The sequence below is a fragment of the Mustela nigripes genome, chromosome 4, assembly GCF_022355385.1.
Source record: "Mustela nigripes isolate SB6536 chromosome 4, MUSNIG.SB6536, whole genome shotgun sequence".
Classification (NCBI taxonomy): domain Eukaryota; kingdom Metazoa; phylum Chordata; class Mammalia; order Carnivora; family Mustelidae; genus Mustela; species Mustela nigripes.
The window spans coordinates 69,677,565-69,749,653 of record NC_081560.1 but is presented as its reverse complement, the minus strand read 5'-3'; the positions used below and the strand labels follow the sequence as shown (position 1 = coordinate 69,749,653).

Here is a 72,089-nt window from a genome sequence, read left to right as displayed (position 1 = left end):
GCAGATTGAGAGAGGGGGAAGCAGGCTCCCCGATGCCGGGCTTCATTCCAGGACACCAGGATCATGACCTGAACCAAATGCAGAGGCTTTAACCACTGAGCCACCCAGGTGCCCCTCGTTCTAAATTTTAGAACAGTGGTCTTCACTTTGTGTGCAAAAAGTATGTGGGGTATGGGAGTATAATATTAAAAATATCTGATTTTGGTTAGATTTAAATCTCTTCTGAGATTTTCAGTTTATGTTTTATAATTACACATTAAGTATAACACAGTAGCATTTATACTTATTTATAAAATAAGTAAATTAGATATCATTACATAATTATGTACATTTTGGAATATATATATATCTAATATATATATGCAAGCATGTTTTTGTGATCACCATTAAGACAATTTGAAGATTATTAATCTAGATTACAAATTCAATGGGACAGTTTCCCAGGGTTAAGAGATCTCTATTAGAATTTACTGGAGCTTCTGTAATTTTTACTAATTTCTTCTTAACAATGCAGGCCTTCATTAACACACTAATCCTTTTATTTTCTTCCTTTTTTCATCCTTTTTCTTTTTTAAATTCACACTTGTGATCTGTCTCTGAAGGATAGAAATTTTGAAAACACTATTCAGTCCTTTCTTCATTACAGAAAAAGTTTCAACTAATTACATAAACACAAGGATCTCATATAAGCCCAATAAACCTCAGATAAATTTTTTGTTATGATCATTGCCCTCAAGCAATGGGAAGGAATCCTGAATAGAGACACAAATGGTATGACTGGGCAACCTCAGCCTCTCCAGGCATCAGACTTTCTCCAATGTTTCTATCATTTTGTAAAATTGCAGAACATGGCACACACCCATAAGTGAGAATTTTGGCAGGACATAGCCCAAAACATTTGGGGATTATCTCTTACTGCACCTGATCATTAGCATGGGAAATTGAAAGTGCGGTATATTTGGTTTGTAAAATATTATGAATAGATCATAATTATATTTCAGCAGAGGAGAGAATTCACATGAGCCACAATGGATAGAAATTGCTGGGATGAGCTATTTAATACAATGACTTTCAAGCTTTTTGACCCTCACCAGACTGAGAAATATATTTTACATAGATTGTGCCATTCATATATATAACATATATATATGTTATACATGCTTTGTACAACTATTTTTATACTATTTTATTTTTTTAAATGCTAGTTGTGCTCAATTATGTTGATTTCACTAAAGGGTGCTAATGAAGTGTAGACAATCCTGACCTAATTCATTCTTTTTTTTTCTCTTAAGGTATCTAAATGTTCTGAAGAAATCAAGAACTACATTGAAGAACGTTCTGGAGAGGATCCGCTGGTGAAAGGAATTCCAGAAGACAAGAATCCTTTTAAAGAGAAAGGCAGCTGTATTATTTCATAAATAACTCTGGAGAGAAATTTCATCCTCAGTAGAAGAACTAGTTTGTTTTGTTTTTCTGAACTAAAACCGAAATTCCTTTCAAAGAAGGAAAACAAAATTTAAAGACTTTCTTAAACACTTATATTGATATGGTTACGTATCAAAGCTGTGTGCTTCTTATCTTTGCTCACTACACCTCCTTCTTAAGAGGGCAGAGAGTATCAAATGTACAATTATGGAAATAAGGACATTACTTGTGCATGACTCACCTCTTTCAGTATATTGCTTGATGCCTTAAATAAAGTTTTATCTCTGGAAAATGAGTGTTGGCAATTTTTAAAAGCAGTTTGTTGCTGGGCGGGGGGTTGGTGTTTTTTGTTTGTTTGTTTTGCATTTACTTTTATATTTTTCCCATAACCATTCACGTTTTTGGGACACATACATATCAAAGGATTAGGGGATTTGATAGATCAGTTCTCCAATCTAGCTCTCTCCTTCAAATCTCAGTTGGTTTACGATGCTGAGTTCTGACTTCTGGAATGTTTCTGATCTAATTTTAACTATGAGGGAACCAAGGGAGTAGAATTCCTCCCATTGATGGAGTAGCTGAGTCAGGAACCACATTAGCACTCGAAACCCGCATTACCAGTCACCATACAGATTTTGGTCAAAGTGTTGCTGCAGTGGTGCTGTGGGGAAGGGCCACATGTGGGGCCTGCGAGAAGCCCCCAGGAGGTCAGCCCCAATATGTTCATCCTCAGGGAGCTTCATCTCTCACAGGATGCATGTATTGGCACTGTGACCCTCTGGCCCTGTGGCATTGGCAGAGACACTGGGCTCCGACCTACTCTTACCAGTGTCTTTCAGCAAGCCCAGGCAAACCACACCACCTTTCCAGGGTCCTTCTCCTCCAAAGGGACCAGTTAATCTTTTGCCCATTTCTAAAATCAGCTTGTTTTATTCTCCCCTCATTAATTTGTAGGCATTCTTCATATATTTTGGCCATCATCAGTGATAGGTGTCACCAATACCTTCTCCAATCCATGGCTTAACATTTCATGGCAGAATGGTAGCTGCCGCAGCTTTAGCCCCAAGGTGGAACGCACCAAGGTACAGGGCCCACTCACACTCGGAGAGTTCTTTATGAAGGCAACTGCAGCAGCGACCTCAAAGAAAGCGACCTTTCTTCTTCTTCTCTTGAAGCATTTTTCCCTGTTTCCCTCTGACTTTTGAATGTCAGTTGTTCAATGTTTGAGCCAAAAGAAAGATGAGAAAACCCTTCCAGGCAAGTTCCAGTTCAAATGGGCTTAGTCACTAATGCACCCCGCAATTTTAAATGTGACACCAGAAACCCAGGCTTGATTAGGTTCTTTTCTCCTGTTTAGACCAAGATGTTAGCCAGAGATGTGCCGGTGACTTCTAGCAGCTTCCTAAAGCATACCAGCATAACCAAGATGTTAGCCAGAGATGTGCCGGTGACTTCTAGCAGCTTCCTAAAGCATACCAGCCTCCTCCTCTGAAACTGCTTTCCCTTCCCTCTCTGAGAGGGAACAGGATGCCCCAAGCAGGTTACAGCAAAGGAAGAGCAGAGACTATTTTCTTCAGTTTCCTGCCGTTTTCCAAGTGTTGACGTCAATTGGGATTACTGAGAGCCCAGGGATAATTTTAGCCCAAAGCACACTCTACTCCAAGGTGAGATTTAAGAAAAGTAAAGGCATAATTTTACCAACTGCCATAGAATAATTTGTATTGGGATGTGTTGCTACTATCAGTCATTTCACATTTAAGGTGGCCTGGGATTTTAATACTTTGGGGCCTGTGAAGTTTTGACTTTAACGCACTGTTTCGTGTCTCTCAAGTCACGGAGTTTTCTTGTTTTGCAGGAGGAAGGAAGCATCTCGTTCTTGCTAAGGCAGATCAGATGACCTGCTTTCTTCATGGAGGGCCAAGTCAACATGTTTATCCTGTAACTTCTTCAGAGTTATGGCTTCGAAGGCTGTGCCCTGAGTTTCTGTTAGCCACGTTCAGCTATCCGTTCATGTACACCTCCAAGTCCTAGCCTCTGCTTTTCATGTACTTTCAGCCAAATGACAACTTAGCCCACTTCTGCTTTTTCCTTAATAAATTCCCAATCTTGTAGATGTTTCTACCAAATCTAATTCTGTTCTTATTTTCTTACTGTTTTCATCATAGTAATTTGGCAAATATGCGGAAGTGTAATAAAATCCTCTTGATTTTCAAGTGTTCAGCTGCTAAAAACTTATTAGCTTACATTAGGAAGAAAATGAAAAATATGGTAACTACATATTTGGGTGTAGTTTGTATAAAAGTAACCTTTAGTAAATGGGAATTTGTTAAGTAGAATTTAAATCATGTATTCAATTTCTTCCAAGTATATAGTTGTGTTAATCATTTGGCATCTGATTAAATAGTTGCTATCCTTTGTGTATTGAGACTTAGGTTCATAGAACTCATTAAATTAGCAAAATTGACTTTCCTATTTCCAGCCAGAATCTACATTACGAGCTCCCTCGTACTTGGTATTTTAAGAGTTTATCTTACATGTTGGATGCACACTGGTATCTCATTATTTTCTAAATTTGTATTTCCTTGATTTCCCGTATATTTAATAGTCAGATTCCTTGTGACTTTCGATGACCTTCACCCATTTCAACCCTCCCAACCCCCACCACTGACAACTACCCTTATACCCAAGAGTATAAGCTTGGTTTATTTGGGATGTTGTTGTTATTGTTGTTTTAGATTCCACAAAAAAAGATTATATACAGTGTTTGTCTTTCTCTGTCTGACTTAGTTCATTTGCCCTCAAGATCCATCCATGTTGTTGCAAATGGCCAAGATTTCCTTCTTTCATTATGGCTGAATAATATTCCAGTTTGTATAGATATTCCATCTAATCACAATATATTCTTTATCCATTCACCACCCATCATTGGGCATTTAGGTTGTTTCCATATCTTGGTTATTATAAATAATGTTGCAGTGAACAAATTAATGTTTTCATTTTCTTCAGATAAATAGCCAGAAGTGGAATTGTTGAATCTTAGAGTAGTTCTAGTAGTACTTTTTTTGAGGAAACTGCATACAGTTTTCCAAAGTGGCTGCACCAGTTGGCATTCCCACCAACAATGTGCAGTTGTTCCCTATTCTCCACATCCTTGCCAACACTGATTATTTCTTGTCTTCTTGAGAAAAGCCACTTGGACAGGTAGGAAGTGATATCTCATTATGGTTTTGATTTGTATTTCCTTGATAATTAGTGATGTTGAGCACCTTTTCATGTACCTATTTTTATCTGCTTTTATATGCTGTTTCAAGGAATATTGGAAGGTTATTACAGGAAACCAATAATGGCTACCTATTAGGGTCAAAGTTGGGGACAACTATGTAGGAAAGGATGAGATTGAGGCTTCTCAAGGAATATTCTTTTTATAAAGTTTTGATTTGTGTAACCTGTAAGTGTATTATCCAGTTTAAAAAGTAAAATTAATTTAAAAATTAAAAAATAGAAGAAGTTTTGTATTACTATGCTTGGGCTTTGGAGACTAAGTATGTATTGGTATTAACATCTTTATGAATCAGAAATGAGTCTGTTTCGTCAACATGATCTGATTAATAGTACATTTATATCTATTCAGCTCATCCCACTGAGTTAGAAAAATTAAGTCAGTAATAGTTATAATCTACCCTTATCCCCTCTAACTGAGTCTTAGAAGGATGACAACAAATGAAAAATAAGTTCCTATTTCTAGTATTACAGTCTAGGAGAGTAGGGACCAGTCAGAAGATAATTGGATTTCATAGAATGGTCACAGAAGGAAAGTGCTGTGGGCTCTCCATTAAAATAAACTCTGGGGCATCTGGGTGGCTCAGTGGGTTAAGCCTCTACCTTTGTCTCAGGTTGTGATCTCAGGGTCCTGGGATCGAGCCCCACATCGCGTTCTCTGCTCGGTGGGTAGCCTGTTCCCCCCCGCAACCCCACCTGCCTACTTGTGATCTATCTCTTTCTCTCTCTGTGTCAAATAAATAAAGAGGTTAAAAAACAGAAGAAGAAGAAGAAACCCTGATACCTTAGTCTGTATGTCTGTGGTCCTAACCAGGGAAGATCAGGGCATCATCAGCAACTTTTCCACTTGGGCTACCTTCAGTCTGAGGTGATGAATCCACAGACCATTGAAAACCATCCACTGGCACTAGGAGAATGTAGAGACATACTGATGCCATTTCTTCCTTTTTCTTTTGGTTTGCACACATATTAAATGATGGCCTTTTTTTTTTTAATCAACCTGATATTAAAGAGTACTTAAAGAGCAATTTCATTGAACATAAAAAGACACAAATGGTTAAAATAGGTGGACTATAAAGTTCAGAAAATGACCTCGAAGTTATTGTGCAAAAATTACACTAAAAATGAAAGGAGGGGCGCCTGGGTGGCTCAGAAGTTAAGCATCTGCCTTCAGCTCAGGTCATGGTCCCAGGGTCCTGGGATCAAGCCCCATGTAGGGCTCCCCGCTCAGTGGGAAGCCTGCTTCTCCCTCTCCTCCTCCCCCTGCTTATGTTCCCTCTCTTCTTGTCTCTCTCTTGGTCAAATAAATAAATAAAATTGTTTTTTAAAAAAGATGAAAAGAAAAAATGAACAGATAAGTTCCTCGTAAAATTAACAGTCATGAAAAATAATTCACATTGGCATATATAAAAATGTATGCATTTATTTATCCAAAACCAAAAATATTTGGAGCTCTGTGTACTAGGCACTGGTTTAGGCCCAAGGGATATAGTGGTAATTAGACAAAGTCCTTAGCATCATGAAATTTACAGGAATCATAATTAATCTGTAGGTGGGAATTACAGAGCATATTATAATGTATAGGTTAGGATAAATAGGAGAGTGGTTTTTCTACTTTTTGTTTTGATTTGTTTTAAAGATTTTATTTATTTATTTGACAGACAGAGATCGCAAGTAGGCAGAGAGGCAGGCAGAGAGAGCGAGAGGGAAGCAGGCTCCCTGCTGAGCAGAGAGCCCAATGCGGGACTCGATCCCAGGACCCTGAGATCATGACCTGAGCCGAAGGCAGCGTCTTAAATGGCATCATGATGACATTGATGATGATAGCAGTAGCTTACACATGTGAAATGCTTAATATCCATTGGGCACTGGAATAAGCCTTTTTACATAGATTATGTCTTTTAAATCTCACAAGTGCCTTATATACCGGAGAAATAATTTACACAAAGTCATATAGCTACTTAACTGTCAACACAGAGACTGTGTCCTAAACAACATGCAGCACCACGTCTCTTGCAGAAGTCAATATAGATGCAGACTGAAAGGAACCATTAACTCAGTCGTTTTCTGAAGTGGTTTTGGCACATATCTAGCCAGCTGCTATAGCCTCAGAAATGGTTAGCCCTTGTGTGTGACAGCATTTTTTTTTAAAGAATTTATTTATTTACTTGACAGACAGAGATTACAAGCAGACAGAGAGGCAGACAGAGAGAGGAAGGGAAGCAGGCTCCCCGCTGAGTGGAGAGCCCAACATGGGGCTCTATCCCAAGACCCTGGGATCATGACCTGAGCCGAAGGCAGAGGCTTTAACCTACTGAGCCACCCAGGCGCCCCGTGACATAGCATTTTATAGTAGCTTATTTTAGTTGTTTCTACTGCTTGGTTGGTAGGTTGGTTAGTTGGCTGATTGGTTTTATATAATCACAGTCTAATACGAAAATTTTAACCTATACAAGGGAGTGAATTTTGCTTTCTTAGTAAAAATCATATCACAACCTAAATTTTTGGAACAGTGATAACCTCCAATTATATACTAAATAGCACTTGCTCATATGCTGAATAATATAATATCTCAGTTTAGTACGAGAATTTAGTCTGATAAAAGCTACATGAGTTATGGTAGAGTGTCTAGAAAAAATAAATCATATTCTGTAAGGACTTTCTTTACCAAAATTATTACATCGTAGTTAGCCCTAGAGAATTACGTATAGGTACCAAAGAATCTTTTCTAAGAAGTGACTGAGCTCATTCTCTCTAAAAACTTATATGCTTTCCCTAATAATGTTACCCATTGGCTTTAACTTATGTCATCTCAGCCTCTTCTTAGAGCCAGCCTGAGACACAATGTGAATGACCTACTTCCCAGAGTTGGTTTGGGAATTATTGGGCCTGATTCTCTAGGCTATGAGTAGAGTTCTTTAAATCCATAAAAAGGTCCTCATATTTTTAGCATTGACTTGTATTTATCAGTAAATACTTCCAAATCCCTTTTGGAAGTAACCAGATTAAATACAAATATATTAAAAATATATTTATTCTACAGAATTAGTGCATTCATTCAAACTTTCACAGCTCTGTTTGGTACAGGAATAGGGAAGGAAAGAAAGGGAGTTGGTCTCGCCTTACTGAGTGTTTTGAAATAGCACTGAAACCTGTATGTGTCTCAACCTAAGAAGGAAAGATGAAGAGGAGAAGAGAGAAACATTTTAACCTATAATAATAATTTGAAACATAATCTAAAAAATCTTATAAATATTAACATAGTTCACTGATTGCTTAAGAACAGTTCAAAGGCCATTGTTGCTAAATGTTTCATCTTTATAACTGAAGTAATATGTTAGCAAGGAACACCACAATATGGATGTAGGTGCTGTTTAATTGCTAATACTGAGGCTTGCCTTTATTTCTTTGGATTTTAAGCTGATTCTTATTTACATACATTAATATAAAAGCAGGTATTAGGTGAGTGCTGTGAAGTATGTAAACCAGGCGATTCACAGACCTGTACCCCTGGGGCTAATAATTCATTATATGTTAATAAAAAATAAATTTAAAAAAAGCAAGTATCAGGTAGAATAAATTAATATTTATTAACATTTGGATTTTGCAATTTGGGGCAGGGAATAATTTAGACATTTAAAAACAATATTTTAAAATTTGATTCAACAAATAGATTAAGGACCTATAAACATGACACTCTTGGACAAGTTCAGCCAATATTTTTCTTGCGTTCTAGGAATTGGCAGTCAAAACAAATGGTAGTGACATTTATCAAGTCCAATTAAATCAATTTATGTACAAAATGTAAGTGGATTAAGTGCTTGAGAAAAAGAGGATAATAAGTGAATGATTAGTAGAATAAGATCAGGACATTTTCTATCTTTTGGAGGAATACTTCATGGAAGAAGACATAATAGCTTAAATGAAGGAAAAGAATTTGGAAAGTATGAAACTAAGAGGAAGAAATTTCACTTGTTGAGTGCAGAGCTTAGCGGACTAAGAAAGCATTTGCCAAGTGTATAGAATAAGAACAGAAGGAACCTATAGCTAATTGGATACACTGTCTTTGGTTAAAAAAAAAAAAAAGTCTTTGAAATTCTTGTTTCAGTTATTGTGGGAAACAAATTACACCAAATTCAATGACTTAAAACAGTACATTTATTATTGTTTGTGAGTCTACCAGTCAGTGTAGCTGGGCCTTGCTCTGTTGATAGTGCCTGGTTTCGTTGGTTGGTGTGCAATCAGCGGATGCATCAGTGGGGGCCCAACTGGTTAGCTGGTTGTTGGCCAGGAGTTGGCTAGGGCAAAGTTGGTGACTGGGTTATATGTCATTCATCCTTTAACAGACTTGCCTAGGCTTGTTCTCGGCATGGCAGAATTCTAAAAAGAGGAGAAGCGTAAGAGGTATCTTAAGGCCAAGAAAAAGAACAAGGGCATCATCCCTTCCACTGCATTCAGTTGTACAAAGGAAGACACAAGACAAACACAGATGCAAAGCGCAGGAAAACAGATCCCCCCTCTTGAGTGAAGGCATGGCAATGCCATATGGCCAAAGCATAGATAGTAGGAAGCGTAAAATATTAGGGACAGTTTACAACTTATCCATCACCTTGGGGGAGGATCTTGGCTCTAAACTTGGGCAACGGAAAGCCAGTAGGAATAACCTAGGGCTATGTGGGCAAAGATGCTTGGTTAGGATAAGAGCCAGAAGGTTCTGATGATAAAGGCAAAACATGGGGATGGTCAGGGCACACACTTAGTAATTCAAAAAGTTGGGAAGAAATGGGTTAGAAATCTGTTGTGAGAGGGGAAACATGACAATGAATTTGCCACTTGACCAATTCTCACAGCTACTGTGGCAAACCCAAATTACATGCAGGAGAAAATGATCAGCCTCTCAAAAAGTAATTGCACTAACTCAACTTACAAAAACATCAGTTTCTAGAAAGCAGAAGACGACAGGTTCTGATTTTGCCCATTTTTTCTTTTTACAGAACAGAAAAGACTCCTGCAACTTGATGACCCCTTTGTGCAGAGGGACTCGTTTTCAATAGAGTCAACCTCCAAGAAGTCACAAGATGTGTTCCCAGCACTGCCAGCCAATCTGGTGAGTGGAAGGGCTATAATATGCCAATCCTGCCAGTATTTCAGAAACTGATGATAACATGCCACTCTCGGTTTACCCCCTGGCAGTCTGCATTTCTTTCTAGTCTTTTCCAAATATTCAAACTTAGATGGAGACAGTGAGAGAGATGTCTAGAGAATTCAGTTTGCTGTTCAATTTAGAGCTTACCTCCCAAATTTGCTCTTGTCTTAATTCATCTGTTGGAGGCTACAGTGTGATTGGAGTCGAGGACCAAACCAGGCCCTGACTTGTGTCTCCTTTAAAGTCCGGACACCTTGACAAGGTTAAGGACGGGAAAGTTGAATAACAGGGAGAAAAGGGTCTGTGCTATGTGTTGTGGGCTCACCTACGTGACTTCCCACACACTCTCCCTACGGAAGGGAACAAGTGGTCAGGGTCATGAATTCTTAGTGGGTCCTTGATGTTCTGTACCTCCCATAACCCACTCCCTGGTTGATTGTCTTGCTAATGGCTTTAGCCGAAACTACCTGGCATCACGAGATTTGCCTGTAGTTAATGTAAACTTGTTATAGGAACTGCGATCATCTGACTAGGTACTGATGTATTTATTACTCCTCCTATTGTGGTCTGCCTTATAAATGCTTGTAAGATGTGGAATAAAATTGGCACTGTTGGACATCCTCCTCAGTGTTCCTCCTGCCCCCATCTCTTTGTCTCTTAGTTTCTTTTCACCATCCTCTTACCCTCACGTTTTCCTGGTCGATTTGTTGCGCCAGCTGCGACATTCTTCTGCACACTCCATTTGAATCTGGACTTGAGAGGGACATCTACTGATATTTGTTTCAGTATTTGTCTATGTTGGACTTTTTTTTTTTTTTTGCATAACACTTATCTTACTGAAGTTGAACTTCTCTTTAATCCTAATCAGTGTTTTCTGAGGCTTCTGCTTTCTTTTGTTATGCCAGAAGTTTCTCATAATTCCTCATACTTTCCTGTAGTTGAAAGAGTGCAGTTTATCTGGAAGGGAAGGAGTTTGAAAATACTTTTTGATTAATGAGTAACACAATCACAAGTTTGAGGGCACACAAATCATGAGCTTAAAGTATTAGACTGTCTTGGTGCCTGGAAACAAGTGTTTCTTTTATTCTTTTAGAAGGACATTTCCTAAAGCAATGCTAGAGACTCTCCCTCACAAAATTTACTTGGGTACCTGTAATCTGAACTTTGTGTCGCCATCTTGCATCTGTATAAACTAAAAAACTGGGCATAGGGTTATGCATTTGTCGCATATGAGAAGGGCTATAAGGCAATATTATGAATGTATTTTCTTGGAGTGTTAAGTCATATTGGTACACTAGAGCAGAGGCTGTCAAATTTTTTCTGTAACAGGCCAGATAGTAACTAATTTAGCTTTTGCAAGCCATGTAATCTCTGTGGTAACGACTCCAATATGGAGGCAGCTACACACAGTAGAACAGATAACTGAATGGGTGGGGCTGTGTTCCCATAAAACCCTTTTTATACCAAGCGGCCACAGGCTGGATTTGGCCTACAGGGCCTAGCTCTAGATCATTGTCTCACTTAGTGATCAATTTAGTGGAATGGTACCAATGATTTAATAAAATAAAATATCGGGACACATTCCATATTGTAAAAGGGTAAGTATTTATCTTTTAAAACATAGTTGTCCAAGTCACCATGTAAAAATTCATCTCTTATTGTAGGTTCCAGGTAATGAAAGTCTGAAAACCATTAGTCCAGAGTGTTAGAGCTGAAGTCTGGCTTTTGATAGTATACAGTAATGACTTAAAACTTGCCCAAAGAGAAGCCTGGCTTTTTACTACTCACCCCCAGTCCCAAGCTGATCTCTGAGCCCTTTGCATGTCCTGCTTGCTAAGAGTGTCTTTGTTTACCTGGGGACTTTGAACTATGCCAGGAAGAATAACAATATGACTCAAGGTGAGTCTTTGAATCTTGTGTGAGTCAGTTTGATCTCTGGGGAGGCTAGAGATGGGACCTAAGCATGTGGGTAGTTGAGTATGGAGCCCCCATAAAGACTCTGGATGCCAAGCTTTGGTGGATTTCCCTGTTTAACAATCCCCTATGCATATTGTCACACATCATCTCTGAGAGAAAGAGGAACATGTTGTCCATAATTCCACTGGGAGAAGGCAACTGGAAACTCCATCTTTGGAACTTTCCTGAACTTGGCTCCATGCATCACTTCCCTTGGCTGATTTTCTCTGTCTCTTTCAGCTGTAATGAACATGCAACCCTGACTATAATAGCTTTCAGTGAGCCCTGTGAGTTCTCCTAGCAAATTATTGACTCTAAGAGTGGTCTTGGGTACCCCTGAACTTGTAACTGGTATCAGAAGTGAAAGGGGGTACTGTGGACTATGTCCTGTGAGTTTCTAAGCTGTGGTAGCTGTGGGTCAGTGATATTTATAAAGGTCTTGTAGCAAATTAGGGCAGCAAAACCACAACAAGCATATGCAGTCTGCAGACTCCTTATTTGGAGGCTTCTTCCTATTCCTGTGCCTATTCCTGATGCTTGTTGACATTTGTTGAGTTTATATGACTTTGTCCCAAAGGCTTTGTACACATTAACCTATTTTATCCTCAGAAGGACCCTATAAGATTCATACCAGTGATGCAGGCTGGCCCCATCCAAGGACCCAGAGGTGATTCCACAGGACCAGCCAACAGGGTCCTTGGCTTCATGCAGATCAAATGTGAGCCCAGAGGAAGTGGGAGGATAGTTTACTGAAATTTACTGAAGAGAGGAAGCAGATATAGACACATCACATGAGAGTCTCTGAGGGCAAAGGAGAGAGCGTCTCATCTCTGCTTGGGGATCTAAGGCTTTTATATGGGAGTGGTCAGCAGTGTGTGTCCTCTCGAGCTTCAAAGCGAGGATGAAAGCTCAGGTCGCCTGCATAAGTCACTTATGCCCTGGAGCCGGGGATTTGGACATCCAGGTGGCGGGAGTGTATAGTCTTGGAAGATAGACTTGATGACCCCATAGTCACTCCTTAGATGTTATCAACTGTTCTGGAAAACTCCAAAGAAATCATTAACTGCTTGACTTTTCATGGAAGACATTATCAGTACTCTAAACCATGTATAAGGTCAGGATGCACATCCTAGCAAGAATAGAAGGAGGTAAAGGAGCAAGAAAGCAGGGGTCTTTTGGTTTTTTGGTTTTTCATGAGGTCCCTCAGTTTTCCTATCTCAGTAGGATTACACCCATTTACAGCAAGAGAACTGAGGTTTGGAGAGCTCAGGTAAATTTCCCAGGGTTGTACAGGTTTTAAATGGCAAAACCAGGATTCAAAGCCAGAAAGCTTGTTTCCACTGGAATCTTATACTGTATCATTGCTTAATATTGTTTCCTTGGATGTTGTACATTGTATTCTCTAGAGAAGCTGATTTTATTTATTTCACATGAAACCATCAGGTTATCTTGGACGTATGTATATAACAAAGACCTGAGTCATACACATCTTTTGTATTCCCCTTAGTACCTGGCATAATTAACCAGTAACAAATAAAGGGTGAAAAAAAAAGAATGAGGATAAAAAAATAAAGGCCATTGGGTTAGATTCTCATGTATCTTCTTGGTTTTCCACATTGTTGAGACACTGGTTTTCTTTCTCTGCCTCTTTTCCTTCTTTTGCTCTTCTCTCTCCCCCACTTTCCTCTCCCCTTTCTCTTGCTTCCTATACTTTTCATCCTCCATCTGTACGGTTTTTATTATTATTGGCAAATTCTGATTAGACTAATCTAAACCTCTTAATTGCTTAAAAAAATGAGTTAAGCCAAAATTGCAGCTGACTGGGGTATTTGGTTGGATGTTCTCTAACAGTGTTTTCCTGCTACTTAGTACATAATGGAGCCCAAACTTTCCCTTTCTCCCCGTCTCAGGCATTTAGGTTAAGGATACCCAGAAAAGGAAATCTGAGAGCAGCAATGGAAAAATAGGGACTGTATAGTATCTCTGAAATGCTCTGAAGTCAAGAAGACTGTTCTAACCATCTAATTCATAATTCAGGCCACTTAACAAATCTAAAGGAAATCTCCCTTTTGAAAGATATTTAATTTAATTTATTTTCCCAGTCCTAATCCCAGAGTAGAGATGGAGAGATTTAACCATTTATTCACTAGTAGGAGGAAAAAAAGATGTTTTCCTGCTCCTCATGTCATCAATATTCTAGGAAGAGCTAGATTCTTGGGATGAATAAACCAACAAGCAATAAATAAGTATAACACTAAGAGTGACTTCTGTCTATTTGTATGGTCTTTTGACACTTTCTGGGCACCATCCATTATTTCATTTGATCCTGAGAGGGAGACAGTGTAGGTATTAAACCCCATGGGATTTTGTGATTTATAAGTTGATACATATTTGGTCTTCCTCCCATTTCTGACACAGAGCTTCCATAACCCTTGGCACTTCCTCTGTGATGAGAGCAACAAAGGTATCTGTTGCTATGTGACTGAGGTGACTTTTGGAAAACACCTAAGGGTGGGGGCTTGTTGACAGGAGAACCAACCATGTGAGTAGAGGATTTGAAGTTTTAGTCCCACCCCCTGACCTGGGGAAGGGGAGAAGAGCAGGACTAGAGGGTGAATCAATTGCAAAGGCCAATGATCCAATCGTGCCTATATAATGAAGCCTCCTTAAAAAATCAAAAGGACGGGGCACCTGAGGGGCTCCATTGGTTAAGCGACTGCCTCAACTCAGGTCATCATCTTGGAGTCCCAGGATCGAGCCCCACACTGGGCTCCCTGCTCAGAGGGAGTCTGTTTCTCCCTCTGCCCCTCCTCCCACTTGTGCTCTCTCTCTCTGATAAATAAACGATTTTTTTAAAAATCAAAAGGACAGGGTTGGGAGAGCTTCTCATTGCTATTTAAGTGGAGACTGGGGAAATGTGTTCCAGGAGAGAATGCTGCCTTTCCTCGAGCCTTGCTGTGTGCCTCTCTTCCACCTGGCTGTACCTGAATTCTATCCTTTCGTAATAAGCCCGCTATCTAGTAAGGAATGCTTCTCTGAGTTCTGTGAGCCTTTGCAGCAAATGAATCCCACCCAAGGAGGAGGACATGGGAACCTCTCATTTATAGCCAGTTGGTCAGAAGCAAAGGTAACAATCTGGACTTACAGTCAGCATCTTAAGTGGGAGGTGGTGTTTGGGGAGCATCAGTCTGGGAGCACTGGGAGCTTAACCTATGGGATCTGAGGCTGTCTCAGGTGGGTAGTGTCAGGATTGCGTTGAATTCAGACATACCCAGCTGATGTCCAAGAATTGTTTGGTGTTGTGGGGGACCCCTCCCCCCACCACACATACACCCCCAACACTGAAATGCCTCAGAACATCTAAAGACCTCATGACTTATTTTCATCCTAGAGATGACAAGATTAAGTGTTTCGTGCCTCCCCCTGCTCCCTCCCCTCCCAAGTCAAGGAGTTTCCAAAGGTCATATGTCTAAGTCAGGACTTCTGACTTTCCTTTGTTTAAATAAATATCCTCAGTTGGCGAACTTTTCTTTCAAACACTCATTTTTATTTTTTAAAAACCGGGAGCTCTTAAGCTGTACTATGTATGCATGATTATATGTGAGTGGGTTTCAGGAGCGAGCTAACCTCCTGAAATTCCATTTGACATGCTGTGTACATATGCTCAACACCCTCCCTCAACCCCCAGGGTAAGTCAGCCCGCTTTTTAAAAATTAATTAATTAATTAATTGAGAAAGATTTCATTTACTTATTTATTTGAGAGAGTGGGAGAGGGAGAATCAGACTTCCCACTATGCAGAGAGCCTGAGCAAGACTCAATCCCAGGACCCCAGGATCATGACCTGAGCCGAAAGCAGACACTTAACAGACTGAGTCACCCAGGTGCCCCCAAACAGTCTATTTCTTTTTAAGATTTTATTTATTTATTAGACAGAAAGAGAGATCACAAGTAGGCAGAGAGGCAGGCAAAGAGAGAGGGGGAAGCAGGTTCCCTGCTGAGCAGGGAGCCTGATGCGGGGCTCGACCCCAGCACCCTGACATCATGACCTGAGTCGAAGGCAGTGGCTTAACTCACTGAGCCACCCAGGCACCCCAAACAGTCTATTTTAATCTCAAATGGGTTAATAAGTATTTACCTTAAGAAGTAGATTGCCTACATAATCCACATGGAAGAGGTTGTGTTGGGCTTTTAGTCCAGACCAGGTACCCTCTCACTACAGTGAGGGCTTCTGGGAGACTTAGAGCACAAGCCCCGTGTACACCCTCCTCTGTGGCGGCCCTCTCCCATTCCACAGTAATCAAACTGACCCATGTTCCGGGTTATCTCCTTCCATGAGCTTTTCCTATTATCCCAGTCATTCCAAGACACTGCCCTTTCTTCCACATTTTCCTTCACGCGCTGAGGGGCCTCCACTGCCATATCCTGACCACGACGTTACTGCCCTCACGTCATGTTTGAAGTTCAGGCTGCTCCGTTTTGCCCTTCTCTCGCATGGCAATCAGTTACCTGCCTTCCTTGCTTCTTCCTTGATGACATCAGAGACCTCGACTCCTCCTGTCTCCCTCACCTGCTAACTTCTAAGACCATGACCCTCTTTATACTTCAAACTTAGAATTTCTCATCTCCTTCACCCAAGGGATTACAGTGCTGGTTTTGTACATCCCACTTTTCCATTATCTTGTGCTACCTCAATGTATGAAAGTACTAGTATTTTTGTTGGCATATCGCCCATCTGAGATATTAATAATTTCTATCTGGAGCTATGCCCAGAGTGTATTAAAAACATGAGCAAAATGATGGTGAACTTTTTACTTTTTTATTTCTGTGTCATTGTTTTGATTTGTGGTTCTTTAATCATGAGCAAGTTGCATATCTTTTTTGTCTTTTGGCAGTGTTTTTTTTTTTTTTAAGATTTTATTTATTTATTTGATAGAGAGAGAGAGACAATGAGAGAGGGAACACAACCAGGGGAAGTGGGAGAGGCAGGCTTCCCACAGAGCAGGGAGCCCCATGTGGGGCTTGATTCTAGGATCATGACCTGAGCTGAAAGCAGACACTTAAGGACTGGGCAACCCAGGTGCCCCGTGGCAGTGAAATTTTTTAATGTAAAACTAATAGATGGGGTAAGAAGTCAAGATTATGGTTGCTTTTGGGCGTAGAGTGTGACTGAGTGCAAACAAAGGGGAGGGATTTTCTGGGAGGCTGGTAATGTAGGGTGAGTGAGGACCTTCATTTCATACTTACGTTCACTTTGTGAAATATTTCTTTGTGCTGTACTCTCTGATGCGATAGGCACTGTTTGCCATCACAGAAAATATTCAGAGGTCCTTTCTCCTCTTTGAAGCTATCTAAGAGATAATGTTCTGGTTTTAATTCAGACTCCCCAGGTTACCATTGAATTGCGAATCTTATGTTTTAATCATTTGTAGTTCTCCCCAAGCCAGTTTGCCCTGCACTTTCTGGGATCCATAAGAGGATCTTAAAAATCGGGGGCCAGGGGAGTGACAACAGGGAGATCAGGAGGGTGTGCGGTAGGGGGCTCTGGGAGCAGAGGAGAGCAGTGGAGGGTGGGAGGTCATACCTCGGCCAATCCCCAGGCCAGCCATGAAGGCTGATTACGGATGCACTTCACTCTCCTTCTCTCCTTATTCGAAGCCTGGTAAATTGTCAGGGGCCTGACCCCTGGTGCTCTTAGATGATTTATTTAAACCAGGATTTTTTTTCATCAATCATTTGAGCCAGAAGGTCAAAGGCACCTCAGGCCTGGACCCTGACCCCCTTTCAGGGGGAGCAGCACCTCGGGCAGAATATAGAATCTGATGACAACTGCGTCCTGCTTCATGATAAATCACCAACTTAAATATCAAAATACCAGCATTGTCCTCGCGCTTTCCCGTTGCAGGGGCCACTCCATTTCTGTTCCCTTCTCTTCCCCTTTGTCTCTGCCAGCACAGGTTTACGTGAAAGCACGTTCGTCTTCAATCCCAAACCGGTGAGTTTTCGGGGACTTCATCTCTCCCTCTTCTTTACAGAACCACAGAGGCTTGTCCACATCCTCGTTCTGTAGCTGCTTTACTTTCCTCCATTTTCCCCACCATCTGGGTTTCACTGCCCCCATCCAACCTGGCAGCTGGCCATTTTCACACCATTCCTGTATCGCTCCAGCATCAGATGAATTTCATACCATCCTTTAAGAGTTTGATAGAGCTCACTCAGCTCTTGCGTGGCAAGTCCTGTGGGAACCCGTGGCCCATGGATGTGAATTCCTGAGACTTACTTTCTCAGTGTCTCCTGTGGTCCAGAATCCCACCCCACTCACGCCCCCCAGATCCCTTTGATATCACCTCCTGCCACTGTGCTCTGCTCTGAGTCTTTTCTTTTCTTTTCCAAGTGCTGTCCCAAGGCAGTTTCGTGTGTAGCAAATACCATTGACGATTTCAATGAAGAAGAAGTTCCAAGATAAAATTCAACCTTAAGTTGAATCATCTTCCTGCCATCCTTCTTGGCGAGCCTCACTATCCAGTCGTCTTTCTACGTATCCCCTACCCTCCGCTCTCTCTCACCTCCAAATTCCAGGTAATTTCTAGTGAAAATCCATCTCTCCACCATCATCATCTGAAGTTTCTTCTGCTTTCAGGCTATTAATTAGGTATGGAGAAAACCTGGTTAACCTCGGCTAGCCCCCTTGCTGCCTGGCATTCTGTTACTTTTCATTTGAATTCGCCACCGTATCCATCACCAACTCTCTCTCTTCTCTTCAAGAGTCCCGCCTTGCTTTAGCCCACCATTTTGCTGGTACTTGTCCTCCTCTTTTACTCAGGAGAAAAGTTTGAGAACTTCACATGTATACTCTCCTACTTTTCCTCCTTCCTGTATGAAAATGTCTCAAATGTTCCTCTTTCTTTCTTGTTCCATTTCTTTTCTGATGGACAAGCAAGCATTTTCCTTTTCTGTTGCCAAGCCTATCTTTCTGAGCTCTTGTATCCCTGGATCTCCTGGAACTTATATAAGTTATGCTGTCTCCCTTAGATTTTTTAATTCTTAACCTCAATGGGCTTCCTCTTTTCTACCTAAAAATGTAACTTGCCCCCTCCCACCCCAATCAATAATAATCACAACAATTATAATGATAAAAGAAAGAGTAAACTTTCCCTTGTTCTGCTTCCTGTGTGAGCAATACCTTCCATGCTTTTATTCAGTTTCGACTGTTGAGAGCATTTTCTGTACCATTTGCCTGACTCTGTCCCTTACTAATTACTCATTCTTCTGCAATCTTGCAATTCCACTTCCATTCTTACTACCGACATTCTGCACGACTCTCTGTCAAATCCAGTGCCTTTAAATTCTCATTCACTGGTGACCTTCTTGATGCTGGAAGCTTCTCTCTATTCAAAGCCCCTTCCTCCTTCCACTTCGGAACCTTCTACCATGATTCTCTGACTGCTTCTGCCTCTTGGAGCTTTTCCAGCCTATTGATAGCCATTCTTTCCAGGCTCTTATACAAAGGCATGCCATGACCTCTGCCCTTCACACTTTTCTCTTTACCCCTCTTCATGAAGAATCTCAATAGCAATTGTATAAAATATTTCCTTCAGAAACTTTTCATGGCCTTATTTTGCCTGCTTGAGGATGTAGGTATAAATGACTCAGCTTGACTTCAAAGTTCCACTCCAAACATTTTGAATCTGCCATTGTCTTCCCATTGCTTTCTGAATATACCTGTCCAGGGGACTGCTGGCTGATAGCTAAGTAAGCCTAAGTAAGTTTTTCTGCAACCCAATTTTTGCAGATGCCATTTACTCAGTGTGAAAACCTGTCTTCCCTCCCCACCTCACCCCCTGCCCATGTGGCATCAACATTAGCATGCCTGCTCAGCAAGGGAACTACAACTAGTTCTAGGTTATTCAAGTAAGAATCTTGCTTCGATACTAGCCTTTCTTAATATATTATTCTTAAACAACAGGTTAACTTTTTCTCTGCCTAATCTCTTAAATAATGTCCTACTTTCAAAAGAGAAAAAAATATAAATTCTATTCTATTTATGGAAGTGTTACTTGATATTAGAAAGCAAGTCTATTCCTTTTTTGGATTAAGAATTCGAATATGACTACAGCGTTTTCTTTTGGTTAGAAAGGTAAAGTAATATTAGGATGATGGTCCTCATTTTTTGTTTTTTGTTTTATGTTTTAAACTTTTAAAAGCTGTACATTTTGCTGGGAGTTAAAGCACTGGACTCTGTATTATAGGGTGGCTGTGGGTGATGTGATAGTTCACAACTGTGTCAGAGAAAGCATGATCATACTGTTGACTGGTTTGGCTTAGACAGTAGGAAACATCTGGTAGTTTCCTGATATTTATCAAGACAGAGCTGTGTTTCCTTTAAAAACAGCTTCACATGAACAATGCACTACATAACAGCAGAGGAATTTTATAACACAAGTATAGCAACAAGAATGTAACCATTAAACATAGAAATTAGTTTTCAATAATGTTATTCAAAAAGTTAATTATACTTAAGAAACATTTCAATATATATATTCTTAGTAAAATGTCTTTAATGAAATGATAGCCCTTCTGATTTGCTTTTCTGTAGCCACTTTCTATATCCAGTTTAAATTGGGGTATTGAAGCAGATGAAGAGGACTGCTACGCCGTCAACCAAGTCCCTGACCAACATTTACATCTTTGATAGGAGATGACACTACAGAACGTGCTTTGCCACAGGGATCCCACCTACCCCACCATTTCTGTAGGAACTTCTCTATGTATAGAGAGATGCTGTGCTGTTCCTCTCCTCCCTCCCTACCGTCCTCTCTCTCTCTTCATCTTGCTAAAAAGAGTACAAATTGAAAGCAATTTGATTCAGAATAGTGTTTCCTTCCACTAGGGAAAAAAATCAAGACAACCGATCTTGGATAGTGGTGCAAATTTCAGTCATACTTTCTTTAATGTAAAGTTCAAATGTGTTTCCACCCCAGTCCCAGATGAACTTGGAAGGAAAGGAAGGAACGAGTGAACAAGAAATCAGAAAACAGTTTGGAGAAATGAGAGGGGCCTGGTATTTCTGCTTTAACTCTGTAGTTTCAGAACTTGGGTTCCAAAATCCAAATCTTTCAGTTAAGGAATCTTAAAGTTGGGTGGCTTTGCCTGACATTTCTACTTTTATAAAAACCTGTGATGAATATCTAAATGCTGTCTTGCTCCTGATCTGTATATCAGAAATTGGACTAAATAACTTACAGTTATGATTCCAGAGTTAGCAAATACATCAACCCTCTATGCTTGGCCCAAAGTAGACATGGCTGATCAATCACAAGGGGCTCTCCTGCCAAGCTAGAACAGGTCTCATAGTCCTTTTCAATAGCACTGCAGGCTCACTAATCAATTGGAGTTGACATGACAGATTAAACCCATTTGCTTTCTCAGGTTTAGACTTTTCTAAATATAACAGATACAACAATTATTTGGGCAAAACTTACCATTAATCACTTTTCAAAAAAAAAATGCTGGAAGACTATCTTGGCAGTCCCTCTTTTCTATTTTGTACATGGCCATTTTAGGAGATGAATGACTGTGGGTGATCCGATTCCTCCCTTATCTTTCTTTTCCAACAGTGCCTTAAAACTTGATCTCATCCATTTTGAATAGACTTCTGAACACATCATTCTCAGGTCCTCACAACTGATCTATTTTCAGCAATGGTTGGAAGGACAAGGCGTCCTTCCTTTTTTCTGGAACTTACCTTTCCCTGTTCCTTAAATTCCATTAGTTTCTCCCATCCTCTAAACCGTTTTTCACTTCATCATTTCCTTATCATGTTATGTCTCCTCTCTCCAGTAATTGTCCTTCCACACTGTATAAATATGCTGTCAGCTTTTTCTTTGCCTAAAATAAGCAAAAATACCAACTTTTCAGCAATCCCACTCCCTCCTTAAACTAACATAACTTTTTTCCCCTTTAACCACAAGATTTCTTCAAAGGCTGGGCTGCTTTCATCAAAACCTTCCTAATCCTCTACAAGGATTAAAAACACTCAGAACTTGCCAAGTGCTTTTTCTCTCCCCCTCAGTGTCTCGGAACATTCCTGACATGCTTCTTTTCCTTGGCTTCTCTGGCCCTGCACAAATTAAATTTCTTCTTCCTTTGTCCTTTCTTCATTTCCTTCCTTAACATTTTCTGTACCTTCTAAAGTCCTATCCTCAACCTTCTTCTCTTCCTTTTTTTCTACATCCTCCTCTTTGGAAAACTCAACTTTGAATATTCTGCAATCATCTCTTTGAGTGTGACTTTTAAATAAATATGAATACCCCAGGCTTCTTTCCTAGAGGCTAGTTTCACATTTTGAAATCCCCTTCTGAATATTGAAGAGTGACTCTTTTTCCAATTACTTTCAACCTTCACAAGACTTTTCACCTGAATTTTCATTTGCTATATATCCTGCACATCAAATTTAGTGTCTGTCTTTTACTGTGTTTTTTAGCCCACTCTTTCTTCTAGTTCTCATTGCCATCCTGTTTAAGGTCTTTATTACCCCAAAAAAGAAGCCTAAAATAGTTATATTCCAACTTCGTGTTCTAGATTCTATTGTCTCTTTCCATAGAGCCACTTCGCATAAGGACCCAAGTTGAGTTTTGTCATCTTAAAGCACTGTTTTGATACCCTTTATCCCTTGTTGAAAACCATCATGGAATTACTATTATTGGTTGGGTGGGGCCTGAGCTCCTTATCTGCTTTATGACCCAGGCTCAACCTATTTGTAAAGCTTATATTCATATAAGCAGGTAACTTCCTGATTCCAAAATTCAACTTCATCTTTTCTTCTTATGAATTTTGCCTTTGTTTTGCCATTTTTGATATCTGGGATAATTTTCTCTACTTCTATACATCATCTCAGAAAAGTCTCCCCAACCTTTAATACTCAAATTAAACAATCCCAGTATTCGCCATGCAAGAGAGGTATGCCCAGGTCTAGGTGGGGTGCTGAGCAAGAACGTAAGAAGGAGGCAATTGAGGGACATCTTAGGAGGTACACAAGATTTATGTCCAATAGGGACATTGATGCTGATTAAAACCATGTAGTTGCTTTGAGAGAGAAGTGAAAGCAGAAAGAAGCCTGGACCTGGCCTAGAGGACAGCTATCCATTACCTCCTGGGTAGAAGAGAATGAGCATGAAAAGGACACCAAGAAGCTATGGCCAAATATAGGAGAAAAGCTAGGAGAGTACGATATGACACATCAATAGAAAAAAGTGTCTTAAGAAGGGGACAGTGTTCCACATTGTAAAATGCTACTGAGAAATCAAATAAGATTAAAACTTAAATCATAAAAAAGATAATTGCACTTAGTGACATGGAGGCTGCTAGGGACCTTGCAAAAGCTGTTTTGGTGGAATGGTGGGGGTAAGCCACATAGAAGATTGATCAGGAAATAAGCAACTAGAAACAATAAAATAGGTACAATGTTTTTGACAAGTTTGTTGTTGCTAAAGGGGAATGAAGGATCAGGTAAACATTTAATTTTTTCGTTAGGACAGGCTTCAAAAAGCTTAAAAGCAATTGAAAATACTCAAGTTTAAAGAGAAAATTAGAAAATATTGCAGAGAGAAAGAAATATTTGATTTTCTAAAGTTTCTGAGAAGTTGGGAGATGTTGGGCTATAGGTCACAGCTGGGGAGATTTTGAATTTTAGAGGGAGGAGGACCACTTCCTCTCTTGCAAAGAGAGGGTGCAGATGGAGGAAGAGAAAGGGAATGTGTTTGGTGATTTTGGGGTTAACGAAGTGCCCAGCTGATGGTTGTGTATTTTCTCTCTGAGATGGTAAGTAATGTCACATGCTGACACCAAGGAAGAAGTGGAAAGTAGCAGAGATGAAAATTTCAGGAGAATAGAAAAGGTTTTAAATTGTCACCACTGAGTAATGTGACTACAGAGTAATGAAAAAAAAAAAAAAAGTTATCGGAGTGCCAACAAGGAATACAAGGAAGAGATGGTCAGTCAGTGGGTTTGTCCAGGAATGGTATTTTACAAAACCAATGAGACCAAATGTAGGGACATACATATATTTAGAGTGAGACCAAGAGTGTTATGGAAATGTTGAATAATAGAATACATGTGTTCTGGTTCAGAGGGAGGTAAAGAAAAACAGAAGACTAGTCTGTTTTGTTTTGGTTTTTAAAGATGTTGTAACTGGATTGGTGGTCCTGATGTGAGTTGAAAAGAGTCTCAGACGCCTTATCTCATTACGCCAGCTGGAAGTTCTGGATAAAGATCTAGCCTCTCTTACTACAGTTGTTTGAACTGCTTATCTGCTTATCACTCCTTTTTTTTTTTTTTTAAGATTTTTATCTATTTATTTGACAGAGAGAGAGAGCACAAGCAGGGGGAGTGCAGACAGAGGGAGAGGAAGAAGCAGACTTCCCACTGAATAAGGAGCCCCCATAGCCCACAGAGGTGGGGCTTGATCCCAGGACCCTGGAATCATGACCTGAGCCAAAGGCAGATGCTTAACAACTGAGCCACGCAGGCGCCCCGCTTATCCCTCCTTCTAATGTGGTCTACCACATGCTGCCGTATTTCCATGTAATGTCCTGCTTTCTCAAGTGTGCTGGCTACACAACATCCATGTCCACGCTCAGTGTTCCTCATGATAGGTGCTCCAACCGTATTTGTTGAATGGATGAGTGAATAAGGGAAGTGAGGAAGGAAAGAAGGCATAAAAGTAAGGACAGTGTACTTCAGTTTGTTTTTTACTCACAGGTTTTTGTCATCCCATGTCTTACTGATGCCTTTGCCTTTTCTGGCTACTTTCAGAGTTAGTGGAAAGTATTTTAGTCTTTTATTGATCAAAAGATTGAAGCATTAGATTAAGTCACTCAAACCAACAAAACAAATGTTTTATTTGTTCATTAAACATAACACTTGTGCTTTCTTATTATTCACATCATGAGGCAGAAAATTGTGAAATTTTCCAGTAATTGTGATTCTATTCAGAGGGCAAGTCTGGGGATGACTCACCAGCCTGTCTGGACAGCAACAGACCATTATTTACGTGGACAGACCCCGTGGCAATGCTTGCAGCTGACCCTGAATGGTAGCAAACTGCTTTTCCAATTCCTTTTTAGTTTCCTTCTTTAAGAAAACAATTGTATATAACAAGATAGAACCACACTGAACGTCAGTGTTAAGATAATGGCTTTCTGACTTTGTTACCATGGACAAGAAGTCTGCTCCTATTAAAACTAATAATTAGTTATCTGCTAAAATGTGAATTTTTCCATTTTTACCTCTGAATCTGTAGAGAATACAAGCAAATCTGATTTACTTCCTTTGTATTTTTTATTATGATTGTATTGCTGTCTTTCGTCTAACGTCGCTTATATTCATTTTGCCATTTTCCTGTTTGAACACATATTATATAGTGTCAAAGATGCAGTTAAAAACTAAAAAGTTTAAAACAATTTTTTAAATAAATAACTGTGAACTGGATTGTGCAGTGTTATCTTAATGACAGTATTGAATCAATATCTGATGTTTTATTACTGAATTGTGTGAATTTTTCACTTGCCCAGATAATGTCTGACCATTAAATAACAGATCTATCTGACAGAACACATCACAATTTTATGTTCTAGGAGTAGAACATTGGCCTCCCCCCCCCACTTTTTTCCTAATTCTTCATCATTGTCATCATCATCAAGTACCTCAAGGCCATTGCCATCACCAGAAGGTGATTTTGAGTACCTCCTTTTATAAAGGGCTCATGCCCAAAATGATTTCATATGTAATCCCTAAAAGGGCCAAATTCTTTCCAGTGCCTTTTTGCTGTCTATTAATTTGCTGGAGATGCCCAGATATCTAAAGAGGAGTTAGAATGGCATGCTTTAAGAGGAATGAGAAAGATTCAGAGTCAGTGGTCCGGGTTCAATTTTGGATGTACTATCTACTTGTTTGACTCTGCGTAGACTGCTTTGGCTTCTTTAATCTATGTTTCTTCATCAGTAGATCAGGGATAAGAATAGCTACCCGATAAGGTTCATTCATTTAACATGTATCTATTTCTTAGATATTTACCATGTGTGAAGCCCTATGAGCAAGGTAAGTAGTTGGTGGCTTTATGAATTCTACGGTTTAATGATGGCTTGAAGGAAATGGCTAATGTGAGTGGCAGTATATGCATTAAAAGCTGGAAGTCCAGAGCCAGTCTACCTGGGTTCAAAACTTAACTCTGCCCCTTGCTAGTCAGAGCACTGTAAGTTGTTGAATCTCCCTTTGGCTCAGTGTCCTTATCTATAGAATGAGGATAATATGAATACCTCTCATGGGACTGCAGTGGGGATGTGAGTTATTATGGATAAAGTTGGGGCTTTTTTTTTCTGAGGAGACAATGGAAATTCACAGAGCTTGAAATAAGGAGTTAGGAGTAGTTCATATCTCTAAAGGCAGCTTTTTAAGGAAGAAAACCTCTTATTCTGCAGAAACCTAAAGAAAAGTAGAAATACTATACTTCCATAAATGGGTTTCTGATTTTTAAGGTTTGTATTGGGAAACATTCCTGGGACACAGAGATCCAGCTGGAATCACTGAGCCACACCTAAATGTATGTGCTTTGGTGATGTGTGATGCTAAAAGCAGAGTCCAGGCCTCATGCAGATGGACATATAATGGAGATAAAAAGGGACCCCAATAGGGGTGCTTGGGTGGCTCAAATGGTTAAGCATCTGCCTTGGCTCAGGTCATGATCCTGGGATCCTAGGATCCAGCTCCATGTCAGGTTCCTGGGTCAGCAGGGAGTCTGCTTCCCCCTCTACTCCTGCTCATGCTCTCTTTCTCTGTATCTCTCTATCTCAAATGAATAAATAAAATCTTAAAAACCAACCAACCAACCAACCAATAAATAAATAAAACCTCTATTAAATTAAAAAAAAAAAGGGGGGGGACCCGATGAACTGACAGGTCAGATACATACACTCAAGCTTTCTCAGAAACTCTCTCTCTTTCTCTCTCTTTCTCTCTCTCTCTCTCTCTCTCTCACACACACACACACACACACTATGAGAAACTTGTATTTTTGCTACAAAGCTTTTAGTCTATGAAAATATGAAGGCATTACTCGTTCTTTGGAGAAGGAGAAAATAGTAAAAGTATTTAAAATTAATTTTATGAGTCAACGTCTCTCTTTTCCTGTACTGAAGTATTCATAAGATCATTAAATTTCAAAACTAAGTATAAACACAATTTCTTAAAAAATGTAGAGATCCAAGGGAAAACATAAAAGAACATCTGTTAAACATCTACTTTCTGCCAGGATGAAAGTTAATATTGTATCATAAATTTTCACAACATGTAGTTACTTGTAGCATTTCTGAAAAGATAGATTAAAAATGTGTGAATTTTCTTGTTTTGCAAATACTTCTTAGTGTTTACTTTTGTACCAGGCACTATTCTGAAAGTTTTAATGCATAGTGTTTCACATGTAAGTAGGAAGTTAGCTGTCCTTTGATCAGATTGAGGATTTTTTCTTCTACTCCTACTTTGATGGGAAATTCTTAACATAAATGGCTGTTGAGTTTTGTCAAATGGTTTGTCTGCATCTATTAAATGGGCCATATGATATTTCTCTTTCATTTTGTTAGTATCAATTGCATGGTTGATTTTTTTCATTGTCAACCCAACTTGGCATTTCTGGAATAAATCTCATTGGTCATGATGTATTATCATTTTATATATTATTAGGTTAATTTATCTAAAAGTTTTAAGAAATATTTCGAATATGAGTTCTTCAGGGATATTCGTCCCTAGTGCTCTTTCCCTGTAATATCTTCATCAGGTTGGTATTCGAATTATGCTGGTTTCCTGCAATGAATGCAAAACTGTTCCACTTTCTGAGAACTTTTGTGTTGCACTGCTATTTTGAGTCTTGTGTTTATTGATGGTAGTGAATTCAATTTCTTTAGTAGAGTGGTTCATAAGTTTTAGTAGGTATAACAGTCACCTGGCTGACTTATTAAAACACAAATGGCTGGGCCCCCTCCCAGGATTCGGTAGTTATGGTGCAAGGTCCCAAATCTGCATTCCCAAAAAGCTCCCAGGACATGCTCTTGGCGGTGGTCTTCCAGACACACACTTGGAGAAGCACTTTTGGCACAGCTTGAGAGCTATTGATGTTCTGTTGCTGCTGGTCTACAGTGAGAGTTATTTTAAAGTCTCAGTCTGATCGTTTTTACATCTGTGCCATGCCTGGATTCTCGATTATTGACTCTTCATTCCTGATGATGTAACTTTTTTGTTTTTTTCATGTATATTGAACTTTTTAAATTTAATGCAGGTCATTGTGTATAAAAGGTGTACATAGAAGAAGGTAGGGAGTACTGAGGAGTCCTTGTAGGTTCTCCTCCAGCCCCAGACAGAAAAGGTTCTCCATTTTGTGCACCTCATTTCAGCCCCTCCCTGCAGGGCTGCTTCTCCCTCTGAGGTAGACCACCACTGCCCTGTATTTAGAGCAAGACCAGGCCAAAAGAAAGTTGTTTCTTGGTTCTCCTGCTCTGCCTTGGTTGTAGGCAAACCCCCAGCCTCCCGTGGTGAGGGTGAGGATGTCTCTCTCAGCAGTTCTTTATGTCCTGAATGTTGCCTTGGGTTGATCATGGCAGTGATTTATGTGAGGACTAATGAGCAAAGCTTTTTTTCACAAGAAGGCGCTAAGGCAATACAAAGGAATGAATATATGCCTGGGATTCATTTTAAATGCCCAAGTTATTGCAATATTGGGAAACAGCCCCCAATTAAGAAGAATACCCCCTTACAGGAAACATGAGAGAGGGAAGAGGAAGAGATTTTTAGCTGTGTATAGAATTGAAAAAGTTAATCAGGGGAGGGAGTGGCTTCAGTGGGTTATATAGGAGCCTGACCTTGGGGCTATTCAAATGAGGTAAACTCTGGAGTCTCCCCCTGGGAGAGAAATTGGAAATTGGATAGAGAGGGGAGGGCAAGTTCTTGGGGTGGAGTGTGCCTTTAGAAGGTATAGGGTTGCTGGACCAGGTAAAGTTTTTTGTTTAATTTAATACTGTGGGTCATGGCCCTGTTCACGAGAGGTCCCAGAGAGTACTATGATCCAATCTACTTGAGAGTTTTAAAAGAACAATAAGGAAGCTCTATGTCCGTGAAGGGCAGTGCCCACCATAACATTTTATGACATAGTTTTCCTGTTCAAAGATGCTTCAAGAAGGTAACAAATACCTTACATTTGATCATTCTTGGGAGTTTCTAGAAAAGTTAGCATCCAAAACTTTAATTCTGTAACTGGTTGTAAAGTAGGAGTTACTGAGCACATTTTACACATTGAAACAAATACACTGAAGCAGAGATGGAGGACGTGCAGATTACACGCTAGAGCCGAGTACACACATCCCGTATGAGGCAAGGCAAATGGAAGACTTTCAATCAAGGCAAGTTGAACTTGCGTCTCATGGCGTTGCTCCTTTGCCACCACAGTTTCTCTATAGTCTTTAGATAGCCTAGATTGGACACTGCCACTTTATAATGCATTTTATTTTTATGTTTTTCATTTCCTTTGTTTACTTTCGTGTTGCTTCTTAGAACAGTTTCTTTTGGAAATTACATCCTGGCTCGACTGCATTGAAGAGAAAAAGGAAAAGGAGCAGACTTGTCCATGTTGTGCCCACAGGGACCCCTGGTTTCCAAGGCTGTGGCCAAGCAGAGGTGGGAAGACCCCCAGGGCTAGGGCATTTATTATTAAGTTCTCCCTGGAGAAAGGATGGGAAAAAAAAAAAAAAAACAACCCGTTCTTTTCTCACCTACCCAGGGCAATATTCCTGCAAAAACACAGGTGAAAATGGTTGAAAAGGACAAAATACTATTTAAGTGTGCCAGATATGACATTTTTAGTGCAGTTGACTGTGGGTAGATTGAGTCTAAAAGAACATAATGGTGGTTTATACACAACAAAGAATCCCCTAAAAACAACACGAAATTGGGACTATAGAAGAAAAAAAACCTAAATATTGTGCATTTAATGCAGTTTAGACTCTGGAAGATGTACTTTAGGCTCTTGGTGATGGAAATAATTTTATTTTTTTTAATTCTTTTATTTGAGCATAGTTGACACACAAGAAAAAATTTTATTTTCATAGTTATAATACTTAAGTATATCGTTCTCTAAAAGAGAAAAAAAAAAAGTAGAAAGCTTTTTTCTGTTTCAAGTACATCCTCCTAAGCCATTCTTACTCCTAAACTTACAGTACATTTTTAACCCTTTGTGTAATTATAAACTTCAGTTCCCCCCTAAATTAAATATACCTCTTGAAAGACTGTTCGCGTTCATCTCAATTTTGCTGATTGCTTGACACCTTATAATTTCCTTGAGACTTACATTTTTGGTTCTTAATTCAAATGAGTTTTTCCATCACTCTTAGTTTACTGATAAGATGATTATGTATTCTGCATCTAAGTATGCTTTCTGGTGATAAATTATATTATAATTGTCCCTGCCAGATCTGCTTTAGTTAAGTGCCCGGTAGCATTTTCATGATATAAGTCATTTTCCCGCCAAAGGGTTTATAACTTTACCCCTCTAAACTATGTTTTTGTTATTCAGTTACTAATAGAATATGTATATTGGAGCAGGGCAAAAACAGATATCCCTAATATTTAGACTGACTCTCAAAGGAGAACTTTGATGATTAGAACTTTTACAATGAAAAGGAAGACATTTCCTTCTCCTTGTTGAAGATAGAGTGATGGACATTTCGTGTGCCATACCTGTAGCTGGTTGGAAAGCCATGGAGCAGGGCAGAGTTTACGCTGAGCCTGAATGTTCTCTCCCTCTTATACATGTACAAATGTGTAACCAGGAGCCTGCTTTCAGCTGTTTTCATGATGGTTCCACAGAGTTACACAGAGCACAAAGAGAGCCCCCGAGATGTTAAAACGTGGCCTACTCATCAACACAAGTTATTTTATGGACTGTCAGCATGGCATGATGAGGACACGGCACTTCTGTTGAAAACAAAATTGAGTGCACCCAAGGGGACTCAGAGGAGAGGAAGCAGTTCCTGGCAGTCTAGGTGGGAAACCACAGATGTATACTGGCAGGAATGTTTATATACTTTATATAACACATTGTAGCAAATACTTAAAAAGAGTTGCAGGTGGAGAATTTACAGAGACATACAGATGCTAATATCTAAATATAATACACATTTCCTTGCTCAAACTGTTTGGTCTAGAAAAATGTCAACATAAGTTGACATGTACATATTTACATATGTGTGTCTATGTATATAGACACACACATATATATATTTGTATGTATATTATATATCCATTATCAATGGCCTGCAAATCCTTCCTTCCTTCCTTCCCCCCTCCCTTTCTTCTCTCCCTCTACCTATCCATCTACTTAATCTATCTCTTTTTTTTTAGTTAAGGATTTCACAATCACAGCACTTCTGGATGAAGATACTTCTAGTCTCAGAATAAGTAAATCATTCCTCTTTAAAGCATTAGCCTTTAGAGGCCTATTTAAAAAACAGCATGAGATCTTTAAGTGACAAACAAACAAATAACAAGCAGGTTGTACAAAACTCTATTTCCTTCAACTTCTTATTGCTATTTACCGGCATTATGTGATTATTCTTTGGTGACACAAATACCATGGTGCATCAGAACAATTATAGAATCTGAAATTAGGCGAACTTGTGTTTGAATCCTTATTTCCTGTGTGACACTGAACAATACTTCTCTCCTTGGAGTTTTAATTTTCTCATCCGTAAAATGAGAGTAATAATTTCTACCACGCAGGGTTGCTATAACAATTAAATGTCATGTAAAGTACCTAGCCCATTTTTACCACGTCGTAGGTGTATAATAAATACCATATCCCCTCCCTGTGTCCCCTAGGAAGGATTTTAAATGGGGTGGAGGTATTAGATTGAACCAATTATTTACCATGTCAAGATAGATGAAAAATATCATTTAAAAAGAGAAGAACAACTGTGTTTTATGTAATATTTGTAACGTTTCTTGACATGAATGCCTAAGTTTTCTTGGGATCAAGATTAAAATGGCTTGATTTTATCTTTGTGCTATTGTAAGTTATCAGATTATCAGACTTATTTTTTATTAAAATATTAAGTACAAGGATATATTTTAAGGTCATACGTAACAATTGGGACATCACTAATGCTACAGTCAAGGAGTTCACAAGCTAGTAAGAAGACAAACATGTTAGCGAACAATACATTGTGAAAAGTGTGGTATTAGATATTTAGTTGAAACCCTGCTATCTGATGCAGATGGGACCTGCAGTTGGTCGGGTAATCAAAAAAGTTGATTAAGGCTATGAGTCATAAAACTGCTACATATATTTTTTAAATATTTTATTTAAATTTAAAGCTTACAAAGGTATATTCATTTGATCTTTGGATGAATTTCTGCTGATTGGAGTGCCTACTTTTTTTTTTTTTCCTCTCATAAACAACAACCATATCCAATGCCTAGTGCCCCATTCTAGCTTTTAAGAGAAATGAAACAAGAGTTCAGAGACTTGAGAAGCAATCTGAATGCTGAATGAAATTTGAGAAATTTTATGTCTTACCCATCCCTAATTTAATAGCAGTATAAGACAATTCATCTTTTTCGAAAGTATTTGTAAATGTTTTCAATTTCGTTTTTCTTAAACAACAACCTCCTTTCTTTAACCCTCCTTTACCCTTGATTTACGCCATGTTTATTTAAGTCACATCATTAAAATGGCATATACAAATGGCATAAACCACCTGGGGAAGACCCACAAACTGACTCTTGGTGACCCTATAGCTTGTGGGAGCAGAAGCGCAGGGACGTCCTGGCCACATGGTGCAGTGCACCGTGGGTATTAGCTTGCACTGTTGAGGAGACAGAGAGCGTCGGTCCACTTGTTAAGTGGAAGTTGGTTAAGAGAGCTCTTAGTAAGTGTCCAGTTCTGGTGGTAGTTCAAAAGAGGAGATGTTCCTGTGGTCCTGGTATCCTGACCCCAGCCAAAGGCAGACGCTTAATGACTGAGCCACCCAAGTGCCCCCATGTCTCTCACTCTTTTAACATGTTCCTTGTCAAAGGCCATTTGCTTAACCCAAATACTGGAAACCAATTTTGACCCTTATACTTTCTTTACTCCTCACATCCAAATAGTTCCCCCTAGACCTGTTGGTATTTCTTTATAAATTTTTTTAAAGTTTTATTGCAAAAAAAACAGATATGTTTTGCCATGATAGCCTTTAAAAAAGCCTAAAATGATGAATTATTAAAAGGGGGGGGGGATTACTGTTAACAGTGGTAGAGGATAATTCTATGTCGTAAGAATTCAATGACATAAAAGTTGTATGGTTGGGGGAAAGATTGAAATGAGGGTTAAAGATGAGTGAGAATGTGGGGGACTGATATGGGGAGGCAGACAGAACATGTTAACCGAAGGCCAGAGAGAGAGAGAGAGAGAGCAGAGCATCCCGAGGAATAAAAGAACCAGCACTTCAAAAGGTGAGGAAGCTCGGGTGGAATGAGGACGGAGGGAGGGCATGGGATCTGGGCACCAAGGAGTTGCCAGTGGCCTTTGAACAATGCCACTGGAGTTGAACATGAAACCTAACTGAAACATCTGGAAAGATGGTGAAGAGAATGGACTGAGGTAGTAAGGTAAAGAGAAGGTTCCTTAATGAGAAGCTGTTGGAGGCAGTTTCTTTTTAGGTTCAGAAAAAATAGAAGTTAAAATGAGGAAGCGAAGTAACAATAAAGGAAGTTAGTGTAATAGAGAGTAGATGGTGGGATCAGGACACAGAGAGGCATGATCTTGGAAAGGGCATGGGTAAGCTTCTCTAAGTTCTCAGAGAAGAAAGGATGTCTGAGTGACGCTAGCTGAAGCAATTTGAGGCAAAACAACAACGACAACAATAAGAGAGTTTTTATCATATGCTTTTTAAAAAAGATTTTATTTATTTATTTGACAGACAGAGATCACAAGTAGGCAGAAAGGCAGGCAGAGAGAGAGGGGGAAGCAGGCTTCCTGCTGAGCAAAGAGCCCTATGTATCATATGCTTCTGATCTCAAGAAGTAGGAAGTGCACATCGGGCCCTCTGCTCATCAGGGAGCCGGCTTCTCCCTCTGCCCCTCGCCCCTTTCATGCTCTCTCTCTCAAATAAATAAAATCTTAAAAAAAAAAAAAAAAAGAAGTAGGAAGTGAGCAATCTGGGCAGCTCTTTATAGTATCAATGCTGGATTACATTTCCAGAGATTCTGATATATGTGGTCTGGTGTGGAGCCCAGGTATCAGTATTTTTAAATATTTCCCAGGTGATTCTAATGTTCACCCAGGGTCGAGAACCATGGGCTAGAGAGGCGGCTTAGGGTGGCCATATATACAGAAGGTAGAGAAGACAGAGAAGGTTTGAACACCTGCTAAGATTAGAGACTCGTTAAAGAATAACATCTTTTCACTGAAAATCAGGAAAGTGAGAAAAAAAGGACAATGAATATGCAATTTACTGTCTATCTGATAGATGCAGTCATTTGCATTTCTCTCTCCCCTTATTTATTTTACTCCCCTTTCTTATTATGTCCACCTGTTTTCCGTTATTTCTAACCAAGCCCACTGTCTCTGGTTTTGACATTCCTTCCCTTTTATTGTTTGTTTTCCTTTCATCTCTCATGCTCTACACTTTTCAACTTTTCCTAATTTTCTGCCCATTAGTTCCTTTCCACATTCCTCTCGCCAAAGTTGCAAAAAAAAAAAAAAAAAAAAACAAAAAAACTTTGGCCAGGCAGGGAACAGAAAACCAGACAGTTTTGATAAATGAGCCAAGCCTGAGGTGACTGCAGAACAGAGCAGGCCCAGAGGATCTAGTATTGCCACAGCGACTCCTAAGAAAGTTGAAGCAGAAAGCAAATGACAGAACCCCCTCTGTTGTTCATTTACTCACAGAGATATAATCTGGGGCTCTCTAGGGAAAACTACAGTTATGTATACCAGTCTCTGAGTAGGAGCGAAATACTGGCAACCAATCCATGTTATCTTGTGGCAGTGGGTATGGCTGGGAGATTATACGAGTAGGGACTGTTTTAATTACAAGTGAGAGAAAGAAACTTGAAAAAGCTTGAGCTAAAAAGAAAATCATTAAACAGAAATGTCCTAAGAATGCCAAAGACCCATAAGGACTAAAACTGAGAACTAAAATGGGCTCCAGATAGTCTTGCCCACATTTTCCCCTATTCTGCTGTTTTGTTGTTTGTCCCCCAGCCCACCCCCCCCCCACACACACACTTGCAGGCCAGGGTTCGCTGCTGCTTTTCCATGTAAGTGATGGAAACGGTTCCATGGATCCCATTCCAGCTAGAGAAAAAGTGTGTGTGTGTGTGTGTGTGTAGGAGGGACGTGAGGAGGGAGGGAGGAAGCGGGAGGAAGGGAGGGAGGGAGAAGGAGAGCCTGCCTTAATTTTGGCACAATCCAATTGGTTTATTTGGGGTTACTTGTTAACTTTAGTCCTGGTCTTCAAGATAGCCTCAGACCAACATGGCCGCCAGGTGGCACGCTGCTAAATGACAAGTGAGGAACAGGAATCTGAGCCACCACAGGCGGTCGATCTGGAACCCGGCTCTGTATCTTGTTTGTCAATGTTAATTCTCTCAAAGTTTTTCTAAGATAATTAAGAATAAATATATCTTCACATTCCCTAGGTAGTTCAGTACAAATAATTTCTCTATTTCAATAATAATAATAATATATTTCATAAATCAAGTCGGGACTCACCCTAGAAAAAAGCTGTAAGTTTGCTTAAATGTAAAAAACAACCTTACCTGGGGGTGTCTGGGTGGTTCAGTGGGTTAAGCCTCTGTCTTCCGCTCAGGTCCTGGGGAATCCCGGATCCCCAGGGGTCCTGGGACTGAGATCTGCATCGGGCTCTCTGCTCAGCGGGGAGCCTGCTTCCCCCCTCTCTCTCTGCCTGCCTCTCTGCCTACTTGTGATCTCTCTCTCTCTCTCTGTCAAATAAATAAATAAAAATTTTTTTTAAAAAAAGAAAATCTTACCTGAAAAATGACAGATGTAGTAAATAGAGACAAGTGCCTAATTTCATTTATGCTCTCTAAGTGTGAAATAGAAGGCAGAGTAAGTCCTCCAGAAATATGCGGCTCCTTGCACCTGACACAGAAGTGAAAAGGAGAGCGAGTTAGGAGGCAATCACAGGTATGCAAGTTTACCCTTAATGTCACTCTTCCCATTCCATCTGCTGCTGACTTTCAACTTCTTTTGGCTTCACTTACTTTTAAAACATGTACGTGTAAAAGTATTAGTAACGCTGGTAATAGCAGGAGCGATGGCAAGAGAAGTTTTGTTTGTTTGAAAATCATATATTTAGGAGAAACTGAAACTAGATTTTATATCTGTTTTTAAAACCAGAATTGAATTTTGCATGAGAAAGTCTATTCATAACTCTGGGCACCTGGGTGGCTGAGTCAGTTGAGCATCTTGGTTTCCGCTCAGCTCATGATCTCAGGGTCCTGACATCCAGCCCTGTGTTGGGCTCTATGCTGGGTATGGAGTCTGCTTGAGATTCTCTCTCTCTTTCACGTGGCCTCACAGCCCACCCCCCGCCCACTCATACTCTCTCTCTCTCTTTCTCTCACATAAATAAATACATCTTTTTTTAAAGTCTATTCATAACTCAAAATTTCTATTTCTTTACAAATCTTTAATAGTCTCTACTGTATCCTCTCACATTAGAGAACCAAAAATGCTGTTATTCATAGATGATTAAGAGCTGCCTTTTTTTAGTTTAATATATTTCATTCCACAGAATTTATCACATATTTAGATCTACTTGTGAAACCTCTGCAAAATTATCACCATATTCCATGAGTATTTGAAAAACCAGACTGCTGAGGAGCATTTCCACTGAGAATTCCTTTACCCATGAAGGACAACAAAATTTACTCCCTAGAGAAATTCATTTGACACATACTGACCAGAACATATTACTTGAGAGTAGTCTGCTTTACATGACACAGTAAAATGCCATTTTCTTTGATCTTTCTATTTTCTTAACTTAATAATGGACACATTCAATTTGTATCTTTTTCAGTTTAGTCATAATCTATATCCTCCATACTACTCCCACCACCTCCGCTTCCCCTCTTGGTGGCTCATCAAATCTATAGATATTGGCTAACATAATTAAACAACTAATAATTTTTTTTAGCTTTACTGACAAAATTTCATATATTGAATGTGTACAGTTTGATGTTTTGATAAGTACACACATTGTGAAATGACCACCAGAAAGAAGCTAATGTAGCCATAGCTACCAGAAGAGCACTTAAGATCTAATTGCTTAGCAAATTTCAAGGGTACAGTACAATATTCTTAACTATAGTCACCAGGTTGTACCTTAGATCTCTTGAATGCAGTCATCTGAAAATTTGTACCCTTGTAATAAGCCTTCAATTGTTCTTAGAAACAATTAACTGCAAATGTACTGGCATAGTTTCACAAAATATATCTGATTTGAAAAGCAGATTATTTCTAATTGACCAGACAAGAATACTCAAACACTAAAGATATACAAGTATTCCAAAGCCATACATGCGAAAGTGGTATATCTGCTCAACATTGGCTCCCAGGCAGGGACAAGGGAGCTCACTATTCATTAAATCATTTGACACTTTGGACAATGCACAGAATTCAAAAGAGATAGCTAACGCCTTCTGTGGAGGAAAAATACAAGTGTCAGTATGACTAATGCACATTCAGTAGATGTTTTATACGCATTACTGCTTGTACGCCCCATAACAGTCCTAGGAGTTAACCCATTTAATAGATGAGGAGGTTTTGCCTCTGCAGAGTTAAATAACTCATCCAAGTTCACACATCTGGCAAATGGCAGAACTGGAATGTGCACCCAGTTCTCTGGGAACCTGAAGCCCGGATGCTTTTGCTGCACTATACTGTCTTCCTTTTGGAAATTATATATTTACAATCTATAATATATAAATTATGTATTTATAATATATAATCAGGGAAGGAAGACACACATGTGAAACATTTAATAATGAGAAACCAAATGTTTTGTACCAGAATTCAGTGTGTGTGTGTGTGTGTGTGTGTGTGTGTGTGTAGTCAGAATTTATATAGATAAAGTACCACCTATTGAAGAGATTTTTTTGTTTCTTATTGCATTTTTTTTAGAGGCTCTGCATTTTTTTCCCTCAACTTCTATGTAAAGTTCACCATCCTTCCTTCTCACATTCTCCCCCACCCACTGACCAGGGACGTCAGCCCTCTGTAAAGGTTGAAGTAGGAACAGCTCCTTTTCTCTAAGAAGGTGATTTATCTATCCAGTGGGTCATGTTAGGCAAAATTAAGGTGCAAAGTGCCCAGCTCATGTGTCACTTATCTTTCTGTCTCTCGGCTCACTTTCGGAGCCTCACATGTCTCTCTTTCCTGATGAGAAGAAAGCCGGCCCTCCTGCCCAGTTTCTTTGCCCCCGACTGGGTGAGTAGCTGGGAGTGCAGAGGAGAAAGAATTAGAGGCGTATTTTTGTTCTTAGGTCCAAGGGAATGCTCTAATCCAGCTTTAATGAAATTTCAGTAGATGGTTTGATCACTATCTGACTCTTGAGCCCACTTCTCAATTTGTTCAAAACTCAGACAGGAGAAGTGCGTGATTATTTGGTAACAAGGGACTCCCAACATTGAACAGCTTTAGGAAGGCTCTGTCTTCCCTGGAGAAAGTCCTAGCTCTGCTGAAGAATGCCCTCTGTCTTGTAAATTACCGTCACTTGGTAGTCACTCTCCGACTGTCAATATAACAAGTCAGCTCATAGATTTGTCTGGTATAATGTTGACGGATATGAATGACCAGCAAGGAGACATGGATACTGGGCCACTTTGCCCCTTGGATAAAGATCCATTTATGACCTGCTTTTGTCTGGGAAGCAGAAAAATCCCAAGCCATAATACTCGAGACAATCTCCTAAGGGTATGCTCTCTTCATGGAGATATTTTCTTATTTCTGTCTGTTTATATCGGTTACTGAAATCTCATACAAACTATCTCTCTGTATTTTAGTTTTGGGGTTATTTAAATTATTTATGTGCTTATTTTTCATATTGTTTCTTTCTGACCTTGCCTCTGATAATTTTGGAAATGTCAGTTTGTTCTTAAATGTTCTGGCCAGCTTCTCAGAGTTTAGCTTTGAATTTCAACTTTGAACTACAGGAAATTTAATATACGATATTTTAAATCAACCTTAGGTAAGTCATATTAAATTGATGAATTTTGGCCAGTCGTTTTGTCTTCACAGGGAGAGTATAAATTACCAATTATGCTCAGTCAGTGGTTCTTTGTTAATGAAATATCTGAATTCACAGCCCATCTCTTATACAAAATTGGAATTATACAAGAACATTTGCATTAAAGATATTTTACTCTGAAATGAAATTTTGTATAATCTAACATTCATGAAGGAGGTAAATAGGTGGGTTTTGCAAAGACCATTTATCAAGACCTTTGTTAAACAGAGGGAAAAAAAATAAAAGAAATAATTAAATATTTGTGAAAAATGGGATTTCTCCTTTAGGAAATGCATTCATTCAGCCTGACCGCCCCCAGAACATTCAGTACGTAGCTGCTCTTGTCCAAGGAGAGTGGCAGGATATGGAAAAGCTGATGAATACATGGTTGAATTGAAGCTCTTTGCTTGGCAGATATCCCTCCATCTCTATTAGCTCTGGAGGGGAAAACACTTTTTTTGACCTTTTAAATAGCTAGACTTCAAAAGTAGCTCAGTATTTGCATATTTTGCAGGGTTGTTTTTTTTTTTTTTCTGAATCCTGAGCACATATGAAACACATTCATATTCCTTACCCTGTTACCTCATTCTAAAGACCAGAAATGAGGTAGTGAGCCCCTTGACATTGAACCCATGTCTTATTTCCTTTGTCTTCTCCCCCCAATAATGCTCAGGACATAGAAGGTAGTTCAAAAATATTACTTGGATTATAAAATAAAAATATTACTTGGATTATATGAATCATATAAAAAACGAAGGGAAAATTGAATTTAGAAGTGCAACTGGGGATAAACAAGTATCCCCAGTTTTAAAACTGGGGAGATATATATATATATATATATCCCCAATATGTATATTCAATATATAGTATGTGGCTTTTGACAAAAAACTTATAAATCAAGGGTTTTAAATGTGATCGTTTCTTTTTTTGTCTTTTTTTTTTAATCTTTCAGTGTCTCCAATAATATAACTAATTAGAAGGTATAGCTAAGTGGTCAATTTTCAAAGTGAACATAGGAAGCTTGAATAGGCCTTTTCTGAATCCTGGAAAAGGGGACAGGCCATTAGAAGAACATTTTAAATAACTGTGAGTTACATATAATAACAATTACTGAGGATATTTATGTTATTATGTTATTAGGCAAATTATTTGACAAAAGGAATACTGTACAATATCAAGACAAGTCCCACCGTACCTAACTGATAAATCTAACAGACTCAAATATATACTGTATACACTGTAATATTTAAACAGAAATATCTATATAATATAATATATATATAGGCACGCTGTTTCCCTTTACACATGATCTGAAAGCTCACATTTGTCTTTTAAACGTGTACTCTCAGATCTTTTGAAAATAATGTGTCCCTTCCCAGGGGATGAGGGTGCCGTTATGATGAGGTTCAAATCTAATCATCACAAAATTGGCAGGCTGTCTCTAATGCATTAGCAAACAGTAAATCAAAGTGTAGGCCATCGGTATGAGAAATCTGCTCCTGCTTTGAAATCTAGGGACATTTTTGGTCTGAAGAGTTTTTCTTAGAATAACAGTTAGAAATTCCATGCAAATCTTCCAGTTCAAGGAGAAAAAGAATCACAGTGTGTTTCTGAACAGCCGCACTTCCTCTCACAGCACACACTTGTGCAATCCTTTTAGACATTAGGGATCAGGCGAGTTGACCTTTCTGGAAAGTTAGAGTAGCCCTCTGTCCACATTTTCCCAAAACCATCTCTAAATATGTTTTATGGTCCCAGCATAATTATTAATGAAGCCCACTTTTCCTCCCCAAAGCACTTCAGTCTGGATAATAAATTATATAGTTATCCTATTTTAGTTAAGGCAACAAATAGGAAATTTTATTAATGATACGGGTTTGTTGCTAATGAGATTTAACTAAGAAAATTTTAATTAAACAGTAAGTTTCCATGAAGTCAGCTAACTTTTAAAGGGGCAAGAAAATGTTCTCTTAAACAAAATTCCTTTTTATATTTTGCAGCTCTTTTCAACAGCTGCAATTTTTTTAAAAAAGTCCAATTGTAATTAAAAAAAAAAGTAGTTTTGAGAAAGCTCGCTAAAGAGACCTTGGTTTTTTATTTATTTTATTTTTTAATTTTTTTGTCACATATTTTAAATTTAACTTCAATTAATTGACATATAGGGTATTACTAGTTTTGGAAGTAAAGTCCAGGGATTGATTATATATATAAAACACCCAGGGCTCAGGCTTTGTTGTGGTTTTGTTTGTTTGCTTGTTTGTTTGTTTAATAGAGCTCAATCTGAGGCATCAGGCTATGGTTGTATTCTTTCCCACCTAGAGAATGACATTCTCTACATCTACTCTTTGGCCATAATTTTGCTGTAGAAATTAATGTATCTTCCTATTCATATGCGATTGGCTGTAAAGCGTCAGCTCTAGGGCATGAGTTGCCATCCACAGGAGACAAATTTCCTTTCTCCTGAGTTATGATGTCCACCTTAGTGTCAAGTAGCCAGGAAACAAAAACCAACATGCATGAAGGGCAATCACGGGCATTGCCTTAAAGGCAAAGGATGTTGAACCACATATAACCGGTTATTTTCTGGTTCACTTAACATTTCTAGAAAACCTAGAACCAGGCACAAATGTTTTATTTGAGCTTTATAACAACCCGTGAGGTCTGTGTTACTTTACAGGTAGGAAAATAGAGAGCTGGCAAGATTAGGTGACTTCCTTCAATTCACTTAGCTGGTCATGGAGGGAAGGCTGATTCAAATCCTGGCTGCCTGATTCAGCCTGTGTGCTCTCTCTGCCCTACCCCTGCTCACATCTCTAGCTCCAGTCTTTGATCTCTGGCTGAGAAGAGCGTTTTCACATGGGTTGAAAACCATTTCCTACTGGACTGAAATAAGATTCCCTGCTTGGGGGGCACCTGGGTAGCTCAGTGGGTTAAGCCTCTGCCTTTGGCTTAGGTCATGATCACAGGGTCCTGGGACTGAGCCCTGGGTTGGGCTCTCTGCTCAGTGGGGAGCCTGTTCCCCACCCCCCCCCCAACACTGCCTGCCTCTCTGCCTATCTGTCAAATAAATAAATAAAATCTTAAAAAAAAAAAAAAGAATCCCTGCATGGAGGTAAAATTGAATATTCTTATTTTACTTGGGAAATCTTCAGCACTTGCTTTAGAAAAAAAAAAAAAGTGGGCAGATGGCATCATCCTTATCTTTTTTTTCCTTCTTCCATCTGCCCTTAACAATTTTTTTAAAGGCAATTGTACATTTCAGCGGGAAGACACTCTATGACTGTACTGCCTCGGACAGCCTTATCTTCTCCATTTCATTTATTTTTTTGAAGCTGCAAACTGGCTACGTTCTTTAGTCTTTTCAACTTCAAAACTGGAAAGTTGGCTCTAAAATTAAAGAGGATCAGGTAACCAAAGAAGAGCAGGAAATTTTGAGATTCTTTTCATTTAACTCTCGAGGATCAACGAACCATTTGGTTGTACAGGGATTTGAAGGAGTGTTCACAGACATCTGAAAGTCTTGGGCTCCTTGCAGTCACGGTTGCCACAGATGTTCAAACTTCTTCACATGTGGGATGAAACATGGTCCATCCTATGGGACAAGAGAATACAAGGTCCTTAAAGATGCCCCAATCTTACTACTGTCCCAAAGCCTGCCATTTCAGAAGGCCTCCTGGAGGATCCCAGCACAGGAGGACATTAATAGAAAAACTGGAAAAATTTGAGTACAGTTTGTAGTTTAGCTGATAGTTTTGTACCAATGTTGACTTCTTAGTTTTGGTAATTGCACTGTGGTTATTAACCATATCCATAGCAAAGTATGGACATTAAGGGAAGCTGTGTGAAACATATAAAGTAGCCCTCCGTGCTATTTTTGCAACTTTTCCATAAGTCTAAAACTTTTTCAAAACAAAAACTTGTAACGAAATGTACCAGAATATGAAGAGCAGTTGTCTTTGGGAGGTGAAGGTATAGATTTTCATTTTCTCTTTCATACCTCTGTCTTCTAAACTCTCTATGCAATAAGCATGTATATTCAGAAAAGACATGTTACCATTTTAATGTTTGGTCAGGAAATTCTCTACGTGTGGCTTTGGTTGTGAAAAAATTAACAAATTTTTATTTAAAATTTCTATTTAAAAATAGAGAATGCAAAATTTTTATATCACGTGTTAGCATCTGAAAGCTTTAATAGCAAAGGGGATTCAGCTTTTGACAGGAGAAATTCCATGCCAGTTAATGCTGCTTTTGTATAGATACTTAAATTGTCATTCAGTCATCCTTTTGTTCTGATTACAAGCAGGCTCTTACCATTTTCCAAAGCTGAAATGATCCCAGATAGAATGAGCAAGTGTAGAAAATGCCACTTTCTTTTGAATAGTTGAAGAATGTCCTGATACTATCTTTTAATATTATGTTCAACCATAACACCATATATTGATTTTCAATTTTTAAAAGTATTACTGGTCTACAAAATATACTTGTTAAAAAAAAAAAAAAAAAAAAACCTTACATCTTTCTTGGAAGCTTTGGAAGGCATTGCAGGATTTCACAGTGCCTCCAAGTCATTATTTTGACATGTTATTATATAATTCTGTGGCTGTGATAGATGGAACTGAAAGGAAGCCTCTTTCTTTTTAGGCTTTTGGACAAATGCCAGGGAACAGCTGAAATGAGCAGAAACAGGCTTCCACTGGTGTCAGTCCTTGGAACCTGAAGGGTCTACTGTGAGAAAAGCCATATCGTAGTTTCCAGGCTATTCAAAAATTTTGTTTAAAGATGAAGGAAGACATAGTTTCAGGAGAGCTGCAGAAAAACTGAACAGGTGATTAGTGAATTAATGGGAAGCTTATGCGATAGAAAACCGAAATCATTCTTTTATCCTTGCTCCTCTCCGTCCTCCTCACATCCAGAATCATTTGCTACGTTGCAAAGAAAGGATGTTTAGCTTTCACTTTCAAAAGTGGAGCAAAGAAGGTCTGACAAGATTATTTTGAGAGCTTTACTAAACAGGGTACATTGAAAGGTATCTACTCAATGCCATATGGACATACATAAGTATATATAAAGATACATAATATTCACATTGCGTGGTGGAATAACAATCCAAATGTAAGAATATTTTGATGCTATCAGCTTTATTTATTCACTGGTCAAGCCAAATACAGGCAAGATCTCTGAACAATGGTTTTCTAGGGAACTGTAAAAGAAAAGTTTTAATTTTTATTGTATTTGAAACAATAGGAATTAGCTTAGCATTGCAGTGCTTTTTGTTCCATATTTTATCTCATCTCAATCATTTGAGTGTCATGATTTAATGACAAATACTTGGATACTTCAGTCTGGTGTCCTATAGATCTTTGTCAAAGGGTCATAACAGGGGATACAGATCTGTCTGTACCCCAGATCTGTCTGTTTTCAGCCTCGAACGTGATGGAGCATTTTTCCCTGACAATGTCTTAGAATCTGCTCTAATCTCTAAACCAGGATGGTGGTTGGGATATTACTGGTCTTGAATACATGTTTGTGTTCGCACATTTACACATTATGGATGTTGAATCAGAAGGCTATTGCATAGCTCCTGACAGGAGTATTTGATCAAAATGGTGCATGGGGTATAGTGACGGGGCTTTGTTACTGCACCTCCTAAAGATGATTTTATTTGGATGGTCTATGAGTGTCTGTTTTCCACAAAGCAATTTCTCTGTGAAGTTAACAATACATGTAAAATACACAAACACCTGAAGGAGCACCAAGCTGCAAACTTTTATAATAAGCAAGGTATCTATTCAGCTCATACTGGACAATTTAGCAGCCTTGGTTATTCCTCTCTGAGATTCAGTAACTGAACCTGAATGTTATTTTGACTAAAAGGAATATTATTGTTAGAACGTTTCTTTATAAAGTGGAAAGTTAATCCAGACAATTAACCTACTAATTAAATTGTAGAGAGGCAAGAACCAGACTCCTTTTTATTTGAATGTTTTAGAATTGATGACCTGTTCCAAGATTATGTATTCCTAGGTAACTGTATTCAAGATGACTTTTTTCCTCCTCTTTGAAAATGTATCGGGCACTTAGGCTTACATGATTATATTAACACTAACGATGAATTTCCCCAAAGGCTCTTATTGGTTGCTATTTTGCTCACTGGATTTGCTGCCATTGAAACTCATCACAGCTGTTAGCACATGTCCAGTGAGGTGTTTCTGTGCAAAGCAGAATGACTACAGGAGTCTGAGTAGGCCGGGGCGGGGGTAGGATGAGGTCGGGGCGGGGCAGGGCTAGGCGAGGCAGGGAGGGGAGGGGCGCCAGCGGCGCGGCACTGGTCCTACGCCATCTCCCTGAGTCAGCTTCTAGCCCGGTGCACTTGGTCTTTCCTCTGCTCCCCTGGCCTTTCCTCCAAGTTCTTGGCTAGGCTTGGCTCATCCGCATCCTCCTAATCTCAGCTTCTTAGACCTCTGATCGTCCCACCCGAAGTGGACTCCTCTGTAACTCTCACCGTGATTACCTTACTTCTCTATCAAAATAGACCCCTTTGGGGAGTCTATGGATTTAGCTTCTCTCTTCTCTGCTCTGTGCTTCATCCTGTCCCTCATATCTAGCAAAGCGCATGGCACAAGGAGAGGCTTATTAAATATCTCATTTGGTGAGTGAATAAATGATCCCCTCAACTGTCCTGTGATATGGATAAAAGTATCCCTAGTTGGTAGAAAAGGAAATGTGGCCAGAGAGATTACATGACTTGCCACCCAGCTAATAATAGAAAAGCTCAAATGTAAACCTAAGTATTTCTGACTCAAACTTTTCTTGCTCCATGAAAACTTTAGCTGGGGGACGCCTGGGTAGCTCAGTTGGTTAAGCGACTGCCTTCGGCTCAGGTCATGATCCTGGAGTCCCCAGATGGAGTCCTGCATCAGGCTCCCAGCTCCTTGGGGTGTCAGGTTCTCCCTCTCATGCTCAGACTCACTTTCTCGTGCTTTCTCAAATAAATAAATAAAATCTTAACATACACACGCACACACACTTCAGTTGGTTGTTTTTTTTCCCCCATACATTTATTGACCATTTTTTATTAATTATTTTTATTAACCTATAATGTATTATTTGCTCCAGGGGTACAGGTCTGTGAATTGTCAGGCTTACACATTTCACAGCACTCACCATAGCATATATCTCCCCTAATGTCCATAACCCCGCCACCCTCTCCATACCCCCAGTTGGTTGGCTTTTTAAGACCTTGGGTAAATTACATTCTTAAAATTGTCAAAATATCCATAATATCATTAGTCTTTGTGTAAGCAGTTGTTTTCAGATATTAACATTATATAAGCTGCACAGCCCCTGAAAAACAACAAATGTTTAAACGAGCTGACATAGCACATACGTTCTAAGCAATGAAGGTGCAATTTATTTCGCTTCTAGCATTTTTTTCCTCTAAAATCATTTCGTGTTTTTAGTGACAATCTTCATATTCCCCATTCAGATGGCTAGAGCTTGTCTACAGGTAGGGCATTTCATTGTTTCACCAGTTACTTCCCTCAAACCATGATGGGTTTTCAATAAAACAGGAGAAAGAAGTACTGATAGCCTAGTGTTTTTGCACTGACTTCATTACTAAGTTGGGTAAAGCTGAATTGAGGGGAAAAGCAAGCATTACTTAGTAAACAAGTATATTTTTGAAGAAATTACATCTCCCAATCAATATGGGATTTCAAAATCTGGTTTTAAATCCTAGGGTATTTTGTTTGTTTTCCATGTTATCCATTTAAAAATCTGCTTAGTAATATATTTCATGAGGCAGATAGGTATACTCAGATACCAAATTTCATTAGCCTTTTGTCTTCTGGTAATAGTTTCACGGATACATGAATATTCATTATTCAGTGAATGTATAATGAAGTGACTATTTCCCTGCGAAGCTCAAGGGAATAGCTATTATATATATAATATAGTCATTAACGCTGCTCACCAAATCTCTCTCTCTCCTTCTAGGCACACAGGAAGATATCCTTCCTGCCTTCTAAAGTTTGGGTGGCCATGAGATGGACTTTGGCAGTGAAATAGGAACCAAATGCCACATGTTCCTTTCAATACTTTAAAACAAACAAACTTGCTATTTTAACTCTTACTTCCTTTCAGTAACATTCTCTTGATATAAGTGTTTTGAGGAGCAAACACGGCTGAGGTGAAGTCTAGGTAGTGATGTGAACAAATGCCCTTGATTTATAGGTAACCAGACCTAGTTTGACTTTGCCCCACCTACTTCTGTGATCCTAGGCAGTTCAATTTGTATGATGATTTCTTAGTTTCATCATTTTTTTAAATGATCACACTTAAATTTTCTTTTTTAAATGGATCACATTGCTCCCAAATCTCTTTCACATTCATTAGTTTTTTTTAATTATTATTTTGCTATTTCTTGTGATAATAGAAGCAAGTACATATCAGAAATAATAATTTCTTTTAAGATTTATTTATCTGTGAAAGAGAGAGAACCCGAGAGGGGTAGGGGGAGAGGGAAAAGCAGGCTCCCCACTGAGCAGAGAGACCCCCATGTGGAGCTTGATGGGGGACTCGATCCTAGGACCCTGGGATCATGATCTGAGCCAACCAAATGTTCTCAGAAATAATAATTTAAAATTAACTATGTTAATTCTTGTAGAAATTTATTGTGGCTTTAATTTTTCTTAACATCATATCTTTTATGCAATTTTTATAGTAATAAAGTTACAATTTTTTTTAATTTTTTATAAACATATATTTTTATCCCCAGGGGTACAGATCTGTGAATCACCAGGTTTCCACACTTCACAGCACTCATCAAAGCACATACCCTCCCCAATGTCCATAACCCCACCCCCCAAGTTACAAATTTTTAATGTTGATATTCAACTCATTAAATATTACTAATTACTAATATCTATCCTATGTGTTAAGTTATATCAATCTTCTCAATATTTTATAGTTCTCAACTTTTAAGCCACTTAACCAGATAATGAGCTTCACCAGATATAGTTGAACTTGAAAACATTCATTTGTACATTGAGAACATTTTGATAAAAGCTATATTCCCCTTCTCTCCTAGATAGATCTATACTAGTTATTTCTGTGTGCAAATTATTATTTATTTAAATTGTGATGGTAAAATAGTTACACATAAGTAACTTAAAATAGTTCCAAATAAGTAGATAAGGGCAGTTGGGTGACTAGGAATTGTGCAGAAGTTTAATAACCACTGAATGATAATCAGAGAGAAGTCAAAGGAGAGAGCCCATCTGTTCTTTAGAGAGAGTATTAGGGCCAATGAACAGTTAATTCTTTCTTAATTAAGGAGGTGACATATCCCCTTCTTTTTTAGTACCCAGAATCACAAATTCATAAAGATGGACTAAGAATCTACAAGTAATAAAGCACTTTTTTCTTTAAAGAACAAAAACCAGCAGAAGTCATCATTTAACATGACCCAGGTTTGTAGAAGACCACTGAAGGATGGCATTTTCTCTTGCTCCCTCCCCTCAAAAATAAACTATCAGACTTGATAGTGTGTGGTACAGAAAACCTTCTAAATGACAAGAATCTCCCTGTATTGCCAGTAGGAATCATGGTCAGTATTTTTACATTTGGACCCTTTGGAGACTAAACATTCCTTTTGTTATATCTTCCTGCCACTTAAGATCAGGAATATTTTTATTCCCTTTTTTCATTATTAAAGTTTAAATTTCTCTTGAGATGACAAAGTCCCCAAATTAATGAGGGAAAGACAATTTAAGTACAATTCTGGGTATATGTAGAATTAGAAAATTTTCTGCAGTAGAAGAGATACATCTATGTATATCATTTCTTTTTTATTTTTTCTCTCCTCCAACAAAGAGAAACCATTTGGAATAGCATTTGTTTTTTTCCTCTAAAATTATGATGATGTAAAAATAAATGTTTATAAAAAATAAAAAATTAAAAAAAATAAAATTATGATGATGTGATGTAGCCCTTTAAATATATTTAGCATACACAAGTTGGTCGGTTTTATGTTTATGTATGACCCAGAAGGATGTTCAGATGATGAATTAGCATCGACATGTCCCTGCTCGGCTGCTACTTACGAGTCACAGGAAAGTAACATCAGTGTATAGATTAAAAACATCATCAACATCACACTCCCGAGAGGTGAGTTACCTGGTTAAAAAATGAAACATGCCTTTGTAGTAAGGATGCATGGTCTGATGCGGCATCGTCTGGAACTGTATGATACAGCACAGTCGGATTTTGAGTGAAATATACAGAGTCATCTGCGGCTGTTATGGTCTGCCCTGCTGTCTGCATAGATAACAGCTTACATGGTGCCAAGACAAATTAGAATAACTTCTTCTTAACAAATTAATTAATTCACCCCACAATTCACAGAATTTTTTTTTTTTTCTCCAAGTTCAAGTGGCAAACCTGGAAGTTAAGGGATCATGGGCCCATTTTGTGTTTTTTCTGTGAATAATATTTAAATTATTGTGGGGGCTCCTGGGTGGCTCAGTTGGTTAAATGTCTGCCTTCGGCTCAGGTCATGATCCTGGGGTCCTAGGATGGAACCCTGAGTCTGGCTCCGTGGTCAGTGGGGAGTCTGCTACTCCCTCTCCCTCGGACCCTCCCCAGGCATGTGTGCTCTCTCTCTCTAATACATAAGTTAAATTAAACTAAATTAAATTAAACTAGAGGATATGAACTTGTATCACAAATGGCAAGGTGTATCAGTCAGGGTTTTATGTAAAGAAAATTGTTTTTTGGAGCACCTGGGTGGCTCAGTCCATAGATGACTACCTTCAGTTCGGGTCATGATCTCAGGGTTTTGGGATAGAGCCCCAAGTCAGCTCCCTGCTCAGCAGGGAGCCTGCTTCTCCCTCTTCCTCTGCCTCTCCTCCTTTTCTCATGTGCTCTCTCTCTCTCACTCTCAAATGAATAAATAAAATTTTTTAAAAAATGGTTTTGGCTAACTTGAAGAGAAAATGAATCTGTTTGAAAGTTCTCCACATAATCATTCTGGAAGTTGGGGGATTAAGAAGAGAAAATTTATATGGGCAACTGGAGGTCGGCCCAAGAGCTAGAAGCACAGCCAGTCATGACTGTTGAGTACTCTTAATGGTTTCCAACGACACTGCCACTAGTAGTCACCAAGGCTGGGGTTGTATTGTCTCTGCCAGACAGTTCAGCATAGGACTCACAACACTGCTGCCTCTGGACTCCACGTCTCTCTCTGGTGAGCAACTGCGGCTGCTGACTTTTGTCACTAGAAGTTTCTCAGCTCCCTGTGTCTTTTGAAGCCCTGGTTGGAAATACCCAATTTGTCAAGCCTGGACTGTAAGCCTCCACTCAGGTGTCTCCAGCCACTTCGACTTCTGAGGTGGGAAGCAACACTCAGACAGGGACTGTCCTGTGATAGGCTGGGGTGCTAGGTACATTCAAACAACCCAATCTGCCACATAAGCTTTGCTCTGTCACTTTTCTGTGTGAAGGCAAGGATATGCAACCCACTGAAAGGTGCTTTATAAATATTTTCATTTAAAAATTTGTTTGGGGGTGCCTGGGTGGCTCAGTGGGTTAAAGTCTTTGCCTTCCACACAGGTCATGATCCCGGGGTCCTGGGATCAAGCCCCGCATTGGGCTCTCTGCTCAGCGGGGAGCCTACTTTCCTCTCTCTCTCTCTCTGCCTGCTTCTCTGTCTACTTGTGATCTCTCTCTCTGTCAAATAAATAAAGTATTTTTTTTTAAATGTGTTTGCATTGCCTGAAAGCAGTAGAATTTTCCCTTAAGCATTATGTCATATATTGGTAAACTGAATTTAACATTATCTAACATGTTTATAACCCTGTCCTCTTTTAAATATGATGGCATAGAAAATTAGTATCTGGATTGTTTATTTTTTTTAATTTATCTTGAGAGAGTATGACCTATTTCAGAGAGATTTAAGTTGCCTATTAACATTATACCTTCCTTTGTGTTGCAGATTACTTTAATTAATTCACTGAAATACTTCCTAAGCACCTAGACACTGGAGACAGACTAGGGCTGACAAAAAACAGCTCTGAGTCTTATGGAACTGATCATTTATTTTGCCGATCATTATGGCCAGTTCTAATCCTGTGCTCCTCCGTCGACCCCTCAGTTTCAGGAGTGGGAGCGAGGAACTTACAGAGCAGTGCCTTGTTCCCTCTATTGCCAGAGGGTTCACCACTCCTCTGGGCATTACTGCACCTGGTGTAGGGTCTGATGTTATAAGTGTGTGAAATACATTTACTTAAACTATCATAATCCTATGTGTTTTCCCAGACTTGACTCTCCAACTTTGTTGATTACTGTTTACTATAAGGATCCTTTTCTTTGTACAAGGGGGAACAAGGCTTTGAAAAGGAACAGCACATTTGAGGCCATCCTATCTCCTCATGCAATAGCAGGTGTGATATAATTACATGAGTCTAGGGCATAAAGTTAAGCTCAATTCCTCTCTGACCCCTGCTCCCATTAGTCCTAACTTGCATGTCTACAGTGATGCTGCTTTAGGCTCCATGATGGAGTTCCGTAGACTGGAGTGGTTTTATTTCATAAGCCGTCGTTCTCGCATTTTTCTTGGTCTCTAAGCCTTGAGAATATGGCAAGGGACAGTTCACATTTGTAAGAACATGACCAGATAAATCAATGCTCTTATTCCCTTTAAGTGTTGCTCTCATGTTCATCTTCTTGCTTCTATGTTCATTTTTCCTTGTACTGAAAAAATAGGTTTAAGATGGCCTTTCCTTACCTTTAGTGTTTTGCATTTTTAATACAGTGTGCCTAGCTGTGGGGTTTCTCTTCCTGTCCTCCCTTGCCCTACCCTTCTTTCCCCTCCCCTTTCTCTCTCCTTCCCTCCCCTTCCCTCCCCTTCCCTTTCCAACACGGCTACCATCGTACTATACCTGTAGGTAGTGTGGCATATTAATCTGAAAACTCATGTACTTCAATTCTGGAGAATTTTCATCCATTATCTTTTCAAAACTTGTCTTGATTCCCTTTTCTCCATTTCCCCCCCTTTGGGATTATTAGAGACGTGTTGGAGTTCTCATTTTACATATCTTTATTTTGCTTGAGTTTTCGACTTGTTGTCTCTCTCTGCTGCATTGTAAATAGTTTGTTCAGTCCTGTTTGGCCATCTGGAGATTTCCTAGTTGTCATCTTCTTCTTCTTCTTTTTTTTTTTTTTTTCTTATATACTCAGGACCTAGAACATCTTAGAATTGGTGATTGTGCTATTGGCAATGAACCACAGTGGTCCTCCAGTGATGTGTGGATTTAAATGATGTTATCTTTTTTCTGTTCCCCTAACACTGGTCTTCTTTTCTTACCAATTCTGCTGCTATTTCATCAGCAAAACTGAAGTTAGTGATTAGAAATTTGATAATGAGAAATAAGGTAGCTAGGTCAGCAAGATGAATCTGTTGGACATTGTTACTCTACCCTCATGTACACTCTTGACTCAACTGATCCTGTGTTTTCTCTCAGTTTGTCCAGTGAAAATATGCAGGCCAGAACCTTGCATTTATAAAAGTGTGTTGGAATTAAATAGCGTCTCATTTTCGATTCAAAGTTATATAATACTGTGAACATACCAGAAGTGTTGATTAGCTCTGGAAATCCATGGTAGACCCAAAGAACTGAGTTTCTAAGTTGCTTTTTATCACTTGCCTTTCCCAAAGGAGAATGGACTCCCTTCTCTGAAAAATATAAAATATAAATATAAAATAAAACTTCTATTTCCTCTGATTCCCCTTTTCAAAAGGTATCAAGATAACAGATGTGAGGAAAGGGGAGGACTGTATCTTCCATGGCAGCAACATGTGGACCACAGGATGCTGGGCTGACTGTGTGAGCCTACCTGACTACAGTGGAAACACAATGCCCCACTCCTTGACCTGAGTAAGTCCCTGGTCTGCGTACCAGTGAAACTGCCTGGTAAGTGAGAAGCCACCACTTACATTGCTGACTACATGGGTCATACATTTGTTGCAGGACTTTGTGTGAAATGCAGACTTCTTTGCTGAGGACGGAAATCAGGTCTAATTACTTAGGAATAGAAACAGAAAAAAAAAACCCAAATTTTTTTGGAATGGAATACCTGCTTACCTGATCAGGTTGGGTCCAAGATGCTAATAAACCTCTGATGTTTGGCAATGTGAATGATGGTAGAGGAGATGGAATAGGAAATGGCTGTCCTCAACTCTGCTGCTGCTTTTGTCTGCTTCAGTGGCATCTGTTCAGTGGCATCTGACTCTAACCCATCTTGCCTCAGCTTGATAAAGGGAAAGCCATGAAAAGCAATTAGCAACATTTTTTGGCCCTTCGATAACTTCATGGTTATAGTATTGTGCCTCCAATATCCATCGAAGCTCAGCTAGTAACTGAATTTGGTATGTTATTAATCAAGCCACACGTTTTTATGGAGAATTTTCGATGGTCTCAACACTGGGATTTTAGTGAGAGATGGTAAAAAAAGAAAAGAAAGAAAGAAAGATACGTTCTCTAGTAGGGCACATTAACAGATTAATCAAATGCTTCTTGGGATTTACTAATAGTAAATCCCAAGTGCTCTAGGGAAAAAACGGATGCTTAAATAGTAAATCCCTAGTGCTCTAGGGAAAAAACGGATGCTTAAATAAGATCTCTTACACTGGCAGATACCTAAGTCTTTTCTGAATGAAACAAAAATATTTTATTTTTGATAGTTAAAATTTTCTTTTCTATGAATAATTTTCATATTCTTTCATTATGAGGAATTTGTATCTCTAAAGATGTAGTAAAACTGAGTACATGGGATATGTTTCATCTCAGGCCACACAGATTAGGTTTGAAGATGTAACAGTCTTTTAAAGGATTCTCATTGGTAGGGAAGAAATGGGTTTTAAATACCAGATGGTACAGCACCAAGAGGAATGTATTTATAATAGTTTTAAGTAAGTACTAGAGCAAAAATTGAACAGTCATGAGTAAATTTATATATAAATCTATATAAATGTATTTATACTATTATATATAAATTTATTTCTTTATTATATATTTATATATATAAGAGAAATATATAGAGAGAGAAAGTAAAGATTCTTCCTTATCACTTGCTCACAAATATTTAACTTATATTAAACCTTATTACATGAGAACTTCCTGGTGAGTAATTCTCGGGAGTATAAAGGTACAAAGAACTTCAGCAAGTATATTAAAATCATAGTAGTCTTTAATTTGAATATGACAATGGTGTTGTTTTATGAAATGGTTTCATAGCCTACATTTAAAAAAAATAAATAAGCTTGAAGTTGGAAAAGTTTGGAAAGAGAATTCTGAGCAGCTACCCTAAAGGCAGTTGGCTAACCATGACCAACAGGTAGATTGAGATATGCTATGTGTATGGAAGCAGATGAATTAAACTTTGCTTTAAACAATTTTTTATTAAGCATTTGGCTTATCTCACCTGTGAAGAAGTTCACAGTAAGAAACCTGGCATTGCCACTTGTCCTATGCAACTCTGGTTGGGAGTGCAAAGACAGTTTTCGTGCTTTTCTATTTTTCTGCTAGAATCGTAAATATGCCATGTCCTTGGTGCTGTTTTTGCTGAGCCTTCAAAAAAGAGGTGATGTTGTGGCAGTTTTGAAGATGAAACTGTGTATAATCAATAAAAAAATGTTCTCTATTCCCTTTGATCTCACTTAAAAAACTCTCTATATAAACTCTAGAAACTATTTTAGAAATAGCTTAAAATTAAATTTAAATTATTTAATCATGAGAAATAAATGCAGACAAAGTAAAGAGAATATAAGGAAGCAGACCAGTATTTACCATTCAGAAATTTTCTTGTCTTTCAAGCAATAAACTAGAAGATAATCCATTAATTATTGAAGGACTTTTTAATCTGATAGTATGGATATCTTTAACAAAACTCACTACAACAGGGGCACCTGGGTGGCTCAGTCAGTTAAGCATCTGCCTTCAGCTCAGATCATGATCCTAGGGAGCCAGCTTTTCCCTCTCCTCCCTGTTTGTGCTCTCTTGCTGTCTCTGTCTCTCTCTCAAATAAATAAATAAAATCTTAAAAGAAAAATATCACCATATTTGGTCTCCAAGGAAAATTGGTGTGTGTATGTATGCATGCAAAAACATAACAAAATTAACTTACCTTGAAATATTTAAAAATGTTTAAATAATGTAAATATAAATATACATAATGTGAAATTAAAATATTTTTAATTTTTTAAAAATTCAATTCAAAAAAATTTTAATTTAATTTTTAAAAAATTTTTAATTTAATTTAATTTGAGAGAGAGAGAGCAGAGTGAAAGCACAAGCTGGGAGGAGAGGCAGAGGGAGAGGGAGAAGCAGATTTCCTACTGAGCAGGGAGCCTGATGCAGGGCTCAATCCCAGGACCCTGGGATCATGACCTGAGCCGAAGGCAGAGGCTTAACCAACTGAGCCACCCAGGCACCGATGTAGGGCTTGAACTCATGATCCTAAGATTAAGACCTGAGCTGAGATCAGAGTTGGATGCTTAACTGACTGAGCCACCCAGGTGCTTTAGAAATTAAAATACTTTCTTTTCAAAAGGAGACTTTAAAAACGTTGAGCATTAAATCTGTCTATAAGCAGACTAAAGCATTTCATTCCAATAATTTTCCTGCATGCAGGTTATCTCATATAACACTTATGCTCCAGTTTCCTTGAAAGTAAAGAATATATGTTAAAAGCCAATGGATTAGTAAATAATGCAGAAAGCTTAATTATCATTTTCTTGGACTATCCACTAATAAGATAAAGTTGAAATAGGAATAATTATAAATATTTTTAAATATAAATTGATGATCTAACAAAGTTTTTTGCTCTTTATTAAAATCTGTTTTATCAGACTTCTTTTTTTCCCAGTTATGCTGAGGTTTTTTTGCTTACTTCCAAATTCACTGTAGTCATGAGAGCAGCTATATGTACTGGGAAAGTCCAGTTCAGCTGCCTGCTTTCATGCGAATCACACCATGATTGTGGATTTTTGAAAAAGCATAATAGGAACAATTTTTTATATAATTGTATTACTATTAGACCCTTGTTGAAGTTAGTGAAGTTGACTTAACTTTAAAAAGAAAACATTAAACATTCATTTTTTTCTTTATAAACTTCATAGCAGCTTTGTAGAATACTTATATTTATAATGGATAATGTGGTTATATTTGTGAATTTTAGAATCTTACCTGTAGTATGTGGATAATATTTTTGTGAAAAACACATATTGTTTATTTCTATCTTTCTGTTCATTTTGAAAAGTAAGGAAAGATTATTCTAAGACCTGGTCTTGACACTTTGCAAATCTCTTCAGTTTATATGTAGTCCTTCAAAGGCTTGTAAAAAAAATTGTTCTAAAAAGTACATAGAGGTGAGACCCAGTCAAAGTCCTTAGCCAAGATAAACTTTAGAAGCCAATATACTTTTTTTTTTTTAAAGATTTGTTTATTTAAGAGAGAGGGGGGAAAAGAAAATCTAAAGCAGACTCCATACTGAGCAAGGACTCGATCTCAAGCCCCCAAGATCATGACTTGAGTTGAAACCAGGAGTCAGGCATGTGATTGCCTGCACCACTCAGGGGCCCCCTAGAAGCCAATACAATTCTAAAGAAAAAATCTTTATAAAATATACAGAACAATCCTCACACACTGAACATCTAACTGCAGGGAAAAGCATGGAGAATAACCATCATCACCTACCCTCTTTGTATATGATTGATATGGAGTATTTAACTATCAGAAGATGGAAGGTCAATAAATGTCGCATGAATTTACTCATACAGATCGGAAAATAGGTTGACATATGCAAAAGGCACAAATGATCTTCTAAGATCATTCTCATTGAAAAATACTATTCTCAAGTTAATTTACCAATTTTACTCCATATTGCCTAATTTTTCTCCATTAAAATTTAAGTGAGAGATTCTCATTTAAAAAACAAATACCTTCTCCACGCACCCCCCCCCTTTTTTTTAGAGAGAGAGAGGGAGGGAGAAGGAGTAGGAGACAGAGAATCTTAAGCAGGCTCCACCTCCAGTGTGGAGCCCATTTGGGGCTCAATCTCACAACCCTGAGTTCATGATCTGAGCTGAAATTTAGAATTGGATGCTTAGCTGACTGAGACACCCAAGTGCCCCAAACTACCACTTCTTTTATTTTTTTTTTAAGATTTATTTATTTATTTGACACAGAGAGAGAGAGAGAGAGAGAGAGAGAGATCACAAGTAGGCAGAGCAGCAGGCAGAGAGAGATGCTGAAGCAGGCTCCCCCCTGAGAAGAGAGCCCGATGCGGGGCTCAATCCCAGGACTCTGAGATCATGACCTGTGCCAAAGGCAGAGGCTTAACTGGCTGAACCACTCAGGCACCCCCCTACTACTTCTTTTAAAAGAATATTTATCATCAATATAGCTGGTACACTAGTGTTAGCTTGTAGCAGCTCATGAGAGTCAACTGTATGTATATTTTCACAACTCTGTGTCCACTGATGTCCCAAAGGTAGCTTGAAATCAAGTGTGGTGGGAATATTTACATCAAAGAGAAAGATATTACTATAATTCGTACTCCTAGCCCCAGAAAGCTGGTTTGCCACTATACTATTAAACATTAACGTGTAACGAAAAGAAAAGAGAAATTTGCTTGGGGTCAAAACCCAACCTTCCAATTAGGGAAACATTTTAGAGATTTTTTCAGAGGATATTATAAAAGATTAATTAATTAATTATCAAAATCAACTATGCTTTATTAACATATTATTGTATAATGAAGTTCATCAGAAAGAGTGAATAGGTATCTATTAGCTATTAAAACACTACAAAAGTCCAAGAATTAAAAAGCATGGTACCAGTGCAAGGACAAAAAATTGGATAGAACAAAATACATACTCCAGAAAAAGACCCTATCATATACTATAACAATATTTACCTTGAGAACGACTGGTTGGTACTTTGTAAGTTAAAAGGAAAATTATTTGTGCCCCATGCCTCATCCAGTAATTCAGTAACTTTCAAACTAGAATTTAAAAATATTAACTGTAGAAAAAGTAAAAGGAAACAGAATGTTTACCAACTGTTTCTCAAACCTCTACAGGTAGAAAACTTTCTAAGTTTCTCTCTTCAGATTTCTGCTTTCCAAGTTGATGTCTGTTGCTTTCATTCTAAGAACTCAAATAAGCTAGATACACTGGAAAAAATCACAGGGTTTTTGTTTGTTTGTTTGTTTGTTTGTTTTTTAATGCCATCAAATGGCTGAGGCTGCAAAGAAACTTAATGAACTAAATTCCAGAAACTGGGAACCTCTGGCTAGCAGAGGGAAGACAAAGAGCTGCCCTCAGCCCTAGCAGGATGGTGGTGTTGGGGGAGGGGGGTAGGCTGCAGGGAGAAAGTGCCCAAAACAGTTTCAGCAACATGTGGGGGAGGGACACCGATTAGGTTCCTAAGTGTCCCGCCTGACCCCAGAACTACCACTGAGTCCCAGGAACCCACTCTAACTTCTTTACAAGGAATGGCACTTCAGTAGCACAGTAACGCTGTGTTACCACTGCCTACCCACAACTGTTACTGCTGTTTTACAAATACAGTAACTGAGGTGGAGAGGCCATTAGCCCAGGCTCACAGCGTGAGTGGGAACCAGGATTTATGCTTAGGCAGGGTGACTGCCTAGGTTTCAGTCTTAGCTACGATGCTATTCTGCTTCCCAGTAAATATTTAGTCAAAGGTTATTCATCACTATAGCCTGATGAAGTTATTTACTGACTGAATGTACCCAAATTATCGAGCACTTTTCTCACACTCTCTACAAGGAAGCAAATTCAATACATATAATTTGAAATTTGAAAGCATTGAAAAATTAGGACAATAGTTTATTTTTTAGAACCAGCAGCTCTCTATGGGTGCAGGTGCTGGGGTTTTCTCTTCCAGAATTCTGATGTTTAAGATGATGCATATTTGTTTTAGGTTTAATAGCTATTCTCTAATCAGGGAGTATCCATGAATTAATTTCCATGCTAATTTAAATTCTACAGTAATGTGTATAATTCTCCTTTTGCTCATTGTAGAGACCTACACCTTGTGTCCAGAGGGGGTGATGCAGGTAAAGTTACACTTCCTATCATTTGCAAGTGTGTCAGCACTTCTAAGGACTAACTCATGGTGAAATGGAGTAGATACTTTGCAGAAAAATCTAGACATTTGGGAGTTTCATAAACTGGTTCCTGAATTTTCTTCACCAGTGTATCACCCATCACCCAAATATATGCCAGTCTTTTGTTGTTTGAATAAAAACTATAATGTGGGTATGTTGCCTGTTCAACAGGCATAAAGGATTAAAACAGGATTATAAAGGGTTAGAGCTTTACCATATTTGATGTTTCCCCCAAATTTTGTTTCTGGGAGCACTTTTTACCAGGGGTTCCCCAAGTGGGAGAAGGAAAGATGCTGCCAGAAGACTCTCTGATGGGGCAGGGACGGGCCCTTCCAGAGGAGCAGTCTGCCTGCCAGGAATCTCAGCCAAGGCAGTGATGAGGGAGTAATAGGAAATGCTGGTTAGCGATCTTAGGCAGTTCTAAAAACAGAATCATAATAGAAGAAATGCTGGACAGTGCAGTGATAGAATCACTCTTGTAGCACCTCAAACCCCTTTCCCTGAAAGTCTCACCTCAATAATATCCAACACTGAAACGGTGTTTTAATACTTTACACAAATTGTCATCTAACAGCCAAACTTGACCTTGAGATCTATCCTTCACTTGCCATGGCTGGTTTTCCCAAGGCTTTGATCTCATTAACCATAGTTGATTCTCTTGTGTTTCCATCTTCTAGTCATTTTTTCTTTGGCTTTCTGCTCTTAACTTTTGCAATTTTTATTATTGACAATGAGTCTTCCCAAGCTCTGATGTCACATAATTGGCCCAGCATACACAGTTAAATAATTCTTGAAAACTGAACCAATCTCTAATGCAGAGGCATTTCTGGAAGTCACAGCATCACCCCGAAGCCTGAAACCACCTTATGTCTTGCTCTTAAAATAAGCCCCTTTTCTGATGTGTATGCTAATGATAGGGAGAACTAGTATTTATTAAGTGATTACGTGTCATGTATTTTCAATAAATTACCTACCTCTGACAACAATCCTATAAAATAGGTGATTTAATGGAGAAACAGGTCCAAAAACATTGAGCAAGGGAAGGAATGGAGACTTGAACTCAGGTCATCTAACTCAAATCAGTGTCTCTCACATCGTATCACAGGACCTTTGGCCTATTTCTTTGGTTTTTTCGGGGGGAGGGGCTGTTTCTTATATGTGAAGTCACTTAACCCTTCTTCATTCTGGAGTTTCTGTCAAACACAGCCAAAGACAAGACCTGAACTGATAAGTAATTAGGGATGAGCAAAAGAGCATTCATTCACTCTCTGCAAAATCAAAAATAAGAGACTACAACTAAAAGTAGAGGGAGTTAAAGAGATTTTTTTGAAACTGCAGTCATTATTTATCTCATTTGTTTGAAACAAGTTCTGAAATAATACAAATATATTATCTTTGCCAGATTTTTTGGGGGACCTGTTTTCAGGACCATTTCTTAGAGTCTATGTTTGAAAAAAAGAGAGACTTGAACAAAGAGGCAACAAAGACAATACATTTCATTAAAAATTTTATTTTTTGAGCCCATAAATAGGCAAATTCCAAATAGTAGCAATACAGAGTATTTAAGAACATCTTAATATTTCTTTTTATCCATCTTTGTTTTTCTTTCCATAAACAAATATACTGGATTAAAGCAACAACACTTAACCCCAAGTTCAATGCCCGAGTACTTTCAATATCTATTTTGAACACATAATAAAGCAGAGGCAGTTAATTTTATTTCCATTCAGAGCTTAGCAATTACTTTAGCTTCACATTATTGTCACAAATGATAACCAAAGGGCCTATCTAAGTAGCTAAAATCATTAAACTATTATAAGCCAAGTCAACAGTATGTATAAAGTTAATATCAAACAACAACTAGACTGGTATACATTTGTTTTGAGCCCTAGAAGAAATGTGCCAAAATAACAAGCTTTGGTAAAAGATGAGGTCATTGGGCAGAGGGGAAAGAGGAGTCATGTCATCAAAATTTTTGAGGAAACCTGTAGGTAAAAGGAAATCAGCCTACAATTTTAACCAAATAGAGGAAGAAAGGGCAGTACATTATCAGGATTGATGGTAATTCGGGAAAACACATACACCATTCCCTCACAAACTAGTTCACTACCTCAAGAGTTCAGCAACAGGCTCTCCAGGAATTCTGTTATTCTCCCCCTAAGTTTATTCACATGGAACATAAACCTACATTTATGCTAACAGCACAGTATTGTATGGCTATTTAATCTGACAACGAACAACAGGAAAAAAATTGTTAGGGCTAAAGTGACTTCGGGCCATCTCAATACCCCTGAAAATAGGGGCAAAAAATGAATTATTAAGCAACAGTATTCAAAGAGCACTGTTTATGTAATGTAATTTATAAACAAATAAAATTCAGTAATCCTCCATGGAAAAAGTCGTAATATTTGAAAATTAGAAATGTTCTGATGCTGATTTTTTTTACCAAAGTGGCACTCCGAAGTGTTAAGTTGGAACAAATTCCAAACTCACACTTACTTGCATCACCTCAGTTTAATAATCCAATAAATGACAAAAAAGACAAACAATGAAAATAGCATCATATAGCACAGCAGCTTTGTTTGGCTCCCTCTAGATAAAATCTTCAGTTTTCCCATAGTTTTACCTAGAAATCCAGTTGTAGAATCAAATTGTGAATCCTGTGAGGAGAAAAGGAAACCATAATAGCTCGATTCTAATATTCTACATATGCACATTTAAATAATTGAATATACTGTTATTAGAATACATTTTTAATGATACTTTTAGTGTTTAATCAATTCAGGAACCTGTTTGTAACTTGGGTAATCAAGTCTGATTACTCTGTGCAAAACAAAGTAATTCTCTCAATGAATAAAAAGCTCTTTCATTACCCAATAAACATTTCTTTCAGGACCAGAGTAATTCAAAATCCCAAACTATTTAGGTCTTTTCCCAATCATGTGAATTAAAAAAACATTAACAATAAAGGTATGTAGTTTGTCTATTATCACACAGGTGTTTTCTGTTTTTGTTGGGGCACTGCTCTCCAAGGTCAAATGGTTAGCTGCTTTCAGTAAGTCAGTACAATAATTCATCCAAAATTTAATATGGTTAGCAGTTAAATGTACTTTATTTTTAAGATCTTTTTATTTAGATAGCTGACCTTGAAGTACAGTAGAGTCTATTTAAAGTTAAGAGAAATCATGTAGAAGTGGTAAAATGTGGTTAAGAGTACAAATATGGATGGGGAAAACTACCATATTAAGTCCTAAAGATGAGAGGTCTAGGTGTGGATTAGAAATACTCCACTTTCATAGAAATCTCAATATCCTAAGATGTTAAGCTATATGATAGTTAGCCTTTGCACTGCTCAAGTTTTATGGAGTTCAAGCACGTTAGATCTATAGTTCTTCACCAGGGTTATGTATCACAATGACCTGGGACACTCCCTTTTTTCATAAGTTTGTGTAAATCCCTCGCCCCTGAAATTCTCTTATCAGTATATTTAAATTGGGAACCAGGCATAAAAATTTCCAGAAAGGTTCCCCCGGTAATTCTAATGTACAACCTCCATACAAACATTGCTCTCAATGCCATATTTATTTTTTAATGCCATCCTCATTTTTTAATAATACAATTTTAAAAGCAAGTGGAGAGACTAGACTAGGGAAGGTCCAGAGAAGTAACATCCAAAATAAACATTCAAGAATGGAAAGAGATGCTACAAGAAAAGGTGTATGTTGCTGAGCTCACTGAGACTTGAGATGAAAGGCCCTGGGATGTTACTATGTTCAAATCTTATTTGTTCAGGAGTGATCCTGAGGAGATTAAGCAAAAGAAATAGGCTCACATTAAGTCAAAGACATTCAGATGATTGAATAAATGAGGAACTTTTTGATTACTTGGTAGTCTGTATTCATTAGGATTTCTAAGAACACTCAAAATAGTCATTTGTCCTGAGTCTTCAACAGTGTTTCTAAATATAAGATGAAAGTTACAATGGCTTCTACCTCCTCCTCCCATTTGTGTTAGGCAAGATGAAAAATGGGAAAATAAATAAACTTATTAGTTATTTCAAAGCAATGAGATACAAAAGGGCAGGAATACAGGACTTATGATCTCTAATTTCAAAATGGATAAAAGTTAAAATGGTATTATTACTGATTAAGAGACTAAAATTGAGAATATTAGATCAAATTTCAATTTAAAGTCAGAACTACTCACCATTTCAGCTAATAATTTATTTTGATGTTTAACCTCATGGCCTATTTCAATGGAGAGCTATTTAAAAAAAGCACATATGTTATTACTCATATAAAGGTTTTTAAGTATTATAAAGTAAAAATAATACCACTCTAAACATACTTTTTCTCAAATAAAACTGTCTTCTGAAAATATAAAATACATAAACTTTCTTCTGATATTTTTTTCCACTGACATGAAAAGGAAATTTAGAATTTCTACTCCTTCTCAACTATGGCTATTGTCTCCCTGTTCTTCATTTTGATTTCATCTTAATACTTAATTCCATCTTTTAATTTTGGTACATACTTCTCTCTGATTCTCTTGGCCTTGCATGCTTTTTTCTTCCTTTCTTTGTATTTAAACAACAGCATTTATCTGTGTATTTTCTTCTTTACATTTTAAAAGATATATACAAGTACCCATATTACCAATTCAAATCTACATTAAGTATTTAATATTTTTTTAATGAAATGGGACATTACTTTCAATATATACCTAAACTGGCTATTTATTTATATTCTAAAGGTTATTTTTCTTTAAAATATGATAATAAGGGCGCCTGGGTGGCTCAGTTGGTTAAGCTCAAGTCATGATCTGAGGGTCCTATAATTGAGTCCCATGTCAGGCTCTCTGCTCAGAGGGGAGCCTGCTTCTCCCTCTCCTGCAAGCCGCTCCCCCTGCTTGTGCGTGCACGCACTCGTGCTCTCTCTCTTTGCAAATAAATAAATAAAAATCTTCAAAAAACCTTAAAAATAAAATATGGTAAAAATTGGAAAAAAAAAAGACAAGTTTTGTTACCTCCATTCTGAGCTATGCAGAAAGAGGCTGAACCTAAAAGAAATACTATTTATGTGGTTATGGCTGCTATTCAGGCCAAAACGTATTTAATACTTTATATGAAAATTCATCAAAGGCTTCACTTCCAAGATATTTGGATAAAGTACAAGCAACAAATGAAAATCTTGGCAAACTGCTGCAAATATTATTTTCAACTTATCTTGTATGGAAAGCATATGGGGTGATTCTGATACAAAACCATACTAGAATTCTATAGATCAGAACATAAGCTTTTTCCCAAATTTAGCAATTCAGAGGTAAAAAAAACAACTATAAAACTAAATATCCCAAATCACCTAACAACTTTCTACCACTGTCATTCATGCCAAAGAAAGATATTTCCAGGAGGGAAAAAGCTTTTTCTAACAAGGAGCCTAAATTATCAACTGGAGTTTAAGAAACAAAACAAAAACCCCCAAAAACATTTAATTCTTAATTCTCTCTAAGTATTGATTCTCTAAATTGTAACATTATACAATATTACTTAGTTCATTGATCAACTCCTTTTGATTTAATATGACTTTGAAAACAATACTTGTTTCAGATAATAGTCTTCAGGCTCAATACAATTCTGTCTTCCAAAGACTAAGTTTTGGCAACATTAGCTTCTACTGAATATTCTATTAGTGTAGAGTGTGTTTAATGTAATACAGAATCAATCACATATGCTGTTAAGATCACCTTTTTGTTAATTCCTTTATTTAATACATATTAAGCTCAGTACCACTAATAAGAAATTATGCCTAGGTGTATATAAAAGACAAAAGTAAAGACAATAGCAAAACCCTACATTATGGTAAATTTCTTTTATGTACCAATAATTCCAATGCAGATCCCTATGTTAGAGAAATGGTATAAATGGTCTTATGATCACATGGGGAAAAAGTGACTTTTGCTGTGGTAATCAGGTAAAGCTTATAAGAAGGAAGGAGTGCAGTGAAGAGGAGACTTTACTATGGGCAAATTTAGTGCAGATAAGGAGGGATGGGACAGCGCTAAGGCAAAGGAATAGCAGGATCAAAGGTATGGAGTGCAAGTGACAGCCAGCACACACACACACAGAGTACTATAGCTCTCTTGCAGAAGACATATACACATTCGAAAAGTGTGGGGCATAAGGTCTGAAAAGTTGTGGACAATCTCTGAAGGACCTATTTGATCAAGCTCCAGAGCATGAATTCCATTCTTACATATGGAGACACTGGAGACTTCCGGGAGCATATGATGCATTTTTTTTTAAATTAACATATAATGTATTCATACAATTTAAAAAACAGCCCAAAAAGATAAGGTGACTGTGGCGACAGTACATAGCTCAGAACAGACAGTGCAATAAATGAGAAACAAACAGGGTAAGAGGCTCTCTCAGTAGTTCAGCCAAGAAAACCAGGGGATAGTATCAGAAATAAAAAAGAAGAGACAGAAAGAAAGAAGTACTAAACTCAGTTGACTGACCTGGGGTACAAAGGTAGAAACATGAAACACTGAGATGTGTAGCTTAGAATACAAGAAGAAGAAAAGTCAGGAAAAGAACTACGTGGGGCCAGAAGATGGACTGCTCTGAGACATTACTACAGACAACATACAGTACTGTAAATGCACCCACACACCAAAAAAGTAGAAGTTTAAAAAAAATAAACAAATGTACCATATGTTTTGATTGGCCACATTTTCTAATCTTCTATTTAAATCCCGTTTATATTTTGACTACATTTTGACCTTTCTGCATAATACACAACTTGGGTCACTGAATTCCTTAGTATGATGCCAATAATAATAGTTTATAATATGTACATACATAAATACATAAATTTGAAAGTATTTAACATCTGTTAAATACTTACAGATTTTATAGCAGTTACTTTGCTTCTCAGACTTTCAGTGAGTCTCTCGTTTTCCTCTTCACAGGCACTGTAGCCACTGTTAGCATAGCCATAGTTCCCATAGTTGCCAGGAGGTACTCCTTCTCCTGCAAGGATCAGAATCACAGTAGAGTTGTAGCAAAAACAAGCCACTTTTGAAACCTTGATGGGAAAGAACCAAAAAAGACCCCTGGAGGGCGTTGCAGACCACGTATGTCTATAATATTCACACTTCAAAGAAATTTTAAAGATTAATAACCAAACAGAGATCAGAACAATTCTAATGCCCTCTTTTAAGCAAAGAATGTTCAATTCATTCTTATACTTATTTACTGATTGTTTATTGATTGTCCACAAGACGTTAATGGGCACTGATATACAAGGATATTCGGGAGACATTCCCTGCTCCACAGAACTACAAATTTTAAAAAGGATCTAAAAGTAGTAGCATCAACTGTCCACTGAAGAAGCCTGGCGATGAAGGAAAAGGGAGAAAGAGAATAAACATAGCAGGAGGGAGCCCATGGCAGGGCGGGGCAGGGGTGGCGGGGAAATCCTTTACTGGCATCTCTTCCTTTTAAATAGAAGATAGCTGGAATTACTTATGGAGAGCACTAGCTGAGAGTTAAGAGGGACACACATTCCACAGATATTTCCAAAACTCCTATGCATCAGATCCATTTTTCTTTCTGGGTACTACTGTTGGGAGCCTATCTTCTAGGGAGCTGCACTGAGACTACCCAGTCCCAGCGACTGCCCAATAAAGTACTTGGTATTCATCAGGCAATCAAACAGGTGGCATGAGCCTTGGAGAGTGAATCTGTATGCAAATGAGCTAGAGCACTGCGACAGGAAAGCAGGGTGTTGCTTCACCAGTTTGTTTTTTTTTAAACAATTGATACCGTCAATTTTCTCAGTAAAGGAAGAAATAAGACTGTCTTTAAGGAAGGGTATCATTTGGAAAAATCAGTAAAGAGAATAATGGGGGAAAATGACTAGGACTACACAAGCCCTAGGGGGATAAAATGATCCTGGCTGAGGCAACATACTGTGGTGGTGTCAATCCTCCCGGATGTGTGATTTTTCTGAAGAAGAGCTCATCAACCAGAGTTAGCCTGGGAGAATCTGGATGGTTGGATTGATCAAGAGTTTGGTCGAGAGGTTTACAGCATCAGGGCTGAAGAAAAGAGCCCCAAGAGGCTGAGCTTGCTTGCCAAAAGAGAAGCTGAATATATGGAATGTGGGGACTACACTGGACAGGGACAGAAGCATTTCAGTGGAGAAATGAAGGAAAGGGGTGATAGAGAGACTAGGTCTCTGTAAACTCAGAGTAGATGAAGCCAGAGACACAGTGAAAGATGGAAGGACAGGAAGTAACAGTGCTGGTAGCTGAAGGATGGTTGGGGTGTAAATAGGAAGCTCTTTCAAGATATGGCACAAACCTCACTTTCTTTCAAAGGCAAAACTCCCTCTGAATTCTTACAATTCTTACTACACCAACACTAGTATTATACTCTAGAGAATACTATACGGGTAGAAACTAAATCTGTTTCACTCATGGCTGTATATCCCCCACAAAGTGTACTCTCACACACACACACAATGCACAGTAAGGCACACTCAAAAAACACTCATAAATTAATTAATACAATCTGACTTCACTTTTTTTTAAAAATTTTTTAAAATTTTTTTTTAAAGATTTTTATTTATTTATTTGACAGAGAGAGATCACAAGTAGGCAGAGAGGCAGGCAGAGAGAGAGGAGGAAGCAGGCTCCCCGCCAAGCAGAGAGCCCGATGTGGGACTCGATCCCAGGACCCTGAGATCATGACCTGGCCCGAAGGCAGCAGCTTAATCCACTGAGCCACCCAGGCGCCCACAATCTGACTTCACTTTTAGTCAACTTTGAATGCGCCTGCCTTTGCCAAGAAGGAAATCATAAACTTCTTTGAAGGCAGAGACAATGTCTCGGACTTCTTCTATATTCCCTGTACCTAATGACTAAATGCAGCAGACACTTACACAATTCCCACCACTACAAAAACCACAACAAAATGTTAAACAAGTATGTTCCGGGAGAAAGAGGTACAGTCCTCAAATTCTCCCTCCATTGCTGATACACTATTCATAAAACTCTAAATATAGCATGAGAAGTTGTAGGAAAGCTAGTGAATGCCAAAAATCACCCTCAGCCCGTGTCTATTTAGACAAATGCTACTTCTTTAGGGTAGTTTCTACCCTAACTGAGCCAAATCATTTAGAGATTCATGGGAAGTGTGCCACATGAATACCTATCAGCTTCAATATTTATCCCAAGTTTAAAATTCCAGGTCAATTCAATCTGATACTTAAAAAAAAAAAAAAATCCAGAATAAAAAGAATCACATCATACCAATGTAAATGATAATAGACACTTAAGTAAGCATCCTTCCACTCAACTACAAGGAAGCTTCAGGAAGTTGGGGGATGGGAAAACATTCTATCCTAGAGATTCTAATATAATTAGTCTGGGCTGCAGTCCAGGTATCAGTGCCTTAAATGCTCTTCAGGCGATTCTACTATACAGTCAAGGCTGAGAACCACAACTTCTCAAGTCCCTTTTCTGCAATTTATCATGGCACACTGCTGTACAAAAACATTCAAGGGAGCCAAAGGACCTATTGATGAGATCGAAACTACATGGCCTGGCACTCAAAGTTATCTCCTCAGTGGGGTTCTGGTTCCATGTTTCCTATCTCAATTACACTGGCTTAATAATAATCCCATATATACACCATGCTTAATCCTATCCTACAACTTTTCGGGGATACGAGGAGGGGTAGGAGAGTCTTGCTTCCAACTGGAATGTGCCTCTCTCACCCTCCAATGATCAAGCTCTAGTTCAAGTTCTTATGTTTCTACAAAGTAAGCAGTGCTCTATCTCTGGAATCCCTGAGACACTAGCTCTATAAATTATCTCCTCGTTGGATGTACAGCTGTCACCTTGTACTATAATTTATCTTCGTACATGTTCCTACTCACCAACCAGACTGCAAGCTGTGGGAGCACAAACAGGGCCACAATCAAATGTATACCTAGAACTTACTCAAATACACAATAAATGTCTGTTATCATTAATAATGATAAAAAGAAATAACACTTAGGCATATAAAATTAAACTGCTCAATATTAGCTATTTTCTTTCTCTACAATTTACCTGGCCAACTTTCTAGGATCCACATATTCATAAAAAGCTGTATTTTTCAAAAGCTCTTTCTCACAGGGGCGCCTGGGTGACTCAGTGGGTTGAAGCCTCTGCCTTCAGCTCAGGTCATGATCTCAGGGTCCTGGGATCGAGCCCCACATTGGGCTCTCTGCTCAGCGGGGAGCCTGTTGCCCTTCCTCTCTCTCTGCCTGCCTCTCTGCCTACTTGTGATCTCTGTCAGATAAATAAATAAAATCTTTGAAAAAAAAAAAGCTCATTCTCACACTACAATTTTTTAATCAATTAACAAGTATAAAGTTACTGGCAACTTTAAATACCTGACATTTTTGAAAATATTTTTTATTCCTTTTTCCATTTTATTGTAACCACTGAAAAAGGTAACATTACGTTTTTTTCAAATATTCTACGTATTTTCAGGTATGCTGCACGCTGATTTAACGGTGTTTTGTTTTTTTTTTTAAATACTCTCTTAATAGAGAGCTTCAAAACCCAGAATATGCTGTTTCATTAGCTGTCCGTTATAATGGCCCCTTAAAAGTCCTTGTGCTTGGTGAAACTGTTTCTTAAGTTTTCACACTGGAAAAAGACTCAGATTAAAAAAAAAAAATGTTCTGGGTTTTAATGGACTTTGACCCTGATGTTACATACTACGGCCTTTAACAATAACGACAGGTACATTTACCTTTGTAACTCACTGTTACCAGATTAATATGATTGTTATTAGCGTGCTTCGCATGCAACATTCATTCTTCAAATTTCGCTTCTGAAAAAACTAACATCCCAGGACGAGTGGAGTACAAGAAACCAAAGCCAGACTTGGGGAACTCAGCAGGTTTCGTAATCACTCTCTGACAGTCGATAATACAAGAAAACTTGGTAGTTCAGCTGGCACTGTACATACCCCACCCCCAGTCCTCCACTACTCTCCTTCTATAAGTGTGCCATTCAAACTTCGGGCTGAACCAAACTCAAGGAAACCCCTAGGATCTGATACAAATGGTGTGTATCTACTTGGCTCCGCCTCCAAAGACCCCTCCATACATCCAGCTTTCTAGCCCAGGTTCCAGCGACATAAGAACTGCTCTGATTTCTTTCCGCGTCCCCGCGCCCAGCACGGCCGGTTCTGGGGCCCCCGAAATTCGAACCTCAGCCCTCCTCTTACCCAGGCCTGCACGCCTCATCCTGCCAGAGTAGGGAAGAAAAAAGCTGATGGAGGGATGATAGGAAAGGGCCAGGGGTCCCCCGGACGGCGTCTTCAGTACCAGGGCCCAGAGAAACACCAAGCTCTTTCCCCAAAGCGCCACGACATCACTGGAGTCTAAACATCGCGCCGGCTGATGGCGTCACCCAGACACCAGACGCCTTGCGAGGCGGCCTGAATGTCATTCTGGGAAATGTAGTTCACCGTCGACGCAGTTAGTGAGGCAGGAGCGCGGCTTGAACTAGGCTCCAGGAGCGGGCGGGGCTTCCAGAGAGGGCCGGGCGTTGTGCGGTCTCCGACTCAGGGTCTGGAAGTCAGAGGAGATGCCGCTGCGTGGCCTGAAGTCTCCGTGTAGCTTACTCTCACCTTGTCGCCTCTACACCCCCTCCCCAAACCCCCCACCCCACCCTGTGCACCTCCCACACCCCCACCCCGAATTTAACGCCGTAGGTCTGCCTTCTTAGACCTTGGGAGGATAGTTGACTCATTTTTCCTGATTCCTCCTCTTACTTCCTCTGACCTCTAGAGTCAGTTCAGGGAAAGTCCAGGAAAACTTCTTCCAAGTTTCTGATCTCACTCATAGGTAATCTGAGACCCACAGAAAGGAAGGAAGGGGGTAACAAATTTGTGTTGGGTGCAGTAGAGGAAACCAGGTCCCGTGCCTTAAGACTGCTGCGGGGATTGCGGCGGTCAATAAATGAATAGGTTTCCAGAGGCACTAAAAGAATTAGTTACCTGTTAGTGGGTTGGCTGCGTTTCTGGAAATAACCAGGCAGGGCTCTTAGCTGTTGAGGACCCAAGGAACCCTAAACTCTCTCCCACTTAGACTTTTTAATGTACAAAAAGAATATGGAAATAATATTTACACATGTTAATGTGCCAACGTAAGCGTTTAAAAGCCCTTTGGCAAGGGTGGGGTGGTACTGGAATTACCAGTTAGCCCTAGAATTGTATCTCACAGGATTATCCTGAAGTGTAAAGGAAATAACAATTGTTATTTTTAATCTGATACGCAGTAAACGTTTTAAAACCACTGGGTGTTTGCGGTTGTTGTTGCTGCTGTATGACAGTGGAATAATCTCCAAACTGGAGATTTCTGAGAATGCAATCTCTGATAATTTCAGTGGTTCCCTCATAGTTTCCCAGTATGAACATTGACTGTAGTAGTGACACTTAAGTCTAAGGTTGCACACAAAAACAATTTATTTTAAAGATTTATTTATTTATTTACAGAGAGAGAGATCACAGGTAGGCAGAGAGGTGGGGGGAAGCAAGCTCCCCGCTGAGCAGAGAGCCTGATGTGGGACTTGATCCCAAGACTCTGAGATCATGACCTGAGCTGAAGGAGGAGGCTTAACCACTGAGCCACCCAGGTGCCCCACAAAAACAATTTTTAATAAAACTAATTAACCTGGGAAATAAACTTA

At 38.7% G+C, this 72,089-nt stretch overlaps 2 protein-coding genes across 2 annotated transcripts in view; one reads left to right on the top strand and one right to left on the bottom strand.

The window, feature by feature from the left end:
• Positions 1–1,717, top strand: part of GNG11 (G protein subunit gamma 11) — a 4,671-nt gene extending 2,954 nt beyond the window's left edge. Inside the window, exon 2 of the mRNA XM_059395739.1 lies at positions 1,293–1,717. Within this exon, the coding sequence (XP_059251722.1) occupies positions 1,293–1,418 (126 nt within the window). The 3' untranslated portion in view covers positions 1,419–1,717. The remainder of the gene's footprint in view (positions 1–1,292) is intronic.
• A 59,103-nt stretch (positions 1,718–60,820) lies between these two features.
• On the bottom strand, positions 60,821–70,817 carry BET1 (Bet1 golgi vesicular membrane trafficking protein). Its single transcript, XM_059395737.1, has 4 exons — positions 70,624–70,817; positions 66,239–66,363; positions 63,537–63,593; positions 60,821–61,990 (listed from the first exon to the last, which is right to left on the bottom strand). Exons 1-4 carry the CDS (start codon positions 70,640–70,642, stop codon positions 61,835–61,837), a joined length of 357 nt encoding a protein of 118 aa, XP_059251720.1. The 5' UTR covers positions 70,643–70,817; the 3' UTR covers positions 60,821–61,834.
• Positions 70,818–72,089: the final 1,272 nt, after the last annotated feature.

Bases quoted from the DNA above. Each gene is read 5' to 3' on its own strand.
- BET1 (XM_059395737.1), bottom strand. The intron at 63,594-66,238 runs GTAAGTATTTAA...TTTTTTAAATAG, and splicing joins AAGTAACTGCTATAAAATCT to CTCTCCATTGAAATAGGCCA. The intron at 61,991-63,536 runs GTGAGTAGTTCT...TTCTCCTCACAG, and splicing joins ATAAATTATTAGCTGAAATG to GATTCACAATTTGATTCTAC.